Source organism: Spodoptera frugiperda, chromosome 8, assembly GCF_023101765.2.
Source record: "Spodoptera frugiperda isolate SF20-4 chromosome 8, AGI-APGP_CSIRO_Sfru_2.0, whole genome shotgun sequence".
Classification (NCBI taxonomy): Eukaryota; Metazoa; Arthropoda; class Insecta; order Lepidoptera; family Noctuidae; genus Spodoptera; species Spodoptera frugiperda.
Genome location: NC_064219.1, coordinates 6085134 through 6150451, shown reverse-complemented (window position 1 = coordinate 6150451; position 65318 = coordinate 6085134). Strand labels below are relative to the sequence as shown.

At 38.0% G+C, this 65318-nt stretch overlaps 5 protein-coding genes across 7 annotated transcripts; 1 reads left to right on the top strand and 4 right to left on the bottom strand.

Moving 5' to 3' along the window:
* Positions 1 to 6354: 6354 nt before the first annotated feature.
* LOC126910945 (uncharacterized) lies at positions 6355 to 9964 on the bottom strand. The gene is made up of 3 exons (XM_050695460.1): positions 9234 to 9964; positions 8699 to 8853; positions 6355 to 8558 (listed from the first exon to the last, which is right to left on the bottom strand). Exons 1-3 carry the CDS (start codon positions 9863 to 9865, stop codon positions 8344 to 8346), a joined length of 1002 nt encoding a protein of 333 aa, XP_050551417.1. The 5' UTR covers positions 9866 to 9964; the 3' UTR covers positions 6355 to 8343.
* A 5123-nt stretch (positions 9965 to 15087) lies between these two features.
* On the top strand, positions 15088 to 16712 carry LOC118275271 (transcription initiation factor IIA subunit 2). The gene is made up of 4 exons (XM_035593173.2): positions 15088 to 15306; positions 15381 to 15508; positions 15794 to 15900; positions 16497 to 16712. Exons 1-4 carry the CDS (start codon positions 15235 to 15237, stop codon positions 16514 to 16516), a joined length of 327 nt encoding a protein of 108 aa, XP_035449066.1. The 5' UTR covers positions 15088 to 15234; the 3' UTR covers positions 16517 to 16712.
* On the bottom strand, positions 16706 to 33368 carry LOC118275269 (proteasome activator complex subunit 4B). 2 transcript variants are annotated; one of them, XM_035593170.2, is made up of 25 exons: positions 32881 to 33368; positions 30717 to 30857; positions 29852 to 29968; positions 29328 to 29456; positions 28991 to 29035; positions 28703 to 28913; positions 28233 to 28386; positions 26562 to 26739; positions 25052 to 26476; positions 24801 to 24975; positions 24382 to 24672; positions 23919 to 24181; positions 23558 to 23803; positions 23070 to 23314; positions 22729 to 22856; positions 22302 to 22490; positions 21638 to 21833; positions 21077 to 21276; positions 20597 to 20715; positions 20282 to 20415; positions 19754 to 19920; positions 19246 to 19408; positions 18737 to 18961; positions 18245 to 18390; positions 16706 to 18163 (listed from the first exon to the last, which is right to left on the bottom strand). In XM_035593170.2, exons 1-25 carry the CDS (start codon positions 33108 to 33110, stop codon positions 17789 to 17791), a joined length of 5892 nt encoding a protein of 1963 aa, XP_035449063.2. In that variant the 5' UTR covers positions 33111 to 33368; the 3' UTR covers positions 16706 to 17788. The 2 variants fall into 2 exon arrangements, with proteins under 2 accessions (XP_035449063.2, XP_035449064.2); XM_035593171.2 differs by lacking the exon at positions 29328 to 29456 and having other exon boundaries at positions 32881 to 33367.
* Positions 33369 to 37038: 3670 nt separating this feature from the next.
* On the bottom strand, positions 37039 to 64557 carry LOC118275615 (helicase SKI2W). 2 transcript variants are annotated; one of them, XM_050695336.1, is made up of 23 exons: positions 64390 to 64557; positions 64143 to 64316; positions 63566 to 63821; positions 63037 to 63207; positions 62372 to 62667; positions 61948 to 62060; positions 61270 to 61501; positions 60649 to 60832; positions 60163 to 60300; positions 59842 to 59956; positions 59267 to 59393; positions 58784 to 58888; positions 58408 to 58564; positions 57766 to 57910; positions 57026 to 57348; positions 51183 to 51311; positions 50604 to 50736; positions 49971 to 50145; positions 43435 to 43651; positions 42866 to 43092; positions 42382 to 42534; positions 41621 to 41755; positions 37039 to 37775 (listed from the first exon to the last, which is right to left on the bottom strand). In XM_050695336.1, exons 1-23 carry the CDS (start codon positions 64426 to 64428, stop codon positions 37353 to 37355), a joined length of 4167 nt encoding a protein of 1388 aa, XP_050551293.1. In that variant the 5' UTR covers positions 64429 to 64557; the 3' UTR covers positions 37039 to 37352. The 2 variants fall into 2 exon arrangements, with proteins under 2 accessions (XP_050551293.1, XP_050551294.1); XM_050695337.1 differs by lacking the exon at positions 37039 to 37775 and having other exon boundaries at positions 38568 to 41755.
* LOC118281400 (uncharacterized) lies at positions 45166 to 48942 on the bottom strand. The gene is made up of 3 exons (XM_050695343.1): positions 48077 to 48942; positions 47467 to 47658; positions 45166 to 47175 (listed from the first exon to the last, which is right to left on the bottom strand). The coding sequence occupies exons 1-3, from the start codon at positions 48188 to 48190 to the stop codon at positions 45181 to 45183; spliced, it is 2301 nt and encodes a 766-aa protein (XP_050551300.1). The 5' UTR covers positions 48191 to 48942; the 3' UTR covers positions 45166 to 45180.
* Positions 64558 to 65318: the final 761 nt, after the last annotated feature.

Here is a 65318-nt window from a genome sequence, read left to right as displayed (position 1 = left end):
GGGCCTCCTGTAGCCCGCAAACTGCGGGCCTCCTGTAGCCCGCAAACTGCGAGCTTACTCCTACAGGCCGCGAACTGCAGGCATCCTGCAGCCCGCAAACTGCGGGCCTTCTGCAACCGGCAAGCTTCGGGCCTACTGCAGCAACCCGCGAGTTGTGCACCTCCTCCTGCAGCCCGCAAGCTGTGTGCCTGTTCCTGCAGCCCGCGAACTGCGGGCCTCTTCTGCAGCCCGCGAGCTGTGTGCCTCCTCCTGCAGCCCGCGAACTGCGGGCCTCTTCTGCAGCCCGCGAGCTGTGTGCCTCCTCCTGCAGCCCGCGAACTGCGGGCCTCTTCTGCAGCCCGCGAGCTGTGTGCCTTCTCCTGCAGCCCGCGAACTGCGGGCCTCTTCTGCAGCCCGCGAGCTGTGTGCCTTCTCCTGCAGCCCGCGAGCTGTGTGCCTGCTCCTGCAGCCCGCGAACTGCGGGCCTGTTCCTGCAACCCGCGAACTGCGAGCTTACTCCTACAGGCCGCGAACTGCAGGCATCCTGGAGCCCGCAGCGCGGGCCTCCTGCAACCGACAAGCTTCGGGCCTGCTGCAGCAACCCCCGAGTTGTGCACCTCCTCCTGCAGCCCGCGAGCTGTGTGCCTGCTCCTGCAGCCCACGAACTGCAGGCCTCCTCCTGCAGCCCGCGAATTGCGAGCTTACTTCTGCAGCCCTCGGACTGCGGGCCTCCTGCAGCCCGCGAACTGCGGGCCTGTTCCTGCAACCCGCGATATGCGAGCTTACTCCTACGGGCCGCAACTGCAGGCATCCTGCAGCCCGCGAACTGCGGGCCTTCTGCAACCGGCAAGCTTCGGGCCTGCTGCAGCAACCCGCGAGTTATGCACCTCCTCCTGCAACCCGCGAGCTGTGTGCCTGCTCCTGCAGCCCGCGAACTGGAGACCACCCCTTGAAACACGCAAACATCGGGTCTTTCCCGGAGCCGGCGAACTGCGTGCCTGCTCCTGCAGCCCGCAAACTGCGGACCTCCTGCAGCCCGCAAACTGCGGGCCTCTTCCTGTAGCACGCGACCTGCGCGCCTCTTCCTGCAGCCAGTGAACTTCGAACCTGCTGCTGCAACTCGCGATTTGCGGACCTCCTCCTGCAGCCCGCGAGCTGTGTGCCTCCTCCTTCTGCCTTTTTCCGGAGCCTGCTTCCACCAGAGGTGCTCGTGTCATCTCATCTGGAGCGCGCCATGGGTGCTTTCGCAATCCGTGGACGATGGGCTTCCTCCTACTGCCCGTGAAATGCGAGCCTTCTGCAGCACGCGAACTACGAGCCTCCTCCTGCAACACGCGTACTGCACGAAATCCTGCAAACCTATGATGTAATAATGCAGCCCGCGGACTGTGAATCTACTTCTACGGGCTGCGAGTGTACTCCTGCAGCCCACGTACTGCGAACCTCCTCCTGTAGCCTACGTACTGCGAACCTCCTCCTGCAGCCCGCGAAACTGCGAGCCTCATTCTGCAGCCCGCGGACTGCGGGCCTACTTCCTGCATCAAAAGGTGCTCCTTTCATCTCGTCTGGATCGTGCTTTCTACAATCCACGAGCGGCGGCTTCCTCCTGCAGCCCGGGACCTGCAGACTACCTCCGGTAACCCGTGGACTACAGGCCTGATCCTGCAGGCCACAAACAACGGCCTTCTCTTGCAGCACACGAACTGCGGGCCTGCAGCCCGCGAACTACAAACCATCTCCGGGAAATCAGGCAGAATCAGGAAAAACGTCTTGTTCCTTGTGAGAAGGTAAATTCCCTTATGGTACAATCACAGGCAGAAAGTTTCTCATTAATAGTGAGTACTATACCTAGTTTTACATTAAAACTTAACTAGATGCGCCTATACTGCAGATTGGTGGGATAATCTACGCGGCCTGGAAGTTTCACAATTCCGTGTCTGCTGCATTAGACAAATACTACTACTAAACACGAAACTCAAATCAGCCTACACTCTTTACGAATCGGCTAAGTGATCAACTTAATGTTCGACGTGAGCAAAGGTAGTTTTCAATTTTAAACTTGCAGAGAGCACGTTCTTATAAATGCTGCTTGCTCCTGCTAATCTAAGTTTCGAATATTCCACAGCTGATTCGCTGAATAATGGCCAGTTTCTATGCCTGGAAGGTGCAATACCAAATTTTCTCCGAAAATCCACAGGTCTCTCAGGCTCTCGAGCTATTCTACAACTCTTATGAAATTACACTAAACAGCTGAGGTCTGTAATACTTGTATTTTGGCTGATTAGTAGTGCATATTGCAGAATACTAAAACAGCAACTATGCTTGTGAGCTATCCAGTATCTATAATACGCTATAATCTAGACATAAACATGTGAAAATGATGGAGTTATGGCACTTTGAGCAAGGTAACCTTGGATCACGTTATTGCTTGTGATAAATTAAGCGAGCATAGGTACGTAATCTTTATTATTAACAGATTACAACTGGGTTCCGAGAGCAGAATAGCTTGCATCGAGTAGGAATGATCTGCTCTGAAAACGCAGGATCAAGTAAGACACATATTTCCTATTATAATCAAAGATGTCATATATTTGGTGTTTGTTGGTGGCAACATATGCAAATCAGAGCGGAAGGTAACGATTGATCGTGTTGTTCAAGTAATGATTTAACTGGCTATAAAACTTACATCACTAGTGAGACAGTCATAGTCCATATTTTGAAAGTTCTTGGTGTTTTGTATTGATTACAAAAACATTGCTGGTGCACATAACAAAGAATTGTTGACAGATGATGCAGTACATAATCTGTGGAGTCAGGTAACAAAGAATCACGTATTGCTTTTACAAAGAAAGCTGGGATAGGCACGTAATGTTTATTGTTGACAGAATCTCCAGAATGAAACGAGGCAAGAAAACTTGTCAAATCACACAAACGCAATACATGGTGGAAGTTCGTAACAAAGAATTGTTGACAGATAAGAGCAGTAGATGCAACTTGCATCACAAGTCATATGTCGTCGAATGCGAGGTAACATCGTTGCTTTAGGTACTTGATTTAGCTGTGATAGGCCCGTAATATTTATTGTTGACAGATGACTTAGAAATCCAGTTACTTAAAGGATGACTCCAGTTCAAGTAAGACAGTCCATATTTTAATACTGTATGTGTATTGAATTATAACAGACATGCAAACCATGTTAGCGAGCATAGCACATTGTTGACAGATAACGCGGCAATAGATGCATGAAATGGCACTGTGAGTAAGGTAACAATTGCTTTACTAAGTGTAGCTAGTAGGTTCGTACCTAATCTTTATTGTTAACAGATGACGACTTTGGGAGCCAGAGAACTTGTAGGGTATGGAGATGTTTTGATAGAAGCAATTCAAGTAAGACACAAACCATATTTTAATTATGTTCATGGTGTGTTGAATTGTAACGCAGTTGTCAGTATCTATTCGTGCCATAACAGAATTGTTGACAGATAACGCAGCAATAGATGCAAGTCGTGACATCGACTGTGAGGTAACAATGGATCTTGTTGTTTCACTAGATATACCTAGGATAGGTTCGTAATCTTTATTGTTGACAGATGACAACGGGGTCACTTGAGCTGAATTGCATCGAGTAGGATAAACTGAGCCAAAAGATTGCCAGTTCAAGTAAGACACAGACCATATTTAAATCTTGCTTTTGGTGTGTTAAATTGTTACAAAGTTGTCAATATCCCGTTATGTGCATAATGACGAGTTGTCAACAGATAACCTGGCAATAAATGCGAGACATGTCGTCGTAAATGAGGTAACAATGGATCTATTTTCTTATTATAACTAGGATAGGTGCGTAATCTTTATTGTTGACAGAAGAGTATGTCGCGGACGGTTGCTCGAAGGATAAAGCAAAAAGCTAGTATCAAACAGCAAAGGACTTGAATGGATTACTCGACAGCTAACGTAAGCTAAATATTTGCATGAGGAGTATATTATATATGTGAGACGGAGTACTGAGTCAGTGTCATGTTGTTGTCCATAACAAAGCATTGTTGACAGATAACGCTATAGATGCACGTCGAGTTAAAGTGTGAGGTAACAATGAACTATATTGTTTTATTAGATATACCTAGGATAGGTACGTAATCTTTACTGTTGACAGATGACAAATGGGTTACGAGAACCAAGTTGCATCGAGTAGGAATGGTCCGAGTCAAATAACTTCCACTTCAAGTAAGATGTAAGCCATATTTTGCATAATCTTAAATGGTGTGTTGAAATATAGCAGATTTGCCAATGTCATACTGGTGTGCCTAACAGAGAATTGTTGACAGATACCACGGCAAAATATGCAAGTATGTATCTTCATCGCGTGAGAGGTAACAATGTATTAAGTACTCACATTGCTTTACTAGATATAACTAGGGTAGGTTTGTAACCTGTATTGTTGACAGATGACTTCTTTGAGAGCTAAGCGTTATCGGGATGGTTTTAGCTGATACCAGCAGTTCAAGTAAGACACAAACAAACCGTATCTAAATTTTGTTTCTGTGTAGAATTGTTACATACTTGTCAATACCATAGAAGTGTGCATAACGAGTTGTTGACAGATCACGCAGTAATGGGTGCAAGTCGCGTAACACTAGTTTGAGGTAACAATGGTTTATGTTGCTTTACACGATATAGCTAGCATAGGTTCGTAATATTTATTGTTAACAGAAGACAACGTCGCGGTCGGTAGCCAGAGAGCCAAGATCTGGCTGGGGCATCCTTATGGCATGGACTAACCGTACGCTAATCAAAAGTAAGACACAATGTAAATAATATTGTTGATGTCAAATTGTACAATTGTTAGATAATGTTGATGTTTAACAAGGACATGTTAACAAATGGGAACATTGAAAATGATATACTTCATTATCCGAGATAGAAGGTAACCACACAATTATGTTACTATAGATGTAACTTGAATAGGTAGGTTCGTAATTAATATTGTTGGCAGATTAGCTTCGGAAGTCCGAGAGCTTGTAGAATCGTGTGCAACTCGTAGCGAAAGAGGTTCGCCGGTTGGACGCCATTTCAAGTAAGACAGTTTTAACTACAAATTAATAATGCGTTGAAACGTGAATTGTGTTGAAACAATGATGTTGTCAATATCGATGTCAATACTACTGATGCTTATATATGCAATACAAAAGAAAATGTCAGCGAACGAATAAATTAATACCTACGAAGACATGAAGTCATCGGGTGTAAGGTAACACTGCTTTTTGAATTAGCTAGGATAGCTTGTTAACCTTAACCGATTCCGTGCGGAAGTCTTTTGAGCAATCTTTAGTGCCTGGCGTCAAACAAAAATTCTGTGATGCCTCTGAGGCACCAAGCGCCAGAAAGTTTGATGATTCCCCTGGGGAATCATCCGCCATGAATTGTCACTTTTAGCTTGTTTTCGTGTTTCTACTTGCTAAAATAATCATTTGACATTGTGTATCTAACGTAGGCAGTCAGTAAATTCGTTCAGTGCGTTTAAAAGTGACGATCTGTGTGTTTTTATGGAAATGGAAGGTAAGTGACTAATTTATATCAGGGGTCGTAAACCTTTTTGCATTATTTCATGGATTTATTTATTCAAGTGTTGTAAAGAATTTATACACGTACCACTTGAGTATGAAAAACACAGCACCGTAAAAAAGCACAGTTAGTATGAAAAACTAGCGGGACAAAATTATTTTGTACCAATACCAGAGCAAAGCAGCTTGTCTTGATTCTTTGGCGTTAGAAGGATAATTTAAGACATGTCCTAAATTGACTTTTGTCCGTCTAGTTTATCAAAATATTATACTGTGCGCCGGCGCAAACAATTATGAACGGCGTAGTTTTAAACAATAATCAACCGTATACGCAAGGAAATACGGTACTTCGTAGGCGAAGGGCCGGCGAACAGCGCACTCTTTGTACGTTTTTAGGCAACAATGAACCTTATGACAAAAGCATTTGATTTTTGAGAAACATTCCAGAAAGTGGGCTGTTAGAATTATAATCAATAATAAAATGTGTCGGCAACTTGGTTTACAACCCCTGATGTCAGCTAATTTGCGAAATTACTTAAAACGAACACTGTGGGCATGATAAGGGTGACAAATAAAGACACTTTTATTTAGGGGGCTCTTTTGACGAATGTCGTTTAAGCCGAGTTTTGTATGATTTAGTTTTGTATCCTCTCGGGCACCATACGCCATACGCAATAGATTTAGATGGTGCCTGTGCGGCATCAACCGCACGGAAACGGTTAATTGTTGACAGATAAAGTCTTCAAGAGCCAGATACATATTTGGATGGCTTGCATCATATAGGACGATCATCACGTAAGACATAGCCATTTTTGAAATTCTGGATGGTTAGTTGATAAGTCAAATCTTCTTGGTGTGCATAACATGAATTGTTGACAGATATCCCGACGATAGATGCAAGTCGTGTTTCACAGACTGAGGTAACAATGGATCATGTTGCTTTACTAGATATAGCTAGCATAGGTTCGTAATCTTTGTTGTTGACAGATGACGACTGGTTACCCGAGAGCATAGCTCGCGCTATAAAGGTAGTCTCTGGTTGGACCAATTATTATAACATGCACCTATTCAAGTAAGATTCAATCCATACATACATTTTCTTGATAAGTGTGTTGAAGTTAGTCAAGCTTTTCTGCTTGTTTGTGCATAACAAATACTTGTTAACAGATGTATACCACGTGAGACATCCCAGCCATACTACCAGGCTAGAAGGTAATGTTGTATGAAGTTATTTTATCATAACTAGGATAGGCTCTTAATCGTTTTGTTGACAGGAGATATAAGAATACAGGTACGCAAAAAAATCTAAAATAGCTATTTACGTAAACGAAATACAAAGAATTCAGAGGAAGAAAGAAAACACGAATCACAAATAATCACCATTGAGTTTGATTTGATAAAATTATATGAGAATAACTTATGGAAGGTAAAATTTTCAAGACTAGGAGCATAGCTTCGTAATAATATTTGTCAACAGATGCTTTTGAATTGCGTCAGAACATTCCACGTTGTTGGAGTCGAATTTACAGGTATTGGAATATAAAACTGAATATACTTCAAAATTCTAATTTTTGCTGTAAAGTTTTTAATTTTGCATGCATATCACTAGATTAGGTGCATAACCAGTTTTGTCAACAGATGCAAATTATAGCAAGTCGCTCTTTAAACGCTGGAGTATGATGTTTGCGAAAGTTGTATATGTAATGTTTTGTGAAATACACCGTATAAAGTAGTGCCAGCTCGCTGCAAACTAACTCAATAACAAATTCACTTTGCGATCACAATATAAGGTGCCTATTAAGTACACCTGCAATTTCAATATGGGCATAGACAAGCAGTCTTGTGGAAGAACGTGTTTAAGCTTTATTTTCAGCTTTAAAATTAGTTGAGCTTGAATAGATTTGAAACAAGTATTGTTAACAAAATACCCAGTTCTGGGTTCAAAAGATATCAAGATGGAGACGCGATACGATACGACACGATACATAATACGCTGCCTATGAGAAAGTAATCGATATATCGATATATTGGTATGTGATAAGTTTTCTTAAAATGCATTTTGCATGTTGACTTCTACATATTTATGATATATCACAAGATCATTACACCAAATAGCAGTCGTAGATAGACTGCAGATAGACATTGGGTTCGATTCCCAAGTCGCGAACTAATCATTTGCGATTTTTAATACATCCTCAGGAAGTCGAATGAAGTTTGTGGGCATCAATTGATATTTGAACTGGAACTCGTAACGATGCAGTAATTAATGGATCAACGTCGGGTATTGCAAACTACAAAGTATACCGTGTTAACAACAATAGATTCCGGAAACAGCTATGTGGATATATGCACAAGAATGGAAATTTATTTGAAGTCGACAGATATTAAGCTACTTCTGGGAAGATCTTTAACTGCACCTTCTAATCATTGATGATATAATTACTATGACAAAAATAAATTAATACAATGAAAGGAAACGCAATAACAGCTCGGACATCAAACGCACATATATTAGTAAAATCTAGCTAAATTATAATAAAGTCTGCTTTCATACCTTCGCACTCATAACATTTTTAATGAAATGGATAACACTCGGAAGATAGTGAACGATGATAATACTAACGCTGTGCTAACTAAGCTAGGCTAGGAGCAAATTAAAGATTGCCAACACAAGGCTCATGACAACAAGCAGAAGAAAGAAAAACAAATATGAACTTAAAGCGACTATCTAAAAAAGCCTAAAATTAACTTAACATGCTTTGCATAAAGCAAAACCAAATCAGTATCATTACAATAAAGAAAACCATTATAAATACGCATGACGACCAAAATACCACCATGAAGACGACACGGACGAGGAGCAGAAGACCACCAAGAAGACGACACGGACGAGGAGCTGAAGACCACCAAGAAGACGACACGGACGAGGAGCTGAAGACCACCAAGAAGACGACACGGACGAGGAGCTGAAGACCACCAAGAAGACGACACGGACGAGGAGCTGAAGACCAACATGAAGACCTCACGGACGAGGAGCTGAAGACCACCAAGAAGACAACACAGACGAGGAGCTGAAGATCAACATGAAGACGACACGGACGAGGAGCTGAAGACCACCAAGAAGACGACACGGACGAGAAGCTGAACACCACCAAGAAGACGACACGGACGAGGAGCTGAAGACCAATACGGAGACAACATGGACGAGGAACTGCAGACTAATACGCAGACAAAACGGACGAGGAGCTGAAGATCACCAAGAAGACGACACAGACGAGGAGCTGAAGACCAACATGAAGACGACACGGACGAGGAGCTGAAGACCAACACGAAGACGACACGGACGAGGAGCTGAAGACCAACATGAAGACGACACGGACGAGGAGCTGAAAACCAACACGAAGACGACACGGACGAGGAGCAGGTATACTATCCAGTGAAGAAGACCATCATAAAGGCGACACAAACGAGGAGCTGAAGATCACTATTAACACTATATGGTATAGGAGTAAAAGGCAAATAGGAATATGACACGGACGAGGAGATGAAGACCAACACGAAGACGACACGGACGAGGAGCTGAAGACCATCATGAAGACGACACGGACGAGGAGCTGAAGATCACCAAGAAGACGACACGGACGAGGAGCTGAAGATCACCAAGAAGACGACACGGACGAGGAGCTGAAGACCAACATGAAGACGACACGGACGAGGAGCTGAAGACCAACATGAAGACGACACGGACGAGGAGCTGAAGACCACCAAGAAGACGACACGGACGAGGAGCTGAAGACCACCAAGAAGACGACACGGACGAGGAGCTGAAGACCAACATGAAGACGACACGGACGAGGAGCTGAAGACCAACATGAAGACGACACGGACGAGGAGCTGAAGATCACCAAGAAGACGACACGGACGAGGAGCTGAAGACCACCAAGAAGACGACACGGACGAGGAGCTGAAGACCACCAAGAAGACGACACGGACGAGGAGCTGAAGACCAACAAGAAGACGACACGGACGAGGAGCTGAAGATCACTATTAACACTATATGGTATAGGAGTAAAAGGCAAATAGGAATATGACACGGACGAGGAGATGAAGACCAACACGAAGACGACACGGACGAGGAGCTGAAGACCACCAAGAAGACGACACGGACGAGGAGCTGAAGACCAACATGAAGACGACACGGACGAGGAGCTGAAGATCACCAAGAAGACGACACGGACGAGGAGCTGAAGACCAACACGAAGACGACACGGACGAGGAGCTGAAGACCAACATGAAGACGACACGGACGAGGAGCTGAAGACCAACATGAAGACGACACGGACGAGGAGCTGAAGACCACCAAGAAGACGACACGGACGAGGAGCTGAAGACCAACACGAAGACGACACGGACGAGGAGTTGAAGACCAACAAGAAGACAACACGGACGAGGAGCTGAAGACCAACACGAAGACGACACGGACGAGGAGCTGAAGACCATCATGAAGACGACACGGACGAGGAGCTGAAGATCACCAAGAAGACGACACGGACGAGGAGCTGAAGATCACCAAGAAGACGACACGGACGAGGAGCTGAAGATCACCAAGAAGACGACACGGACGAGGAGCTGAAGACCAACAAGAAGACGACACGGACGAGGAGCTGAAGATCACTATTAACACTATATGGTATAGGAGTAAAAGGCAAATAGGAATATGACACGGACGAGGAGATGAAGACCAACACGAAGACGACACGGACGAGGAGCTGAAGATCACCAAGAAGACGACACGGACGAGGAGTTGAAGATCAACATGAAGACGACACGGACGAGGAGCTGAAGACCATCATGAAGACGACACGGACGAGGAGCTGAAGACCAACACGAAGACGACACGGACGAGGAGCTAGAGACCAACAAGAAGACGACACGGACGAGGAGCTGAAGACCAACATGAAGACGACACGGACGAGGAGCTGAAGACCACCAAGAAGAGGACACGGATGAGGAGCTGAAGACCAACATGAAGACATCACGGACGAGGAGCTGAAGACCAACATGAAGACAACATGGACGAGGAGCTGAAGACCATCATGAAGACGACACGGACGAGGAGCTGAAGATCACCAAGAAGACGACACGGACGAGGAGCTGAAGACCAACACGAAGACGACACGGACGAGGAGCTGAAGATCACCAAGAAGACGACACGGACGAGGAGCTGATGATCACCAAGAAGACGACACGGACGAGGAGCTGAAGACCACCACGAAGACGACACGGACGAGGAGCTGAAGATCAACAAAAAGACGACACGGACGAGGAGCTGAAGACGACACTGACGAGGAGCTAGAGACCAACAAGAAGACGACACGGACATATTATGTATTGTAAAATTGTAATAAAAAAAATTATAACACATTCTATTGACTTTCTTTTGTGTAGCAACAAAACAAAAATTACCTTAATATCACCCTACACATAATGCTAACTATCATGTTAGTCATGTAACTAACTGAAATTTGTGGGTTCAATCCCCAGTTTGGTCACCCTGGCACTGGTGTAGAATAATTATTGTTTTGAGGAGACCTGGGATGTCCGTAAGGATTGAGGAGCCACATCAGATTTTTAAAATCTGATTTTACCATTATTTAGCAGCAATGAAGCTGATTTTGCAGCACGAATTCTAGATTTAGCAGCAAGATATATAACTAGATATGTTAATGCAAAAGTGGCTCCTCAATCTAAACGTTTAAATTGAGGAGCCACCTATAACTCGTTAAGTAATAGATGAATATTTTTGAAAATTTTGTATCATTTAGCAGCAATTTTGCATATTACCGTCTACAAATTTCGCTTCTGTGGCGCTAAAATGTAAGAAAATACAATACTTTTAGTATGGCTCCTCTATCTAAATTTAACAGGTGAATTTCTACTGGATATGAGCGATCAATTATTATATTCGACATAATGATCATTTAGTAGGTGTTGTGTTTGTTTTTGCAGTATAGGAATAAAATAGTAAAACAGAGTAAATTTTGTAGATGAACGCATTTTCTTTGGCTCCTCAATCCTGACGTTCTAATTATATATGTTTGACTGTACCCACCTGAGATGACAACGGAATCTAAAGCCAGAGATACTAGCATTTAGCAGAAATGTCTGCTAAATATATCTGTACAGTTCAGCAATGTATTTAATTTAGATTCTGAAAAAAACAATACTTAACTATTTTCTTGTAAATTCAGCGTGTAGGGTGACCACAGTTTGAGGGTATCTACAAATTATTATTTCTCTTACCAACCGACAATAATATTTATTTAACAAAGTGTTCATTAGCAGTGAAGTATTTTCGTTTGTATATTCACGTAAAAAATAAATACTTAACTTGGATTTCCTATAAATATAAATTAATAGGTGCTGTAGAATTTATTCCACCAATTATCGAAACTGGCACAGGCCACTATAAATGTCACTATCTTACACCGAAAGATGAGATATTCTGTTACGATGATTACGATTCTAAAATTCGTATAAGCACTGATCAACCAATATTCATTCATTCTATAACTTATAGCCACATTGATTGCTAAATAATTAAATCGTAGGTACAATAGATATAACCAGTTATATAACCAGTAAAATATAAATTTAACAAATTACTTATCTTGGTTTCATTTACGAGTATATGGTCACCCTACACGCTGAATTTACAAGAAAATAGTTAAGTATTGTTTTTTTCAGAATCTAAATTAAATACATTGCTGAACTGTGCAGATATATTTAGCAGACATTTCTGCTAAATGCTAGTATCTCTGGCTTTAGATTCCGTTGTCATCTCAGGTGGGTACAGTCAAACATATATAATTAGAACGTCAGGATTGAGGAGCCAAAGAAAATGCGTTCATCTACAAAATTTACTCTGTTTTACTATTTTATTCCTATACTGCAAAAACAAACACAACACCTACTAAATGATCATTATGTCGAATATAATAATTGATCGCTCATATCCAGTAGAAATTCACCTGTTAAATTTAGATAGAGGAGCCATACTAAAAGTATTGTATTTTCTTACATTTTAGCGCCACAGAAGCGAAATTTGTAGACGGTAATATGCAAAATTGCTGCTAAATGATACAAAATTTTCAAAAATATTCATCTATTACTTAACGAGTTATAGGTGGCTCCTCAATTTAAACGTTTAGATTGAGGAGCCACTTTTGCATTAATATATCTAGTTATATATCTTGCTGCTAAATCTAGAATTCGCACAAAATGCTGCAAAATCAGCTTCCTTGCTGCTAAATAATGGTAAAATCAGATTTTAAAAATCTGATGTGGCTCCTCAATCCTTACGGACATGACCTGGGTCCAGTAGTAAATGAATAACTAAAACTAAGAAAGATGTTATGGGATTGTAGTCAAGCATTAGTTTTTGTCGAATCTATATATTAATACGTGATGCAAAAACTTTGGACCGCTATTTACGAAAATTGCGCGGACGTAGGAGCATAAAATTTGGTACACTTATAGTTTATGTGTAGGAGAAGTGCAGAACGCTGATATTTTTCAAAAATAATGCTTATAAAGTACATTAAATCAATAAATAAAACATTACACACACATGCATAGTATCTGATCGTATTTGACAAAACGTCAAAATCGATAGACAATGTGATAGAAAGACATTGCGATGATATTGACGTCTCATATGAATAGAGTTTTATAAAAGAGTTTGGTTGAGTTTGAGTTAAATGAAAATTATCCTTGAACGTATGTTAAGTGGTATTGTAAATTAAATCGTATATGGTTGAATTTCAACCACTAGGCGACCACTAGTAAAAAATAAAATAACATGACTGTCCATGTGTGTCCATGACCATCTATTTTGGAAAATCACATACGTCCAATGAAACTTAAAATATTCTACTGATAAAAAAAGTATAAAATTTCGATGGAACATTTAAGTCTTATTTTTTCAAGTCTTTGTTCATACGTCCCTAGAAAATTCAAAGTTCGGGCTAACACGTCCCGTCGCAGTAAAGGCAGTTCAGTTGCCACTGACTAATGCATGACATATAATGCACAGACGTCACAGTCCGATCAACAATGCATTACTTGTAATGCACGGACAGTCAACATGTTAATATTCTTCTATTACGTATTGTGTCATGGTAATGTCTAGGGTAGGTTAGGTTTAAAGTGTAGGAGAGCCAGGGTTTGGCACGAATGGGCCAGCTTGACCGGAGTAATGCCACGGTCTCATTGACGAGTTTCATCATGTGACTGAAGTTACTAGACATCCAATTTTTGACTGCAAGGACTAAGAAAGTCTTGATGTATTCTCTCAAATAGAGAGGAATATGAATTTGCATACACCATGAGGAATGTTGACCATGATGTAGGTTGGGACTGCCTAGGACTTATCCTAGGCAGAGTCAATGTGGAACTCCATGACACGATTTTGGTAATGAGAAGTATTCTTGATTGGAAAGCATAGGTACATAATATTATGAAGATGAACAGAACTATGTACTAAGTTAGGTCAACAGAATTACAGGTTACAATGTATACATTGTATCTGCTGTTTAGAGTATAAGAGTAAGGCAATCCCTCGGTAGGAATTTAGGTAATTGTGTTCTATTTCCAAATCAATCTAAGCTAGTACTTCTAACTACTGTCACATATGAGGACAGTTGGAAACCGAGTTAATAGGAAAGTTACTAGGGCAACTGCCAGTGCCAGGCCAGTCTTGATTTCGATTCCTGGGTTGGCTAAAGTTCGTAACTTGTTACAGAAATCCGTTTCTATGTAGAGTAATTAAGATTAGGTACATTAATTAGTTAGATAATTCGTACTTACGTAAACGTTGAGACTCAAGACAACATAATATTATTTTCAAAGTATTAAATCGTAACTTCTTAAGGGACTTCGTTTGAAAATTAAGAAAAAGTATTAATGTTTAATTACACTACAATAATATTCATCGGGATATGGGTGTAAAAATTAGGTATCCAAAAACTTTGGACACTTGAAATTAAAACAAACAATATACCTTAATTTTGATGCAAAACTCTCGAATGCTAGGTGCTGGAGTGGATATTCTATCTACAGAACAGAGGTACAGAGCACAGCGTAGGACAGAATTTTCTAATTATTCTAATTGTTGTACTCCATCATGCATGTTTCAACAACGTTTGTTTTGTAATTTTAGCGGGCAAAATGAGCAGTAGTACTGACCACAGACATAGGAACTTTAGAAACTAAATAAACTTGTCTTTGTCAGGTGTTTACTTTGTCTCTGGTCAGTCTGAATGGTTTTGCTGAGATTTACATCTTGTTCGTTACATCATGTTTAATTGCTCTGTGAAATAAACATAAATTTCATGATTAACTGAAATAGAACAATCAAAAATTGGAAAAAAATCGACAATAATACCTATAGTGCTTCCATAGACAGTACTGTTCCATAGACAGTACTGTTCCATAGACTATGTAGAAGACATTCGCTTCTCTAGTTTAAAAAGAAATTGAAGTCTAATTAAGTAATTATTAGTCTATGATTAAAACCTGTCTGTAAACGTGAGAGAGATTAACTCAAATTATTTTTCATACGTTTATCGTTAATTCATCGATTTGTTAGTTCTTTAACTAAAAATTATTTATTTAAAATTTAATATAATCATTAGTGATGTCATATCAATTGTATAGAAATACCACGATCGGAAATACTCTACAAGAAAGCCTTGACGAATTGATACAGGTATTGTTTACATTGTTTGGTAAAAAAATATTAAATGATTGTGCTTTGTTGCTACATAATTGTTAAATTTACAGTATGGACAAATAACGCCAGCGTTAGCAGTGAGAGTTTTGTTGCAATTCGACAAGTCTATCAACCAGGCGCTATCTAACAGGGTGAAGTCAAGACTTACCTTCAAAGCAGGAAAATTAAATACATACAGGTAATTTCTAAATTTATTTACTTTAACTATAAAATATCACTTACACTCGCAATAGAGTAATGGTAACGCTCAAATAATTATGTTTTAAAGGGTAAACAAAAGAGCAAACAACTTAATTTCAGTACAAGCTCAACATTTTATGGTGTTTTTCAGTATTGAAACAAAAAACATTTCATCACACAAGATAATTACAGGATTCTATGATCTTTACTTTGATAGAAATTTTAATATTTTGTATATATTTGCATTTTCATGGTTAAAATATTTGTATTTGTGTTTTTTCAGGTTTTGTGATAATGTATGGACATTTATGTTGAATGATGTAGAATTTCGGGAAGTACAAGAGGTTGCTAAAGTAGATAAAGTCAAAATTGTAGCATGTGATGGCAAAAGTGAGTATTACAAATACATTATGACATAATGTACAATATTGTTAATTTTGTACACAAGCAGACAGATCACCTGATAGTAAGCACTCGCTACTGCCCAGGGACACCCGAAACACCAGAAGCGTTACAAGTGCATTGTCAGCCTTTTGGGGGTTAAGAATTTAAGGGTTGTTGGGGAATCAGGGATTGGAAAGAGTCGTAATTGGGCCTTCGGTAACCTCACTCACACAACTAAACACAATGCAAACATTGTTTCACATTTGGTCTCTATGAGGCTGTAGTCGAGCCAGTACATTTGTTCTGAAGCATGGCTCTCCGACACTTTGTTCTTAAGAAATTACAATATGAACACAATTTCCATCCCTAATATATTTTTCTTGCTGCTAACCACAAAATTGAGCACAGGTTTGTCAAGCCATGTGGTGATTGCTGAACAGAATAGACTTATCAACACCATCAATGAGTGCTTTGATATTAATGACTGTGCACAGTTCTATAAATTCAAATTGACCAATATGTGCTGTATCATGGTATATGATTACTGGTACTGACTGTGACAAAAATGCAGTACTTATTGTACAATGTTTTTCTATTTTCAGATGTTGAAGACCGAAAGTAACCTTCGGGGACACCAACACACTAGGTTTAATTGTTACTCTATTCTCTGATGCTCTGAATTTCTCAATATTCTCTTTTCATATTTCATGTAATATCTTCTGACCAAAATTCGTTAAAAATAAAATTGTATAAGTGGGAAAAATGCTGTTTCTTTCTGTCTATTGTAAATGTCGTTGAAATAAAACACATATTATTTATTAATGTAGTATTTAATACAATATCCTAAAAAAGAAATATTATGTAATATTTATACACGTATTTACAAATACCTAACCCATGTAAACAGATCTATTATGGAACGAAATGTCTTAACAACAATGGCACATTGCACATTGTTATACAAAATGACGTAAAATATATACCCATCATAATAAATTAAAATTGTTTCTAGATTTAATTCTTCTTTCCAAACCAACAAACCAAATTATACATTATAATAATATAACTATAAAACAAAAATATCAAAATAGCTCTTCAAATTATATCTATCAAATTATACAAAATTACTCACTGACCATCTTACTATCTAAATCCGTCACCGGCGTCTACTGTGGGCACAGAACATGATATGAGATGGAGCCACCACCGTTACAGATTCTACGTGAATACCTAGTATTAGTAAAAAGGTAGGTTACATATGTGTATATATGCAGGAGATGCAATCACTACTTCACTACATATTAGGCCTATGAAATCACTGCACTGATAGAACACAGTCTCAGTAATTATATCACACGGCGTCTATATTAGCTACTTCCACTTGAGTTTTACGAAACAATAACACTTTGGAGTAATTATGCAACAAAAATTTGTGTCATACATAAAGCTATTGTTGAATATCACAATTAAATACTAGGGATGCATTGATGAGCACTTAAGCCGATACGACAAAGATATTTGTGAAGGTTCGTCAATACTGATTAGGACAATTATATTTTCCAAAAAAGGACGTACAGTCAAGTCAAATAAATAAATTCACGCCACAATATAGTGATTTATATAGCGCAAGTCAAAGGAAGGAAATTACTTGATGCTTTTAGCATAGACAAATTTGGTTTACAAGAAGAATTAACTAAGCGCAGTAAAAGCCGCTTTCTCTCGAGTAACTACAGCGAAAAGTTAAAAGTATGTCAAAGGGTATATCAGCAAAATTAATATCGCCGATTCCGATATATCGCAAACGTACTTTATATCGCCGATATGTCGTTATCGGATGCATCCCTATTAAATACCTTATCATAAAAAGAGATAAAACTATGTAGCAATAGTTGACTCAAGCGCAGTAAGAGGGGGGCGACGTGAGGTCGGCGAGGAGGTCGAGTTCCTCCTCGGTGAGCTGTTCGCGGTGTTTGGGCCAGTCGTCCTGGTGCGTGCGGCGGAAGTCTGCGAGCGCGTCGCGGATGGTGGCGGGGATGGGGTCGGGCGCGCTGGTGTGGCGCGCCAGCTCGGCCAGCACGTCGCCGAGCCGCGCGCCCAGGCTGTACGGCCGCGACGCCAGGTACCCGCACAGCCCCAGCACGCCGCAGTGCCGCTCCACCAGTTGCTTGGACCGACAGCTCCGCATGAGTCCCTGCATTGTCACACTTTCGTCCGGTAGCGCGCGGCAGTGCATTAGCCCTGTCAGCAGCTTCGCTGCAGACTGTCGTACCTGAAACAATTATTACACAACATAAACATACCACAGTTTCAGTATAAGGAGATACTATTTAATTAAATATTTGTGTCTCACCTCCAGTCTGGGATCTCTCATCAGTTTGAGTGCGAAGCGCTCGGTAGCGATAGCGCGGTCGGCGCGGTCACATAACATCGGTAGTCCGTAGAACAGTAGTGGCTGAGCAAAGTCCAGGCACGCCAGGCGAGCCGACCATGAGCGACCTATTATTGCATTAATAGTTATAATAAATTTTCGATGTAATCGTTTATAACGATGCGTGTAAAGAAATATATGACGTGTTTTTGACATTTTTATCGAGTATACTAGGTCTTGCTGGTCTAGTCTTAATTCCATAAAGAAGCAATGAGCTCCATTTAATTCCATAAAGAAGAATAGATCAGACTTTGTCAGTGGTTTCGCCCGCGTTCTCAGGATAAAAATTACTTCAAGTCTTATTGCAGACAGTCTTACCCCGATTTCCCGTGGAAGAGTAACAAACAGATCTTGACAAAGTTTAGCATTTAGAATATGAATCAGTAGGATAGTAATAGGGCGAGGGTATCGTACTGCTGGCGAGAGTCTCGAGATGTCGCAGCGCGGCGTCGAAGGCGTGGCTGGAGTGGTGCGCGAGCGCGAGCGAGGCGAGCAGCGCGGCGGCGGCGCGCGGCAGCTCGTCGTGCGGCTGCGGCGGCCCGCGCCCCGCCAGCGCGCACGCCGTGCCCACCACCGCGTACTGCGACTCGATGCGCCCCGCCACGCCGCGGACCACCACGCCCATGCACCCGCGGAGCACTGCACACATCACATTACACATATTAACTTCCTTTGGGTAAAAAAAATATTCTACTTCATTATTATTCAGTTAAGTATACTAATTTTGAGGATGCTCGGCTACTTTCGAGTTACAACAGGACCTTTAATTGAATATTCTGACACTTCAGTACTTTGAGAAACAAGTTTAGTAATCGAATTTAAATTCACTTTCAATGTTTTTCCAAAATATTTAAATAAGGTTTACATTTTTAAGTGACATTATGAAAATATTCCAGTGCAGACAATAAAGCACAATAGTTTACCAGTAGTGAGCAGGTTCAATGCCCGTGCATGGTCCTGCGGCGCGGGCGCGGCGACGTCCCCAGTGAGACGCAGCGCCGTGTCCAGCCGGGACACTAGCTGGCGCTCCACACGCGGCACTTGGGACTCGCCCTCTGTGTCCGAAGATTCTCCTGTCTCTGTCGCCTAGTAACAAGGAATAATTAAAGATTGTAACATTTTCAACACTCACAAGGTCAACACCTTAATGTTCAAATAATGAGAAGTTACTTAGAGTGAAGGAAAAGGCTTTCAGAATTAATTGAAGATTAATAATACTTCTTTCTCGCTTTTTATACTATGTTGCCTCTCAATAAGATTTTCTTCTATGTCATAGACGCGTCCGTAAAATCGAAAACCTAGAATCCCAAACAGCAAATTACCGATCACGCAAATAATTGTTTTGTCAACATATAGAGCAGTAGTTGAGCCAACCCTTTAGTTAGGATCCTGTCCAAATATTCCGTATAAGGCTAGGTTGGTAGTAGGTACCTGTGCGGTGTCGTCTGTGGGCGGGTGGTGTTCCTGCGCGAGGCGGGCGACATGCAGCGCGACGTCCCCCACGGGGGGCGCGGGGACCGGGTGCAGCGCCCCCGCGCACCCCGCCTCCGCCGCCCGCGGGCTGCACTGCATCGCCGCTGAGGCCGCCGTCTTTATCACTGGAAAAAACACGGGTTAATATCATCATCATCAACAGTTTGGAGATGATTATTGCTGCTTCTAAGAGGAGGAGTATAATCCCCATGCTTGCTCAGGCAATTATACAATTTGAAGATTTAAATAATGTAAATAATCGGCATCATGGGCACCGACAACACCAAAGGAGGCACAAGTGCGTTTCCGATCTTTTAATTATTGGGATTTGGTGATTGAGCATTGCGGATTGGAGATAGGACAAGATTGGATATCCAGTAACTTCACTCACACTGCAGTTTTCTTTGAGGCCAACTGGAACTAGTACTTAGAAGACCTGATACACGTTGTGGTGATTACATTAGGAGGGACGTGTCATTGACTCACCTATGTCACCGTTCTCATCATAGAGCGCGGCGAGCCGTGGTTGTACAGACGCCAAGAAGTCAGCCAGACGGGGCGCGTCGCCATTGTGCCCGCCGGGGAACACCAACTCCGTGTCGAAGATCGTCATCAACAAACTGAAATATCGATATAATAAAATATTAAATATCACATTCTGTTATGTACACACCAGCTTATCTCGAATGAATTTTAAACTTTATTTTGTTAACTTAAAGTTGCAATTTGTAATTGTAATGTAATCTATTTTGACAGGCAGATTTTATATGATGGTATAAAAAATATATATTTAAAGTTTACCTGCCGACTGTTTCCCGTACGTTTTGATAGGGATGCTGTGTAAAGTTGGCGTCTTCCAGCCGCTTCAACAGTTCGGCAGCCAGTGGTGCCGCCCTCCAACGTAGGGAGCCGAGTGCACCCTGCATAGGAACATGGTGATATGTTTAATAAGTACGTAGCAATTACAGTAGATGGAAATTCGACCTTACTGTTATTGATAGAAGGATTTGTTTCAAATTAGCTTAGGTACAGAAAATATTTTATTTTTCATCATGTTTTTGAGACAAACACTTAAATTCACAAATTCACGGTTTCACAAAAACCAGAGTAAATAGGAAAGCCATTAACCCGTGGTGCGCCGGGGGTGCGAGACACAATGTATTTTATATTGTCATCATCAACTATAATTATTAACAGCAACATTGACTAGACAAACAATAAAGACACAAAGCTACACCAGCGCCATCTATAGCGCACAAATATACTTTTATTAAACGTTACCTGTAGGGCATAAAGTCGCGCACAGATACTGAACGAAGTATCGACGTCTGGTTCGTTGTCGCGCGTGCGCGAGCGAGGCGCGCAGATCTGGACCAGTCCTTCTATGACTTGACGGCCGCGGGTCGGGTCTAACTTCTCCACCCCAGTGGCGACGCAGGTGCCCCAGTCCTCCAGAGTCTCGGGGGTTACTGATGTCAAACCTAGCAGCAGAAACATTGCGTGTAATGTGAGATCATAGGTGGAATATACTGAGTATAAATAAGTGTTCTATTAAAACAAGTTATATTGCATCTTATCACATACTGGCTCAAATTCGATTGCCCGCAGATCAATCACAAAATTAGTCTGGTGCCTTAATACACTTAGTTTGAAATTGTTAATAATGATTGTGCTTGAAAATATATTTCATGTGGATCAATTTAGCAGTACGTTGCAGTCCACATCCGAGGTTGTTGTTTACCTCATTTCAATTACTACAATGATAAATGAAAACTGATGGTAAGAAGCACCACACGGCATATTTTCTAATTCGTGTTAATGATTACGAAGCAAACAACCTACCTATCTGCAGTATATTGACGGCGGCAGCATACATCTCCATGGCCCTCTCCCGGGGCCAGTAGCGCGGCGCGCGCAGTGCGGCGGCGGTGACCTCTGCCGCGTACCGCTGCGGCGCCTCTTGCGAGTCCGCCGCGCAACGCTCCGCGTGACGCAGGAACCTAGCGCTTATATCGTTACCGAATTGCGCGAATAAAGTCTGTGGGCAAGAGCAAAGGTAAATATTAGATTAATTTGGAAAAAGATTGCTATCCCTTTCATCAGTCTTCCTTTTGTCAGCACCTTTTGTCATTATCCCTACAAATCATCTAAAATTATTACTCGCGTCCATTACCATTATAAAACGTCCTTTCCAAGAACATTTGAATCCAAAAAGAAAGTTCCGTAGCAGGCAATATCTTTAAACCTAAAAACAAGAGAACTTAGACATTGGTCCTAACAGCTACTCAACTGTAAATAAATCCCATAACAAAATGATCTAATCACCACGAACAGTACCGTAACATCGGGTTTCTTTGACCCTACAAGGTAACTTTGACCCAAACTTTTAGACCAATGAAAAACTAATATACGTTTTGTTCTGGATTTCTATTGGTTGTAGAATGTGGGTCAAAGTTACCTCCTAGGGTCAAAGAAACCCGATGTTACCAGTACCAATTCGACTGACCTTGAACAGAGAGAAGCGCACTCCATTGAACTTGTCCTTGCCCTTTTTCTCCTCGACAGTGAGGAAGGCAACCAGCTTGTTGACATTGTCCTCGTTGTTGAAGAACTCGTACAGGTGGCGCTCGCCTTCCTCCATGTCTTCGGGAGCCAGGTCCGAGGAGTATACCTGTTCGCTTGCCGGTGCTGCAATCTAGAATGTAAAACAAAAAACGTTACTTCAGTCTTGTAATGATCAGTGATTTATGAAAAAGAGAACAATATGTACTTAGTAAACAAATAACCGTTACTAAACATGAATTTTCTTATGGTATTCCAGGCATTATTACACAATTAAACACAGCGTTATTCAGTTTACGCTAAGTTGCGCAACTTATTGCGCTATGTGCGCAAAAACTAAAGTAAATTTTATAATAGAAAAAATATCACACCTCTAACTTCTCAGGCCAGGCGTAGAACCCGTACATTGAGTTCCTCAACCAGGGTTGATCCCATTCTTCGTCAGTTTTATATACCCTCTCATCTGACCATATTGCCCATTCTAGATCCTTTCGGTATCCTGAAAAATATAATTTTGATTATTCGTGTTCTAGGTGAAAAAAAAATAATGAAAAAAAAAACTTTAAATTTTGGATTGACTTAATACTACATAGTTTTATTATAGTACAAAACTTTATTTGCAAACATTCATGTGAGAACGGCGTATGTTGTAAGTCTACAAAAACTCAACAGTTATACTTTACACTAAATACCAAAAAAAAGCCAAACTGACCAGGCGTCCGTTTCTCAGGGCGTGGTACGCCGGCGATGTCATACGGATCCATTTCTATCTTAATAATTTTGTGCTTGCGTTGTTTCAGCACATAGTGCACTAGTCGTTGCGCAGTGCGTCTGACGGCGATGTCATCGTGCAGCAGTGCCTGTACCATACCACGGACTGCAAAGCCAGGGTACGGGGTTTGAATGGAAGGGCAGAATGTCAGCATCTGCATCGCTAGCTCCAAGCGACGCCATTGACTGTTGGATAGCGAAAGTTGTTTAACGTTATTTCAAAGTATACAATTCTGAACGTTATCGCTTGTAAATATGGTTTAGTTTTTATCGATATTAAGTGTGAGTTATCGTATTCACAAATTTATACGTAATATTTTTTAAATCAATCGAAATTGAATCGTATTATTTAACAAATAAAGATTAGATTTCAGAAGTCATGTGTTCCTAAAAGGGTAACTAGTCTATAAGGTTAATTTTCCTACTTACATATTAGGAGTTTCGACGACCCTCATAAGTTCTACAATGAGTTCATTATATATTTTCTCAGTTTTGTCTGAGTTGGCAGTCTCTCTCGCAACGGATTCGTTGAAGATCTTCGTGAAGTCTGGGTCCGATCGTTCCTCCTCAGTAATAAGTACCGCGGCCGCGTCTACCGCTGTAGTACTCAAGGTAAGGCGAGTGTTCACCGTCGGGAAGTGACGGTGTAGACTGTCGCTAAACGCTTGTTCTAGCCTGAAATTTAAAATTACTTACTATACTGGAAATCGAAAGCTTTGTCCATTGGATTTTGAGCAATATTTCAAGGCAGTTAAGATTTACTTTTGGAAAAGAGCATAGTAATGCTTACCGGACCATGCTGGGTTTCTCGCTAAGCGGCGCATTAAGTATAGCAGGCCACAATGTGCGCACTACGTCCCAATCCTGCTTGGCCACCAACGGCCCACTGCGTGGCCCCAGCATCATGAACAGTGCGCCTTTATGCCGCGCATGCCACTCGTCACCCTCACCACCTTTGGCCAATATTTCCGCCAACTTTGGCACCAACGCCCGATACGAATACGGGTAATGGCTCAGCATCCAGTATAAACGAATTTGAGCTAATATGCGGACCTGGTTAAAATAGAAATGAACTTTATAGCTATAGAGTTAGAGACTGGTTTTGTTTAGATTCTTAAAACCACAAACAATACATATAGTAAAATATTGATTATAATCAATATTTTAAATCAAATATTCAATTTCCATTATAATAAAAATTGAAATTGAATATTTGATTTGACAGTTATAGTTATATTTTAGTTGATACTCACAGAGCTGTAGGTATTGATGGAGAGCTCAGCTAACGCATGCAGAGCGCTGAGAGCAGACGGAGTGATTCCGGCTTCACAGACGAGGTCATATCTCGAGTCATCATGCAGCCTCGCCGCGTCTGCAGTCAACATGCGCAGTCGTGCGCTGCCGACGCCGCGAGGGCTCCCCTTCCTGTCCGGGGCTCCGCCGCGCCCGTCCAGTGCCCGCTCCAAAGCCCCATATGACCTCAGTCGAGCCTCCAGTCCAGGCCCACCGCGCATCCCTTTCATAACTACTACTCGTTCCCATACCTAATGATTTATTTTAACAAAACTTATTGATATTTTGCTTCAAAGTTTTTTGTCTCAAATTGAACTGTTGCACGCAGATGTTTTTAAATAAATCCATAATACTATCAATAAAGAAACTGAACAATCACCTGTATCAGCATCTCAAGGCCCTTGGTGTCATCAGTCTTTTCGGCCAACAGTTTGGCTTGCACCTTAAGTAGCAGCCGCGTCAGAGCCACGCGGACATTCTCCCCGTGCAGCAACACTTGGTAGCGCACGCCGCTAGTAAATGGAATGTTTGTAGCGGGCACGTGGGATTCCAAACTGGAATAAAGACAGTGTGTTGTAGTATTAAAATGTCCTACGAAGTCTAAAAAGTTTAAGATAGAGTTCTACTTACAAGGAAACAGGTTCTTCATTAGGTGGCGGTAGGAAAGTGCTACACGCCAGTAGTGCATTGATAATGTAAAAGCTCCTCAGTCGCCTCTCCCGGCACATGTCCCGCTCCCCGCTGAGCCACTGCTCCAGGCGGGCCGCCTCGGCCGTGAGGTACCGGTCCACCAACATCTGCGCGCACTGCGCCTCCTCCTCGCACGGCACGTGCCACTTGAAGTTGGTATCCTTCAACATACACCCGTACCCCCACTCCCGTATAGGCAGCCACGTCTCAGGAGCCAAGCCATAATCCTTCGGCGAACTCTTCCACTCTTTCAAATCAATATAGCACATCGAACTGAGCATATGGCTCAGCACCTCACACGCCCTAGACAGAGCGTAGTTAGAATGTAACTTCAGAGCCCTGTCCAGTATGGGCAGGATGTCGGGCACATATTTGAGCAACACGACTCCGTCACACTCCACCACATGCATCAACAACACCAGTCTGTAGACCAGGTCACGGGAGGGGTTCTCCTCGTGCAGCGCCTCGTCCGTCGCCAACAACTCCGCCAGTTGTTCACACAGGTCCGGCAGGAACGCGGCCAGGGTGGCCTCCGAGTTGATCCGAGCAAACACATGTAACATCACACCCACCATACTTCCAGATACATTCGTTTCAAATGTCGTTTCTGTGGCAAAAGCCTTGAATTTTCTTAATGCTTCCTTAAATATCTTCGGCGAGCACTGCATGAGCACAGCGGTCGCGGCCGAAGAGATGGCAGTTTCCATTACAGCGTCAGTCTTACTGCGAACGGCGTCGGATTCCTTAGTATCCAGTCTTACATGTTCGAGTACACTAGACTCGATGATCACAAATAATCTGTCTAAGAAGACGAGCACGAAGTCTTCGAGTTGAGCAGTGGACTCACAGGTGAGGAGTTCTTCCTCGGTGAGGTCCGACCAGTGCTCGTGAGCTGTACTACAGTCTATGAAAGGCACCATCCATGTGAAGATGAGTATGAAGTGTAATGTGACTAATGTCTTTTTAATGTCGTTGGGGTCGAGGCCGGGTAGGACAGCCAGCAGGAACGGCACAACGTGCGTGGGCCCCTCCGGGTACCCGGCGTCCGCGCCGCGCAGCATGGGCCGCGCCACGGCCGCCACCGCAGACATGGCGGCCGTCACTCGGTGCGGCTCCGTCAGCGACGTCAGGGAGGTCTTCAGTCGCTCCAGGAGAGGTGGAACTACTATTGCGGGGCGTAGCGTCGCCAAGTTGTGCAGTGCAATAGATATATCGAGCGAGCCGCTGCGGCTGTACACTGCCTGCAGAGTTGGCTCGAGCACGATCTGTACAAACTCCGTGATGTCGTCGTCCTTCAGTCGGTAGTGAGCTGGAGTTTGGTTCTCCCAACTTTCCTTGAATTTAGGTTCACGTTCACGACGTACCCTGCAAAATGAAACTATTTTGGAGAACACTTGACACATGACAAGTTGGTCTTAATTGACACTAATAAAACTGCACGCTTTGTTACCTGTTTAGGAACTCTCTGGCCAGTTTCCGGAGCAGGTCCCTCAGCTTATAGGACCAGCGGCCCGAGTTGGCGCTGTGCAGATAGCTCTCGACTCCTGCCAGGAAGCTGCGCAAGTGCTTGAGTACCTCGCCGTCGGGGGCAATGCTCCATACAATCCAAGAAGCCACATGCTTCATGTCTATATCACAATACATTATATTACTTAATGCTTTCTTCTAATTTAGTTTCGGAACCTTTATTATTAAGCACACAATTTTTCACAAGTTAGTAAGCATTCGAGGATAAAGAGGGTTCAATTACTCTGCATATTTTTAGATTTTTTAGTACATAAAAACGCAAGAAGGACAATAGGTCCCTTTTATATGGTGTGTAGTTTCTGTGATTTTTTTTTATCACAAGGGAAAGGTTTATTTCTGTCTATATTAAAAGGCCCACAACCAGAATTGAGTGAATCTATACTGGATAGGAAAATTCTGATATCACAATAAATTCAGTTTTTAATTTAACTATACACTACACAATGTAAGTGCATATACATATGTGTATTAACTACAAAACTACTGTTATAAGTTTTTAAATTGACATGGTCACTAACACTATTATTAGAACTTATGACGGGACATTTACCATATTTATTAAATTCGATGAGTTTCCGATATTTCGGCACTGTTGCACGGGAAACTCATCGAAATTAATAAAAATGGTAAATATCCCGTCATAAGTTCTAATAATAAAACTACTGTTATTCTAAAATAACCCCTCACAAAATATAATATGTCAACTTATGACAAAAATAGCAATTGGCATACATTGTGACATTGTGTACTGCACAGTAAGATAAAGTATTATCGTCATACTACAGTTTTTGTACTAGTCATTAACATTTTGAAAGTCATTCCATATAGCAATTCAAAGAAAAGATACAAGCACGAACAATGAATGAATGGTGAAAGAGAAGACGATATGTAAATACATAATATAATAATATGTGATATATTGTAACAAAGAAATATTTAAAAAGAGAAGATATTAGTTAACGTGAATGTTTACTTTGTTATCCTATTCGCAAAAATAAACAATTATTTTATTCGAAACAAACTGCAACGGGCTGTAGGGGGACAAACGAGCAGTTTGATTAAAGTAACGTTTAAAGTAATCGAAACAAGAGCGCGTTCGGATCTCTCATTGTTCGATTTATTCGCGCCAGCCAATCAGAGCTTTACTTGCTTTAAACATAAAGCAAACTCGTACAAGGGTACAGTACGTGATCAGTGATACACGCAATATTAGCAATATCTGTTGATATTGCTATTGGGGTTCTATGGTGTTCCATAGAACCCCAATGGTAACTGTCAAAAACATTTAATGTAGGATTACAAAGGCGAATTTAATATCATTTAAATTCATTTAATTCATCATCCAACCAATACGGATGCATTGTAGCGCCAGTGTTGCAACTCAAGAGTACGAAACGGCACAGTATCAATATCGATCAATCGGAATTGGATCAAGAGTCAGTAAACAAAAGAAGAGTCACAAATGTGATGTCGCTTATTTTGGAAGGGGAGAACATAAGCCTCGACATAACATATATTTGAAGATTTAGACATAGAATAAAAACCAGTCAAAACCTTCATGGTAAAAAGTACAGTTTTTACGTCGATAACTTACCTAAGGAATGGCAGCGTGTGATCTGCATGTCTTTGTAGCTAACGGGGAGGTTCAGGGCGTGTAGGAACCTCGTGAACATCTTCGGCACGTACGGCTGCCAGTCTATGGCACCAGGGTTGCGCTTCGCTAGCCCCGCAAATAGCATCATTAAGTCCTGTGTGATAATGTTGCTTTTAGAACTGAGGCTTGTTTTGGTCCAAAGGAGTATTTAAAACTAGCTTCTGCCAGCGGCTTCGCCCGCGTTATCGTGGGATAATCCTATCAACTAAGGCTCATACCCTGTTAGTATACCAAATTTTATCAAAATCCGTTTAGTAGTTTAGCTTCATTGACGGACAAACATCCAAACAAACAAACTTTCACATTTATAATATTATAGTGTGATATAACTTGAAAATTATATTGAATCGGTAACTTTATACAAATGATGTGTAATTACTAAGTGGAAGAAAATAAGGACTTTGTCTTACCGAGATACCACATTGTGAGTTGTAGCATGTATCCCAGAGCGACATGATCTCGTCGAACCACAGCTCGTGGCCGAACTGCGCGTACTGCGGGTTTATAGCCACCGGCAGGAACACCGCCAACTGGCATACCACGTGCGTGTCCGTGGACCAAGGGTTTATTTGGGGCATCAACTCCGCTAGGATTTCTTTTGTTGCAGTCAAAGGGAAATATCTAAAAACCCGGTAAAATATTACTACATACTGCAATGCACATTCAAAGGTTGCAACTAATGAAGTAAGTATACTTACGGTCTTGCGCATTTAACCATCGAAATATATGATCCTTCGAGGGAACTGAAATAAAATTATTAAACTTCAATATATTATGTACATATTTGAGAGATGTAAACATGCACAGCCTGCCACCTGGATACACAGACACTACCGTTTATACAATAGGATGTTTGGCAAAACAACTTATTAATTTTCAACAACATAAAGTTGATGAATTAACAAGTCATTTCAGGGGTCCATTATACCAAGGATAAGTGACATGGGTCTGATGAATCATGAGCCCAACCCGTCTGCCACCTGATGTGCGAACAATAAGCGTGCCCCGAAAACATATTGTTTGTCTATTCATTACGTGGGCAGTTCGTTCTCGTCGGCTCCGGCGAGGCCGAACAACTCTAAGGCATCGCCCAGCCCGTCGCCAGACAGGAATTTGCGAATCATATCGAGCATATCGCCTCCTTGTTTCATAGAGCGCTTTGGCCTGAACATACACCATGATCTTAAGTTACAAGTTACGCGGTATTCTACACCAGTAAATAAGCATTAAAGTCAATATAAAAATCGAGTCACGTGGAACTAATTATGTATGTAGACGCTTTACGTCATAAACATTCAATGTACGATATCCATTTTCCAGCGACGGTTATCGTCGTCGTGTTTAGTTTAAATGTAATCCAATATGCACGTAAACCGTAGTAGGTGGATACGTCACGCGTTACGTGTGAAGACGTCACATGTAGGAAGTACCGAGACAAAAGTTGGCGCCAGATGAGTCGCGGACGCATTCAATATCAACTTCTTTCAATTATGTATTGGGATTTATAAAGTTTTTACGTTTAATGCCAATTAAAATACTTTGTCGGTAATTATACTTACGTCAGGTAATGGTACATTCTAATATGAGTGGCGCTCTTGTCAAATATTTTTTTGCCCATATCGTAGAGCGGACGCCAATGCAGCGTCAGTTCGTCAGGTGAAATCAATTGTCTTTTCCTGTAGAAATTAATTACTGCGTTAGCAATTAACACAAGTTGCCGGTGCCAATTATTTCAACTATTTACTGCCAAGATCCCTACAAATTTAAGTTCCTTGAACACAATTGTATGTCTGGCAGGAGACATATTTTCATGCTAATGCAAAGTTTTTACAACACTGAATATGAATAATATTTTGATTGCTTTAGATAGATTTTTGATTGATAAGATTTTCCGATGATAAACATATTTTTTTTTTTACCCACATTTGCATTACAGTTACCCACATTTGCCTTGGGCAAGGTGAAAGGGAGTGTCAGACCTTACTGACTAAAAACCACCCCGTTCCTACTCCTGCTTTTCGACCCGGACCCCGGAAAAAACACAGACTACACATACAGTCTGATATTGATGTTATTTCCCCACATGATTCTCCTCTTCGTAGGGAATAATATAGTGCATGTTTATATTTAATACTTTTGATTAATCAATTAAATAGGGAGTGACCCTATTGTTATACATACATACTTTTTAAGTAATAAAGTATGGTTACATAGCTACTCCTACTAATCATAAAATTCCTCTCTTTTGAGTCCTGACTGCTGGTAGCTTGGACTTCTCCTGTTACTGATGGGCTATTGCTTTTTATACTTTTAAATGTTTTTTATTTACTTTAAACTGTAATTAACAAGTATTAGAAATAAATTAAGATAGGTAATATTCGTTATTTTCATTAGAGAGGTAGTTTACAATTAATTTATACTTACTTAGTGAGCATCAGGAACATGGTAGCGAACTTGTGAATCTTGCATGGTTCAAGGTCAGGTATAAGCACAAGCTCATATGCCAGCTTTATTAGCTTTATGTGATCTTCTTTGCTGAACTTCAGGCCATGAATCCGAATGTACCTGGAAATAAAGGTAGCTTCTTATACTAAGTTCTTGGTACTCGTAGGAAAGGTTGTTTAATGACTGAGGAAACGGGTTTGTAGGAAAGGGGGTATGTCTTAAGAAAATATCAAAGAAGTATGTTTGTTCAGTGGGTCGTTTGTTTTGTTTAGGAAATATAAGTTGGGTGATTATGGTTCAGGAGTGTGTTGCAGATCTAAAACTATTTTACAGGTAAAGGCTAAAGTTTCAAAAAAGTGAATCCTATATAATCTACAGATTTCTTTTTTTACATATTGGGACATGAACACACTTTTTAGGTAATTACAATTTTTTTCTTACTAATATTTTAAATGCAAATCTTTGTGAGTTTGTGTGTATGGCTATTTATATACATTTATATAAAATAATAATCGTCATTAACCCAATTATAGGAATAATCTGGCTTTTATTATTATCAACACAGATTTGAGTCATCATGTATAAATCACATTAGTTACATGTCAATCAAACTAAAAATAGATATGCCATATCTATCAGGAAATTTATTTTTAAAACAACATATTATACAATGTATAGTTCTGATGTTAACTATACATAAATAAATAATAAGGAATGATGAAGTAATATAATGAAGTGGCAGTGTTGCGTGAGGCCAGGTGCAGTTTACAGGAAGCCCTGGGCGCCGGCCAGCATATTTGAAACTTCAGCAATACTTGCCAAAGGTTAACAATAAACTGAAACTTATTACAAATTGAATTTCTAATACAGTTGTCATTGTTACAACATTTTTCATATCTGATAATCATACTTAGTACTTATTTAATTTTTTATTGTATAGTTTTTCTTTTATAAATAGTGGATGATTTTATAAATAATGTTGATTTTGACTAGACTTCTTACTTATTTATAAATTCTACATATTATGAAAAATTCAGATACGTCTGAATCAAATAAAAAAAAAAAATTGAAATAAACAATTTTTTTTTATTGACAATGACTTTATTGCCATTACCATGCACTTTTGATTCCCTGACATGATGCAATATTACTAATTTATTTAATTATTTAGGTGTTTAGAGTTATGATAATTTGTAATCATGTTTTTTAACATCACATCATTTTCTCACAAAGGGTTAAGCAGACATTTTGCCATTAAATGTTTTTCTAGAAGAGATGTTGATAGATAGAAAATGTGTGTTTCTTAGAGGGGTAGGTAAAGATATGGTACAAGCAGCTATTCTTAATGGGTTAAAATATTAGGACACTACTCTGTTGGCAGTAAAGCGAGCATCATCCTCTGACAATTTGGCTGAAAATAAAATATGCAAACATTTTGTTGTTCGCATCCATACTAAGAAAAGCAATAATATAAATATTTTTAAAATTTCAAATAAAATGGTGATAAACTATAAATCTATACTTTTTAGGTTTGTTACTCAGAAATTGTGTTACCAGAAAACTGGACACAATTCAACTTTGTGACAATACACAATTACACTGTTATGGGGGTAGTCAGAAACTATAGAGTACAACCTACTTATTATAATTCTAGCATTCTCTTTCATGCTGGATTTCTCTAGTAATATGCCCCAAAGATTTCCCATAATATTTTCTTTTACTAATTAAAATTGGAAAATCTAATAAGAAATTATTCAAATATATAAAAGAAAGAAATATTTTGACAATAAATGTAAATAAGGGGGTATTGTGATGATAATTGCATTTCAACATTGTCATCCAGTTATTGGTTTGAATTTCTTGGCCAATCAGACTATGAGTTATCTAAACTGACAATAAGATTCTTATAAGATCTCACAGAATAAATATGAGATTTTTTCTAAAATAAATCCTCTAATAATTATTTGTACTAAATTTCATAAAGGGACAAAAGTTCCAGAGCTCCAACAACACAGTTTTGTGTTTATCCTTCCTGATAAACTCATCGGCATTTATTGGACAGTTTCCAATAAATAAATATCACCTAAAATGTATCAGTGTTAACCCAACACCTTTGTCTTATGAGAAAAACGGTAATATTTACTTCATGAGCCTGGAGGACCACACGCCGCAGGCTGGCTTCATCTCGCGCAACATGACGGCCTTCGCCAGGTTTGTCTTCACTTGTTGTAGGAATCTGGAGGCCTCATCATCCAACTCGGCGGCATATGGTAAGATGTGATTCGTCAAGATTTCCTTCTGTGGCTTGAACCCCAGAGCCTTTATACGCTCTGGGGTTGTCACCAGGGCCTCGAACTCATCGTCTTGTATCATATTGATGGTTCTAAGTTATTTGTTTTTGGAAAATTATAACCAGTCACTGCAATATGTCCTTTATACCCGGCGGCCACATGAGCACAGTTGTAAGTATACTCGATACACGTCCGCGAATCACAAATAATAAACTGTCATTTAACAAATCAAATTTACATTGAATTTACACAAGTCATCGAGATAATCACTGAAAGAAAATCCGAATCGCCAAGTCAGTCCCAAAGGTACGTTCCGATTCACTAAAATTTGACATGCGTCATTTGAACAAGTTTCCTCGTCATGGTCGTAAAGTACGTTTCATTCCACGCATTTACATGAGGTGATTGGGTGTGTTTCAAACTGCAGAAAACTTCAATGCAATACGATTGGTTGTGGTTTTTTTTTTTTTTTTTATATGTTTATTTACATTTGTTCTCCACGGACTCTTGGTCCGTGCCCTTGTCATACAATTTGTGTTTCTTTTTACAATAAATTTTATCAATATGGTATCTACCTTACGCACTACAATTAAACACAACTATTAGATTATAACTACAAAAATACTTATGATTAACATATTTGTTTTTTTTTTATCCACTAAATTAAATTTACCGGCGGCTCTGCCAAGTCAGTCCACCGGCGCGCTGGGAGAGCCGACCTGCCCCAGCAGAAGGCACTCGTTCACGGGTATGACGTGTGTGTCAGCAATTGATCCGGTCAACCATTTTGTTGGGAACGGAACAACCCAACACACAGCGCCACCGACTGTAGGACATTTATGTGTGCATGACGCCTCAACCCCTGTCGGGTGGGCTGACTTCAACAGAGCTTACAGAAGTCAAAGAGTTTACAATTATATAATTATGTATATAGCAGTTATGTATTTATTTACGATTTCCGCATACACATTACCTCCCACTATATAAATTTTTATTTTAGTCCAAGGAACATTTCTCACCCAAAAACGCCCCCAGAACTGCCGCGTCTCTGTGTTTGATGGCCATTTTCAGGTTGTAGTCCATTATCCTATGGTCGCTCTCTTCAGCAGCCCTTCTGATCAATTTGCTTATCGCGTCATCACAGTTGTCCGTGTAGTAGATGCAACTATGTGTGTGACGCGATATTGCAACTACTGCATGTGGTACGCTGTCATGAATTTTCTGCCTCTTTGTTGCTGTGTTCACAACTACCACCTTCGCGGACGAAAGCCCCTGAGCCTCGTGTATAGTGAGAATGCGTGATCCCTCGCCCGACCCGTATCCCTGGTTCTTAAGGGATTCCTTTTCTGCCTGGGTGTGTACCAGGTATAAGGTGTCGGGGAGTGATTTTGGGATCATCGCTCCCGAGAATCTTTTTGTCTCCAGGGATCTCACGCCCGACCTGGACGAGTATATGCCACTGTAAACTGTGTTGAGGGCATAGGCCACGTCCATTGGATTCCTGTGGGTACACAGCAACTCCTGACTTATGGGTGTGATATGTGTAGGGCGGCCGTAGTGGAGAGGGAAGAGGGAAGAGGTTGTCACGATCAATGAACGGGAGCTGATTAATGTCACCAATTAGCAGGACCTCCTTGGCTAAAGTTATTCGGGCAGCCATCACCACCGCTCCAAAGTGGTTCATAAGAGCCTCGTCTACCATTAGTCGAGTGCAGCTCTCTCGCCCCTTCAAGCCGTTTACTAAGATGGACGCCATTGTTCGAACCCTAGATTTGACTAGTAGTCCCCCAAATCGGCAAGATAGTTTGCCTCTGAGGTCATTTGCTGCTTCAGTTGTTGTGGTGACAATTAAATCTTTGTCCGCATCAAATTGATCCACTATCCAAGTCTATCCAAGATTGGTTGTGGTTGCAACATCGGAAGTTATGGATATGTAATAAAATTATTGATTATTCGGAAGCAGTAACTTAACGGATGGAGAGGGTACCTGCCTACTGATTGATAGGTAGGTACCCACATATTATTTTCTTTCTTTGTCTGTCTGCAAATACCCTAAACGCAACTTTGCACCTTGTGCTTTTGACACAGATATTATTTTGCTATTTCATTCCAAAGTTCGGGATGACGGTAGCCCCCTAAGCGACAACGGATTTAACAAAGATCAGGCAACAGCACTGGTTAACCTTTTAAACTATGATCTCAAAGTTTAACTTACAGACTAAACTTAATAGTAGCTTTCACGGACTGTTATTTTTATTGTTGAAATACCAGTCTTTATACCCGATTTTTTAGTCGGGCAAAGTATTTTTGTCTGTTTAGATTATAGTATTCTTAATCCGGCATGTGGTTGGTATGCCAATAAACTTGGCCCTTATTAAGTACGTATAATGTACACTCGATGTAAGTGGGCAGATGGCTACTTAAAAAAAAAAACAAATACATAATGGCGGAAGAAGTTTACTTTTTATTAAACATAATTAAACAATGATAATACAAGCACTGTAAGTGGAGATACAAGATATAAGGGATAAATAAGAATATTATTAATTAAGATTGGGTGTGTACAGAAATTAGTAAAAAAATATATGATGTTAAATTAAGATATTTAAAGAGTCACTCATTCATATTTATTTTCAACTGATTAATTAATTACTAATTATAGAAGACAAAAAAAATACAGTGAAACAACCTACAACCTACGTTTGTAAGTCAGTTAAAACAGTAGACAGAATACAAAAAATCTAATTATTATTTTATTAAATAGGGATATAGAACATCCCACCCAAAACATAAATGTGAAAGGCTGCCAAGTTCGATAATATTGGAATGCTTCGCCTATAAAAGAAGTGAGATCTAAATAAGTACCAAGTTCCATTCACAGACCTCAGTTAAAAATGATATAACAAGTTGGCAAGTTTTCACACACTTTGTTATAAACCTACTAAACGCAATGAGTCAAGTATATAATTTTCTATTAAATATTGTATATATATATATATATATATATATATAATATTAAAACTTGCCAAGTTATATCATTTTTAACTGAGGTCTGTGAATGGAACTTGGTACTTATTTAGATCTCACTTCTTTTATAGGCGAAGCATTCCAATATTATCGAACTTGGCAGCCTTTCACATTTATGTTTTGGGTGGGATTTCATTTATTTTTGTAAGGTTTATTTTCTTTTTTCTTATTTTACTTTACTTTGACTAAATACAAACGTCGTAACGAATTTTAGGTCGGTACGACCATTGGAAGATATAGATATTTTTTTTGTTTTAGTTCCTTAGGGATATGAATTTACACCTTCATTATTTTTAAAACCGACTCACACTTGGCCATTTTCAGATTTTTTCCTTTACCTTGACCTAAAGACCTACCTCCATGCCAAATTTCAAGTCAATACGACCGTTGGAAGTGGTCTAGGTTTTTGATGAGTGAGTGAGTGAGTGAGTCAGTCAGTCAGTCAGTGAGTGTATAGAAAAAATAGCGATTTTCTGACGTCAATATCTCAAGACCTACAATAGGTACATTAATGAAATTTTGTATTTTAGATAAGTAAGTAGATCTCGACAGATACTAGAAATTTCATATGCGTAGATAAAATAGATTTTGAGTTATAGGTGGGTCGAACTTGGCCCGAAATGGTTCGTGTAATATAACCCACGGCCGGTGTGTCGGTTTTTGTGCTCGAACTTGGCGGACACACTGCCGTGTGTCTAGATTAATAGAGTCAGAGAGAATAATGATAACTATAGAGAGATAGATTAAAAATATCTTTTACATATTATAATATTAAAAATATCTTTTACATACATAATATCTTTTACATGTAAAATAGGTAGTATAATATGAAAAGAAAGGGGAGTATTCTAATCTTTATTGGAAGCAATGAAGTTTCTAAACTTACGAAGTAAGTATGTACTTAGGTACGCATAAAATAATTTAGGTCAGGAAGACTAGCGAGGTTTTCGGCAGATTTTTCGATAGCCTGCGTTGGATAACTTCATCTTCATTCATCGATTACTATAGTCAGTTGTTAATGTCATTCTCTGATGTATCTGGTTACGATTTAGAGTCCGTCCTCAAACAAATGGGGATGGACTAGGAAAGAACCCAAAGGTTGACTTTGTACTCTCCGTCAGATTGTCTGTGATTTGTATTGAGATGAGATTGTCCAATTATAGTTTGGTATATTTCATCAGACAGCGTGCAGCTGGATTAATATTGCATGACTACGCTATGCGCTTCAAAACAGATAGGCAAGCGCCTACAGTTCAAGTAATATTCGGCCAAATTGGATCATTGCTCAGAAGAATCGTTAGGCGTAATCTGTCCAGTCATCGTGTTGTCCTAAAATGTAGTCAGTTTTGACGTCATCGCTTGTTATTGGCGTTTCTTTCTGTTGTTTGTTTTTATTTACCTGTTTCTCATTGTGTCCTGATTTCTTACTGGGCTTGGAACTATTATTTCGCTTTTCATTTGTTTCTTTTTGCCCTTTCTCAATAGTTTCTGGAGATTTGTTCGTTTTCTTTGCAATAGGAGTTGGTTTTTGTTCTTGTTTAGTGTTTTTTATAGTCGCCTTTGTATCCGTTGTTGGTAGAACTTCGATTTTGTTCGTCTGTGTATTTGAGGGCGTCCAGCTGGCTGCTAGTACAATGTTTCGGTACATAGAGTTCATGTGAGTTAGGCGGTTGATTTTATTCTTAGCGCCGGCTCGTTCGTTCAGCTTCAAAAGCTTGATCTGTGTCAAAATTAAAAGGTACAATGTTATTAAAATTGCTGGTTACTAGTTATCAAGTGCATTTATATTCAAATATTTCTGTTGCTGGTCTTGGTAACGGTAACATTATTTCTTTAAGTAGGTACAATTTAACTGACTAACAAGTACTGATCAAAAAAGGGTTGTGGCCAAATAACTAGGAATAAAAGAGAAGATATTATCGAGACAGACGCCCCTTGTCTGTCTCGATACGAACGGTCCACTGGATACTGAATTGCATTCAAATCAATATAATAGGCAAACAAGTTAAAGAGATGTTCATTGTATTAGTGGCCAGACACCAGACTAGTTGACCTCAAATATCAATCAAACTCCCCATGTAAAATGAGCACCTTCATTTCTAAACATGCAAAAACCTACCTTACCAACAACAAAACTAGGTCCAAAATATACCTGCAAACGTAGCTCTTGTCCATCGTGCAAGCTTGATGCAAGTCTGCTGCATTGTAATGGTATAGAAGCTAAAGGGGTAGATACGAGCTACCTACATTTGAATTTCTACTTTATTTAAAATAACACAAAGCTCTATTTTACGCATCTACAAACTAGATTCCGTATATATGATAGCCGTTTTTCCCATGCATTTTTGAACGGTAAAAATACTTTGTAAAGTTTTTTTTTGCTTGTATTTGCAAAGGCATTGGACGGCAACTAGTATTGGACGGCATCATTTAACGATAAATAAACTACAACACTGATCTACAAAAAATAATAAAACTAAACAGAATCGATAACAAAAATAAAACGAATAAATAAAAATGCAACATTTTATTTTTATGGAGAGCAAATCAATCATGGGCATGCATGCGTAACAACGTAATAAAAAAAATATACATAACATTTAAGTAGGAATCATAAATAAATATTTTCATAAGGTAAAAATAAAAAATAAAAATAAGTAAATGTGTGTTTTATGACCATAAAGCGGATCTAACTACTACAATAAACAAAAAATGCCGCTTAACCTCTCGTATTTAAAATAGTAGTAAGTAGTGTAAAGTACCCAATTATCAGCACTTTAAGAGTTAGTCCTAATTTAAGCCAATTTATTATTGTGAAAAAAAGGCTTTTGTCCGTTAAGGCAAATTTTATAGTTATAATATTTAATAAGGAAGACGATAATAAAAGAAAAACACGATTGACCTCTATCCAAGATTATTTAGACAAGTAAGAATAAAAAATGGGTCTGTCACCATTTACTGGCACCATCTCCACCAATTACTAGCATAGAGCAACCCAATTATCAGCACCTCACTATCACTGTTAGGAATTACATAAAAAAAAATTAGTCACATTATTAAAATCTGTTTTTATTTATTTTTTATATAATTAGTAAGTAGATAACAAGACAATTACTTATCATCTAATAATACTTTTATCTGTATAAGTCGAGCAAAAAAAAAGCGTCACGGCCGTACCATCCTTTTCTCGTAGCCATTCAGGCCAATTTCGACCGCCTATAACTTCATTGTGGATAAAACAAGAAGCCTGAATTTTTAAATACTAAGCAGGCATTGTACAAACATGGTATATTTGAATTTTCATTAAATTTTAACCATTACTTTAAGAATTATAACACGTTAAAGTTTCGAAATTTTGTCACTGACTGACAGATCATCAAAAGTATAAGGCACTTTTAACAGACATAGAAGCTTAAAATTTTTGCATAAAATTAGTATTTAGTACCTACATCAAGGGAAAAATCAAATATTTTGTAAATTCAGTCAGTCTGTCAGTAAATTCAGTTTTTTAGATACATCGACTGCATCAATAACTTTGTAATCCTATAAAAATGTATGGGGTTACAAAGTTTTGATACAGTTACAATTTCATCAGACCAATAACTTTGTAAACCCATATAAATGTATGAGATTACAAAGCTATTGATGCAGTTACATTTTATTGTTTAATGGAATAATTGAATCTACAAAAAGAAGTGAGATACCATCAAAAACATTCTGTAAAAAAATCCAAGTCGCGCACCTCATCAGTTTATGTAGGTACCGTAAAAAAATGTGAGATCCATGTAATACCAAGTCGGTTATTTTATTTAGTCCCTACTTAAGAGACCTTCTGTCTTAAGTTATAATGTAAATTGTTATCATATCAATATTACATTAATTTTACGTTTTAAATAAAATAAATTGACTTGGCCATCGCATGAAAACACAAGTATACCTACTTTTGTTGACATTTCTCGTATTAAATTGTTTAGTCTATTTCATGGCAACGAATTACGATGGTCTATTGCATGATTACGTACGATGGCCAAGTCAATATCTTTTTTTTACACCTTTCCGTTCAGATGGTTTTTTAGTAATCATAATGTCCTGTAATTTGACTGGTGTTAGTAAATATTGTTGACTATCAAGACATACCAATTGCGCACTACTAAGACAATCTCCAGTATTATTATAACATTGTTTATTTGTTATAGAAGTTGTCGTAGCTTGCATACCATCTACAAAATCTTTTGCTAATATTACTGGTAATAAAACAAAAAATAAGAAGAGAAAAAATAAATAGAAAGAAATAAGAAGAGATGATGAAATTCTAGGGAAACCAATTTATCAGCATGCTTCTGATCCAATTATCAGCACCATGCTAACATTTGGATTTTGATGGTATAAACTACTTTTACATAACAAAATTAATTCTTTGCATAAAATAAACATAATTTACATTAAAAAATATGAAATTAGTATTTATGTACTTTTTTCCATTTATCAGCACCAGTGCTGATAATTTAGAATTTACAAAATATTCGTTCCATTTATCAGCACTACGTATTTTACCAATTAATTACCAGAACCTCAAATTCTACTCTTCAGATTATCATCAAAAATTATCTCAAATATCAGAGAAATCATTAGTTTCAATATTAAATTTGTAAAATATACGATATATCATAAAATTTAAACACATGAACTTACGCGCGATCACAAGAAACAGGCAAAAACAGAAGAAACTGCAAGACACAAATGTTTGTTTACATAATTTCCACCAATTTGAGGTCTCAAAGTATGAATTTCCCAATAGCAGGATTCCAAAAACATACATTTATTTATTTATAAGTGTGGTAACCCAAATTAGTGAGTGAAAACCTTAGAATTGGTCGATTTATTCAGAGTGCTGATAATTTGGTGCAGTGCTAGCAATTGGGTAGTTGCCCCTAGTATATAAGACAACAATAGAAAACACATTGTGTCTTGTGTGGATCCGAGTTCCGGCACACGAACAGTTAATTGTAAGATAAGGTACTCAAATACTACAACGCTTCTGTTTTTTTTCTCACAGGGTCAAAAAAGAATTGGACAGTGGAAAATTGAACGTTAAAGTAATGGGGAATACGGTTTTTTTTGCTCACCAGATGGCGCAAATGTAGGAAGAGGTTTTTTTTGTCCAATCACTGCAGCTGACTAATACTGAACGACCTATGGTGTCGCACTAGCTAATTTAGTATTGGAGGAAAAACGACAGTTCTACTAGTGCCATCTGGTGAGTAAAAATACGATAAGCCCCATTGTGCATTGTGTTGGTGCGCAAGTATTTGCGCATGGTATAACAAATATGTATATAATATAATTCGAACAGTCTTAAAATTGGCCTATTGTCTACATAAGCTGGATATTTATATAGAAAAATCATTTCATTAAAAAAAAAACCAAAATCAGTGGCCCAAAAAACACAACCAAAACAAAAATGCTTCTTAACTTCGGAAATAAAAAAAAATAAGTTCAGGCTAAGCATTTTGATCTATAAAAATAAAGTATATTGCAAATGGGACTCTATAATTATGTAGTGACCGTTTCTTTTTGCGTGGTGTATAAGCTGGCTGCGAATACAATGTCTCTTTTGATGGCTGTGGATGCCTCCATCATTTTGGCTTGGAGTTTCGGGTCGCCGACTGCCACGGCTGCGTCTTTCACGTCTACTAGTAACTGTTGGGAGAAGGGAATAGAATTGTACTTTAAATTAGTATATTTTAGTAGTAAATTATAAACTGTAAAATAGTAAATTATAAAAAGTTCAAATAAAGTAAAACTGAAATCAATAACATATATCTTATCATCATCATTACACCCACATTGACTAGAATATGGATTCGAAACCAAACAAACGGCACGTGCCTATGTGACGTTTTTCGATTTTTATGTATTTTCTAAGATTATTTAGACACCTGACATTTTTTTACAAATAATCAAACCTTCTCCATGTGAGAAAAGGCTTTGGTCAGCAGTGGCCACTAATAGGCTGTTCATGTGATGTGTGCGTAAAATACTCTATGTCACACGAAACTGGGTGTCAAGCAGAGTGTAATAAGGTCGTGAATTTGACCAACACACTCTTTAATATAAGATTAATCTTGTTTTAATATAATTGGGGGAAGGACAATGGGCAAGAATATATTTAAAATTATTAGCTCGTTCTTTTCCTATCTCGGGACAACAGGGTCCCGGACCTTTGGGAGGCGTACGAGGGGCCGAAGCCAACTCGCAGAGGCCCTTTGAACAATTTTAATCTAAGTGTAATGATATTAATACGTTGAAAGGCTGTTATATCTTACCTCATGCAGCTGCTGGATACACCTGACTATGATACCTTCCTGCACATCAGTGAGGTCCATGATCTCCGCGAACGGTTTCTCTAACGCCCACTCATACACTACTCTCACGAGACCAAAGTTCAGTCTTTCTGCTTGCCCTTCAAATTGGCCGACCTGTAAGGACATTATTATAAGTAAATAAAAAATGTATTACATATACAATTTTAGTACGGAGTATCGGATTATTGTCCATTTGTAAAATTAAGTTTTTACCCCTATTACATGGGCCTTATATACACATATATGAGAAAAATATCGTATTAAGTAGGTACCGCTTCCTTTGCCTAACGCATTGAAGATTTGTGTTATTAAATCCTCGTTATTATTGATCCCGAATACATCTACTTGTCTTCTACGGTACCAGTGATATTTGTATAGTTATAAAGCCTAGAAAGTGATAGTTCTACAGAATATTTCAACTATAACAACTATCACACAAACTTACCAAATACTTAGATTCAATAGCAGTGAGTTCAGCATCGATTTGTTCGATAGCCTTGACGCCCTCAGCCAGTTTGTCAGTGAGCTGGTTTTCCACCTGCGTCCTGGCTTGGAACACGAAACAACTGAGTAACGCTGCTATCTCCGCCGGCGTCTTGTCTGTGAACACGTTCCTGAACACTAGCTCGGAGATTATTAGCTCGTTTGTACCCATACCGCATGCCACACGACCTGTGAAGTGGAAAAACAACATCATAATACTTATTTGCGAATATGAATCAAACAAATATTTACTATATCTAGCTAATATAGATGGCATGAACATAAAATAAATGAGTATTTATATCAGAAAAAATCTTACAACGAATATTGCACATACAAAGTTAATTTAAAGTTATGCCTATTAATATTGTTATCATAAGCTGAATACATTCGATCCCGGGGCTGGATAAACCTATGTCTCAAGCTCAACGCAAGAGAGCATTACATTCTTGTAAAGCAAACTGTTGAGTCTTGAACTCGCAGACCATCCAATCTATCTTCTAAATAAATAAAAATTGCCCCTATACATACCTTTAAGTATAACACTGTCATGTTCATCGATATAGCTGAGCTCGCGCAGCACCATCAGTCGGCGTTGGTAATCAGGGTACAGAGCGAGGTTCTCGAACGACAGCAAACGCTTATACTTGTCCCGTTTCCGCTCAGTCAGCTTACGCTCGTACACTATCGCGAACTCTGACTTAAAGTTGGCTATGTCCGTACTTTTCTTATGTTCCTTCAATTCATTCTGGAAATAGGAGTTTGGGATTTTATTTTGAAGGTCTTTAGTCCATAAAAATTACTAGAAGAGCGTTAAAATAGACTTATACTAATAAAATACACTATTCGCCAACCAGGACAGGCAGGCATTTTTACAACACAACAGCATACCATATTTTACTTCACCTACTTATCTATAAAATTTAATACGCAATACTAGATTTTAAAATTACAATAACAATTCAACGAACAAATTTTTAAATTACGACTATTTTCTACGGTGTTACACTTATTTTTTACTAGCTTCGCCCGCGTCCCCGTGGGATAAAAATATCCTATCACCCAAGTCAACTAATACCCTGTCTGGATACCGTAAATTTCGTCAAAATTCGTTCAGTAGTATCAGCGTGATTGACGGACAAACATCCAAACAAACAAACAAACTTTGTCATTTATACGAGTAATAATAGTGTGAAGTTTTATCTAAGGAAATTTTATTTAAAAAGAAATTAAATGCGGTAGGCTATAACAGTAACACAAAAGCTGAACATAATTTAACAAATTTGCGATAATAATAATGAAAAAATAGGGGAACCAAGTATGAAGGTTTTAATGAATGAATGAATATCTAATAAATACTGGCAATTCCTTTATAGTTATTATTTTATTTGTATGTTAGTGAATTTCTCTTGAATGGCTGAACCGATATTTATCATTTGTTTTGAGCGGTTTGCCACATGACTTAGATAGACATGAACAGATTAATGTTAACAGAGTTGTTACTCGACAATCGACTCGTACACAGGAAAGGACCATGCCCATATTAGTATGGAGCTAAAAGTCAGCACTGTCATGCGATGCCCAAATTGCAGCCCTATGTCATATGATAGCCTTTTAATAGTATTTTTATAATATCTAGATTTTATGTCATTTAAAGCACCGATTCACAAGTAATTCTATATTAAACATGATAACTTACTACTGATATTTTATATGCATTGTATCGTTTACGGACAGCAATGCTATTAGTTTTTTATTAGGAACTTCATGATCATCACTTATATTTAAGTATAAAAGGACACTGATCTGGCCTACGTCTACCTACTAGTCTTGTTTCCATAGTATAGTGTCAATATAAATGTGAAAACGATTAGGTTCGATGCAAAACTTGTACTCGAGTAAACAGAACTCAATATGGAAAGAGACTAATGACTCACAACAAATGGGTATTTTTGATGAGATGCTTTTATAAAAGCATATTGTGATAAAATAGAACGGGTTGTATTAAACTATATTTTTATATTTGACATCAATTAACTGCTTGACTTAAAGGCAAATAAAAATACCAACATTTGTATTAGGTAGGTACTGTCTGATCTGTAAGCATTTACAATAATTATTTTATTAACAGATCTAATACTTAGGTTGTTTCAATTAAATGGGGTAAAATAATGTTCTCTGACTGATAAAATACTGATCTATTGCTGCATTCAAGGTTTGTGGCGATTGAGTACAAGTTTCGAATAAAATAAAAAAGCAGTATAAGTGTTAAATGTTTTATTCTTCAATTACAAGTAATATATTGTCTAAGAATGATGCTGGCGGCGATATATTGTCTTGGTGTCTAGCCCAACCCAAATACCATATTATGGCCATAACGTGGCAACAGCATCCCACTGTTCTGTTACCCACGAGACAGTTGCAACAGTAACCTAATATTGCATCTAAGCAATTACTACTCGAGGGCTGAGTGTCAATTAAAATATACGTAAAATATTTACGCCGACCAATATGGCGCGACTGGATTCGACCCCTTAATAAATAAGGTCTATATCCTCCAACGGCCGCAACCATTTCTTCAGAGTGTTCCAGCTCAGGACATATTTCAATTTCATACAAGCCATTTTGTCGAACATGTTCGCCATAATATGATCGTGCTTGTTTTACCTGATATGGGCCCAATGCGAAAATAATCAATTCTGAGTAACTAAATACGGGAAATATATTTAATTGAGGAAACCTGCCGTCTATGCGTCTAAACATAACCGATCGCCTGTTTAAATTATAATTTGTTACAAATTCTGCTAAGTAATTAGGAGTATGTTGATACCTCAAGGCTCTTTCTATAATAAGAGAAGCATCTGGCCGATCTTGAAGCGTGGGGTGAAATCTGTTAATTAATGAAGCTGCAATTTTAAAATCACTCATTAAATGTGCATGAGCTCTATTAAAATAATCCTGGCGAAATAATTTAAAGTCCCTTTTAAATCGTCCGTTGACTACTTCCACTACCCATCGACATAATGTCACTAATCGACTTTTGTTTGCCTGAATAGTTGTTAGTTGTCGTTCTCCCTCATTTAACGACTCAGGCTTCTGCACATTATAATTACAGGCCTCCAACAGTGGGATCGCATCTCTGAATCCTCGGTCGAGTATAAATACATCTCTCTCTCTGTAAAATGATCGCATGGGTCCAGATTCATCAGTAAATAAATCTTTCATTATTTCTGCATCGGTTTGAGTGTCAGCATAAGGGCCGATCACATCAATAATGTGCCCGTCTGTACACACACAAAGAAATGGTTTAACGAGGTTCACATATTTGTGTAAACTATAAGTTTCCTTTTGATAGAAATAATTGGAACTCTTTTCAATATATATGTAAGTGCCATCACATATTGTGATTGCAGGTCTGGTTTGATCAGAGCCATTTGGATTGCCAAACAAAGCATTTGGAATACTCAGATTTCTTCTTATGACATCTTCTCTATTAAGATGCTGCAATCCAATATGTAATGGTACAAAATGTTCCATAAAACATAAGCGTACAATGTTCATGTGCCTCTCCATAGTTGATCGAGGTATATTAAATAATGAAGACAATCTCTTGTTACTGTCCCCTGTCCTCATTTTAATTAAAAAGATAGCCAAAGCAGATTTTGGTGATGGTACCTGATTAGCTAAAGGTAACTCATTAAATAAAATAATGAATTCAGACACTTCCAGTCCAGTCCAATAATGGCATATGTGGTTGGGCATTTCTTCAACACATTCAAAATTAAATGTGACAGTTTTTTGTTTTGCCATATTAACTAAATCTTCTATTTGATTTATACTAAAACTTGATATTGAAGATGATTGTTCTGGTAATTCACGCCAAGTATTAGAATACAAATGGTGATGGCAAACACGTGAATACCGGGGCACATAATAGTTGTAATCTACAATTAACATATTTTTAATAAATGTTGGTATTAAATGCATAGGTACATAACCGCAGTCGGAATAAATGCAGTGTCTTGATGTACTAGCAGCTCTCTTGTAATGAGGTAAATTGACCATTCCAACTGATCTCTGGCCCAGCTGAGAGGCAGAAGCAGGTGCAGGTGCCGGGACAGGGGCAGGTGCCGGAGCAGGGGCAGGTGCTGGAGCAGGAGCAGGTACAGGTGGCAATTGTGGTATAGCCATTTCTCGTTGAGAATCTTGTTCAAATTGTCGGCTAGCTCGCCGCCAACAATTATGACAAACAGCATAGCTATCTCTTCCATTCTGAAAATATTTATGATTGTTAAAAATAAAGCAGTGTTAAAAAATATAAAATACACAATCTCTTGATTTACTAAGTTGAATAAACAATATAATGCAAATTAAGAGAGCTCTGACATTTATCATACTTGAATATATTAAAAAAATGCATAAAATGATTGTCATTGTAAAAACTATTACCACTGATATAGTTATAAGGATTATTTTCCAAATTGTTATAATTATGTGTCATTACCATTAATCATATTCAATGTAAGTAGTACTTAATAGGTGTTTAAGGATTTAGATAAATACCTGCACTGATCTAATCCATGGAAAAAAATCATATAATGGTCCATTTTCTTCGAGAGAATGAAGTCTAGCTTCATTCAAAGAACAGCCACAGCCAGCACAGATATTAGTATGACCTAATATTCTTGGTGTGTTTACATCAGCATTTTGTAAGAATACATAACATGCATGACATATTACATCTTCCATAGGGAGCTGAAAACAAAACAGTCGGTGTTAGTAGGTCTCACATACCATAAGAAATGATTAACTAAGAAAACAAAAAAAATATTTTACACGTCCACGATAAGAGTTGAAGTTCGACTGTATTAAGTAATATATTTTTCTCGCAGTCACGTTTCAAGTTATCGTGCATGCATACTCTATACAAGGTATAGTTTTGAAGTTGCACGATATTTCAGAAGGTAATTATGTTAGTTATTCTGAAAATCAGTTAAAATTAGAAAAATAAAATAACAAGTATTATAAAGTATTATTGATTTTTGACGAAGTATCGTATTTTTACATAATTATTTATGAGTTTTATTACAATCTTCTGATATATTGTAGTTTCAAAACTACACCGTGTATAACCGTCCTGCAGATTCTGAATGTATATAATAATGATACTTACATATTCAATTCTCAGCCAAATAGACAAGATAATTAGCAACTCTTGAGGCAAAGTTGTAACAACATGCCTCTGTATGCGTTGAACGCGTAACCCACAGTTCAAGCAACGCAACATTTTGTGTCACAAACGAAAAGTCCAAATCACAAAACACAACGAAGTCCGTATAAGAAAAGCCGAAGTCACTGAATAAAACGACACTATCAATATCCATAAAACGTAGCCGAAGTAGATTTTAAATTGAACGGAAAAGCACAATCGGAGTAAACGTAAACACAGCAGCAGACGCAGAGTGAATGAATGAATCAGTGTTGCCAGTCTTAAAAGATGTTAAAAAAAATAACGTTTCATATTTTTTACTAGTAAGATAATTTACATGCGGTTACTTATTATGAAGTTAATCTTACCGATAGTATCATTAATATACAAATAAAACAGCAACACTATAATACTAGTTTATCATTATTCAAAATAATTTGTAAAAACACAACGAGTGAATAAACCGGCCAAAAGACATGATTCCAGACCGTGATAAATGCAAAAAGCATGAATGAAACATTATTCTGTCAAAAGCCCCGATCGGTGGTCAACAAAAAGTCGTATTTTTTTTATTTTTTATCCAGTGCTTCTTAGGACTTAAAATTAACAATTTAATTAAAATTTTTATTTATTACCTCAATCTTGTAATTTACTTTATCTGGGCGTTTCTGGGGCAAAAATGGGCATGGTCCTTTTGAAGGAAGGTAAAAGGAGCTTTAATAATTCCTTTATAATATACATCATCGCCAATGCTTGAGAAATAAAAATATGCATACATATTCGCAATGCAGGCGACTATAGCTCGTAATAAAATACGCATAGAAATCATAATGGCAAAGCTTCATGACATTATTGAATCAAAAGTGTAAATTACCTTAGCTCTTCCTCCAGTTTATATGTAATTTAAAGCAAACATATTATTTTACAACTTTCCTATATGATATGGATAATATGAAAAAGAAATGGAAATATTTAGAGAACAAGCATTATCACTAAAACTGTTAATCGATAATATTCTATTTTTCAATATTTTATTGTTTGATACATATTATCTTGCCAGACTAGAGGAATGATTGACAGACAGACTGACATTTTGTTTTTTTTATATATATTTGCTTTGACGTTCAAAGTGCAAGCCGGTCTATTTGAAATAACTTTGACTTTGCATTCTGATTTTTTATTTCTACATAATTCCATTACTAACTAAATAGCATGAATGGCATGGTTCATGGTCAGGCTCTTTATCATGATGTCAGCAGCTGAATCTACTGAATGCAGTAGATTTTTGACACTTTTTCAGGGTTTATAAGAAAATTCTATCTTCTATATAGCTATAAACCTTATAGCCAAATCTACCGACAGATAAGTTATAGAAGCTTTATGTCAGTCTATGATCCAATATTGATATAAAGGTCACACAACATCTAGCACGAGCACGATTTATATGGATATTTAATCGGCTTTTACCGCCGTACTCAGAGTCAGTTATTGATTACTTAACCCAGCTCTTAGCAATTGTTTTCAATACAAAATCGTTACTAAGGAATAGTTTAAGTAATCATTAAATGTCTCTGAGTGCGGCAGTTCGTATGCGAATAGCTATTCATTATGACACGAGTTGAAGTTATTATGAGAGAAAATTGCAACCAAGAACTAGCCTGAGGCAGATGTTAAAAAGCTGTAAAGATTTATAAGTATTTTATTTTCATTCTATTGTAGATATTTTTATTAGGTTATTTTTCTGAATAAAGGTTGTATAGTATTTTTAGCTGTACCTACATACACATGACGATCTATAGCTAAAATTGGAGATTGCAGAGCATTAAGTACAGCACAAACTCATAAAATTACAACTTACCATGCATTTGTTCATCTTGTCTATAGAAGAGAGTATTTCTCCCGTGGTAATTGCAAGAGACTGCGTCAAGTTGACGAGTTCCAGCGTCGTGGCTCCGGAGCATACGGCGTGTGAGATTCGGGATAGCTCTTGTACTGCGGTCGCGCAGCTTGAGCCGACGGGCGCATCTTTGAACCTGTAGGAGATTTGCTTATTAGAAATGAACGTATTGCTTAAATGCCATTGTAAAGGTTAATACTAGAGGTTATACTAAGGAATTGCGCACGTTACAACATTAACGAATGGGATTAAATCTCCATTTTTATTCATGGAATCTAGTATAATAATAGGAGGAGGAGGAGGCCTAATTAATTACCTTCCTTCCCAATTCCCGATTCCCCAACAACCCTTAAATGTAACGCTTTTGGTGTTTCGGGTGTCCATGGGCGGCGGCGATTGCTTCTACCATCAGGTGATACGTAGGCTCGTTTACCGGCTTATATCATAATCAATCGCCAAGTCCACCTTTGATGCATGGCGTTCATTACATAATTATAAAAAGTAGGTGTAGTAAACAATAACGTGTGTATTTAAAACTTTAACTTATCTCTTTATAAAAAAAGTGTAACGAACGTATTATAAATCTCTGCTTACCTTGGAATTTGTCTCTTTTCCCAATCATCTATAATGACCTTGGGGTCGATTTTCAGGCTCATTTTTGTAACAGAAACTATATTTTTGGGTGCAATACATAATATGGTGTGGTCTAGGGTACTTTCTTCAGTACCTGAAAATAAAAATATACAGCTGTAAAACGTAATAATAAAATCATATTTAACAATACACTTCATTGTATTAGGGGAATACCCGATTAGTTTCAAACTCAACCAGAACCCTTGACAATACTGTATTACAATGAAGTGATTCAACTTGCATGAAAAGTATCTAAGTAAATGGTAATAATGTTTCACGATAGTCAGTTATACTGAAATGATTGTATAAATAAGAAAGTTCTATATTCAGGGAACAAAAAGTTCAAAAACAAGATAAATAGCTGACCCGGCAAACTTTGTTTAGCCTCATAAATTATATCTAGATGATATATAGTAGCCAATTCTCAGACCAACTGAATACGCATATAAAACGTGGTACAAATCGGTAAAGCCGTTTCGGAGGAGTGCGGTAACTAACATTTTGACATGGAAACTTTATATATTATATAGTAACTCTTACCTATACTGCTATACATAGCGGAGAAACTGAGTATTCTGTACCAGTTCTCGTCTATCTCGAAGTTGTATTTGGCGTTATCCTGTACCTTCGTGTCGAGTAGAAGCACCTTGTATGGAGTCTGTCTTGGACCTAAAAACACAATTACACAAATGTTGCAGTTAAGAAAAAGAGGGGAGGTGTGATCTATTTAAACTCTCGCCATCAAACGTAACAGTTTGGCGAGTTTAGATTTAAGGCCACACATCTGTTAACTTAAAATAAATACTAGTAAATACTTAAAAAAATGTGAGATTAGTATTCACTAATCTTTATAATTGTTACTTTTACTTTTTGATTTTAATTTAATTTCCTGTTTAGTTTATTCTGAGTTAAGGAAATTTGTACTATTTTATATGCTCTTAGCCTTTATTTTAGTTTTTCTTGTTTAATTTTTTTTTACTTTATACAGTATGTGTATCGCTCTTATACAATAATTTATACTATAAAGTAGAACTATTACATAGAAGTACAATCCAACAAAAATGTAAACAAAAACCTTAAATTAAAAAAGTGAAATTTTCAAACAAAACAAATAGTAAAATAAATTCAAAGAAGTGTAACACTCCGTGTATCAACGTACCTTGACCCCAGAAGAGCGGCAACGTGGCGTCTGCGTTCGGGCGACACACACACACACACGATGACATGCCGGCTCATTCACTCTGCTTATTGAGTTGTTGTGATGAATGATCATGGATTATCTTTGGAGGCTACCCTTGCGAATGCGATTTCTCGCCACTTTCTTTGCACACACCACAATTAAGTAATGGCCCAGTTAAATTTTTAAATGTTCAATGTGTCCACCACGGTTTTGGACACATAAGCTATATCGCCGTACGATATTGTGTCGAACCCTGCGCAATAAATTTCGGTCAGGATCCAAGGCCATTGTTTTTAATTTATCGAAAGCGTCGACAATCCGTGTTCGGAGCTCAGCTTCGCTTTCTGATAACCTCGCGTATACTTCATTTTTAATGAATCCCCATAAAAAAAAGTCCAGGGGTGTTAGGTCGGGCGATCGTGCCGGCCACCTTTGGGGACCAAAGCGCCCAATCCATTGGTCACCAAACATTATGTTCAGCCGCTCTCTTGCAAGGAGTACGGAGTGTGGAGGAGCTCCGTCCAACTGAAACCATACCCTTGAGTTTGCTGCCACAGACAATCCATCTAAATACTCAGAAATTGGACCGTCACAGAGTTCTAAGAACTTCTGAGCATTCAGATTTCCGTCAATGAAAAACGGACCCACTATGTTTTCTCCGTGAATGCCGGCCCAAACATTTACGGAAAACCGGTACTGATGCGCTGATTCCCTTATTAAGTGGGGATTGGTATGGCTCCAGTGTCGCATGGTCTGTCGGTTCCACATGCCGTTTCGAGTGAATGTGCTTTCGTCTGTCCAAAACACATTTCTCACGAAATGTTGGTCTTGAGCAATCCGGTCTAACACCCAGCGACAATACATTTCTCTCACGGGCTTGTCACGTGGCAGCAGCGCCTGCACCTTACAGTACTTGTACGGACGTACTTTGTCCTTTTTGAGGATTCGGTGTATCGTCCGATGGTGCACGTGAAACGTACGCCCTGCTTGCCTAAGACTGCAGGTTGGATTATTACGAAAATGGGTTAAAACCCTTTGTTCCAAGTTCGATGAAGTTTGCTGTCCAGCAACTCCATCATGGGTATTAGGCATCAGCGGCTGATTGTCTCTGAGTCTTTGTACAGCACTAATAATTGTACGAACATCAGTCGGGCAGTGACGAGACGCTCCGTATCTCTCTCGATAAGTCCGCAGAGTCAACGCTGCATTCTGATGACATTCACCGTACATCAAAATCATGTCCGTGTACTCTGCAGCACTGTAATAATGTCGCGGCATTTCGGCACAACACACACACACACACACACTAAAAAGTAAAATAAACGAAAATTACCTAAATTACACAATTAACTAAAATACTAATGTCAGTGTCTATTTCACAGTAAAAAACTAAATAATAATAAAACTAAGAACTAAACGAAAAACTAATAACAACAGTTGAACACAACGCGCGCGTAATCCACCGAAGGTTGCGAAAAGCACACACACTATCCCGGAAGGCTAGCAGTGAACTGATGAATCGGCGCGTGCCAAAAGCGCACGGCGCCGGCGCGGCGGCTTTACTCAAAACAAACGAAAGGGTACATACCCCTTTCACGATGCCGCCGCGCGCGCCACTTGTCTTCCGCGAAAAGCCGTCAAAAGAAACCGACCGCACAGCGCTGCTACCTATCCTTTTCTGTTACATCTTCAACTTTATTGTATTGACATAAAGTCGAAAATCCATTTGACATATTGGAGTAGGTTGATCTGCTGGCCAATGTATCTACTACCTATCAGTTTTGTTTCTCTGATGTTAATACTTCTATTTATTTACGTAAAATTATTACTAATTTATTAAAGATCTTTGAAAAATAAATATTCGCAATTTTTTATGGGATAGGTCGGAAAACGAACGTTCGTTTCATCAATTGGCGCCGGCGCGGCGGCGTCGCCAAGGAACAACCGCCGCAACTAGGGTTGCCTACCATACTTTCTAATAACGTAACGTATCTTACTTTGTTTTTGGTAATTATACTTTATGCGTTTACATTTAAATAAAGTTTGCAAAAATACTTTATTTTCAACCTTTACTGTGATGCATAAACAAAATACACATTATGTTTACTTAAAGTTTTTTTTCTTCTTTAGCATTAATAGTTTATAATCATTAAACGAAATATTAGAATGACTGAGAATGATATTAGACTGTGACATTTATACAAATATCACTCAATTCACTTGCTATAAATGAAATAAAACAAAACCCACGTCATTTCATTTCTGTACAATTTTGTCGATAGCGAGTGAATAGTCAGCTTTCACTAAAAAAGTTGTGCAGACATAATTCTAAAGTAGGCAGCAGGTAGACAAAAGTTTAATTAAAAACGATTTGTTTATTTTTTTCAATTTAAATGTTGATTATCAAACAAGTTTTATTTATTTATTAACATCAAAATGAAAGTTTACAGCGGGAGCCAAAACACTTACATTCTAGGATACAAAAAAAAAATAAACGTAAACCTATCACAATTCATTTACTGTGATAAAGATAACAAAAAATTGTTAACACACAAAAAAGTTTTTAAGCACTAAAAACATCAAATTTGAAAAATCCCTTTTTTTCTCATACATTTTTTTCCTAAGTTAAGAAGTTGGCAACCCTAGCCTCAACGCCGAATGAGTTACAAGTAGGTAGACATGGGTGTTATTTGCCGTTGTGGCTACTCTTGATAACTATTATCTACCCGATATTTGGTTGCAATAATATTTTGAATTACCGATGATGAATAAGGGTATTAAAACTGACTACTTCGCTTCATTATTTACTGACAACGAGTGCGAGTCAACTAGACGATATTCGCACTATCGCTATCTTCTCTTTCTTACATGTGTCATATTCAGCTTAGTTAGAAACGTAAATAAATACGTACTTTGACTCATTAATTCGATACGAATGTCAAACATCATACAGAAATTCATAATTTAGTTAATTTTGATTAATAATTTGGAGAATTGATAAAAGTGCCATCTATGGAAAAAATGCCAAACTAGTAAGTACATCATCGATATTCGTGTGCTGCCGTGAGGTTGGTGTAAGAACTACTTCGTAGTTTGTTTGAAAACAAAACAGTTTATACTATAAAAGCTTAGTTAGAAACGTAAATAAATACGTACTTTGACTCATTAATTCGATACGAATGTCAAACATCATACAGAAATTCATAATTTAGTTAATTTTGATTAATAATTTGGAGAATTGATAAAAGTGCCATCTATGGAAAAAATGCCAAACTAGTAAGTACATCATCGATATTCGTGTGCTGCCGTGAGGTTGGTGTAAGAACTACTTCGTAGTTTGTTTGAAAACAAAACAGTTTATACTATAAAAGCTTAGTTAGAAACGTAAATAAATACGTACTTTGACTCATTAATTCGATACGAATGTCAAACATCATACAGAAATTCATAATTTAGTTAATTTTGATTAATAATTTGGAGAATTGATAAAAGTGCCATCTATGGAAAAAATGCCAAACTAGTAAGTACATCATCGATATTCGTAGTTTGTTTGAAAACAAAACAGTTTATACTATAAAAGCTTAGTTAGAAACGTAAATAAATACGTACTTTGACTCATTAATTCGATACGAATGTCAAACATCATACAGAAATTCATAATTTAGTTAATTTTGATTAATAATTTGGAGAATTGATAAAAGTGCCATCTATGGAAAAAATGCCAAACTAGTAAGTACATCATCGATATTCGTGGGCTGCCGTGAGGTTGGTGTAGGAACTACTTCGTAGTTTGTTTGAAAACAAAACAGTTTATACTATAAAAGCTTAGTTAGAAACGTAAATAAATACGTACTTTGACTCATTAATTCGTTACGAATGTCAAACATACAGAAATTCATAATTTAGTTAATTTTGATTAATAATTTGGAGAATTGGTAAAAGTGCCATCTATGGAAAAATGCCGAACTAGTAAGTACATCATCGATATTCGTGTGCTGCCGTGTGGTTGGTGTAGGAACTACTTCGTAGTTTGTTTGAAAACAAAACAGTTTAAACTTGAGCTTTACGCGGAATTTTGTTATGATTTGTTTTCTGAGTGCAAGTAAATACTTAAATTGTGATTGTAACTGTAAATTAATTATTATTATGAAAATTTGTGGCAGTAAACTCTGTGCTTGTGGTATTTAATGAATTAAATACGTGAGAAATCCACGTTGTCGTTTAAAGAAAACATTTTAAAGACGGATGTGTGTGTGTGTGTTTGCCCGGATTAGGCGTAACCCAAAAAGGTAATTTTATTCGTTCTTGTCATAATAAAAGTATTGTAACTAGTTGTAGTTGCAGGTTGTGTGCACACAGGTTATGAAATGCGTTTTCTTATTTTCAAATTAAATGGAGTAAAGAACTTAATTTGGTACCTACAATGTTAATTAAAGATTTATTGCGATTATTTCGTATAAAATACGGATTGGTGGACGATGATGCACGTATAATCTTATTTTGGGTCTAGTTAGGTTATAAGAATTGGTATAATAGCTACCAATTCTTTTCCCATTTTGCGAACCAAAACAGAAGAGCGGCAACGTCGCGTCGTAGTGCAGTCATTGACCCGTGTCGTGTTTACAAAGAGTGGTTACATTTGCTCAAAAAGAAAAATGCAATTTTTGGCTTAACTACTGGGCCATTTTGGCTCATTTTTTTGCACATTGTCAGTATAGACGATAATAAATATGGTAGAAAAGAGGAATGTATAAGAGTCTTATCCATACGGTATAGTTTATCTAAGTGAATTACTATTGTTGCTTTACTTTAATTAATTAATAAGTGGTTTATTTTTCTTTTGATCTCATTAGATTCGATTTAAACATTTTTATAATTTTATTTAATAGCTCTAGTTAACTTAGCAGGATGTGATTCCCTGTAATTGAAGGATCACAAGACTGTAAATTATTGTAAATTGTATTTTAGCATGTAAGTGTATCCTTTGTTGGGAGTCCAATAAAATAAAATAAAAAAAATTAAAATAAAAAATAATCTTTGTGCATAAGATCTTTCGCTTTCTATTTTAGGATAGCAAAAAGTATTTAGTTTTTTTTATTAGCATGTACTTCAAAAGTATTGCCAGTTTTGTAAAAGTTAGTTACTTAAGAAAAAATACGGTGTACTTCTCTATCGTTAAATGCGATCAATGAAGTGTACTTGCCATTATTATTCAACAATACACCAAGTTGGTTCATGTAAGGTCCAGCAGACACCACGAGAACTCTACCAGGCGTCATTTCCTTTGAAATCTTCGCTGTACCAAGGAGTATCGGCATGATTTCATTCAACACATCGATGTACATTGCTGCCGTGTCATAGAAGGCTGCTAGCGGTGCTAAGTGTGAAGCCAGCGGTGTACTACATTTCTCTGAGTATTCCTTCTCGGCTAGTTGCAGCTGCTTCCTATAGTTGTCCGCTTGACAAATCTGGTTGAATTCTCTGAACGACCGCTGCATCATACCTTCCACTGATACCGTTGCAGCTCTACATTTAAAATATAAAAGTAATATTAACACAGTAAGATATGTTCCTTAATTTAATACGTATAAGAGTTTTTAAATCTATGTAAATATTTAATTTTGCTGTAAAGTGAACAGCTTTTAGACTCAGTATAGTCGGTTTGGGCGGCTCCCAACATCTTAACTCACCGCCGTTAACGCAGCTGATATTAACAAAGCTTTAAAATACAGCTTTATAAAGCATTTAACGAGTTATGAACTGAAAGGAAATAACTGACAAATATGTGTGCTTGGTTTATATTAAAATAGTTTGCTCTCTACAGACTCGAGTCCGAGCCATTGTCATACAATTATTTATAGTTTCACATTACATAGTAGTTATTTGTTCGCGTGTGCTTAGTTTAAGGGTTATTAGGATGTAAATATGAAGAAACTGTCTTACCGTAACAAACTGAGTATCATAGCGTATGTGAGCCTGAACTGTGAGGATAGTTTCTGTGGGATGCCCAGCATCATGCCCTTGAGGGTGACCAAGTCAGGCACTCCTTCCTTGCACAGGATGATCACAGTGCCCGTGTCGTCGAGACCTGGCGAAAATAATATATATTTAAGTCGCAGTCAACCAGTTAAGCTGTTAAACAGTCTTGCCTGTTTAGTATGATTAACAATCCTGGATGCAGTTTTCTGGTGGTGATTTTTGGGGCGCATTTCTATTCTATCATTCTGAAAGTAACTTGGGTTTAATGTCAATTTTACAACGTCGAGCCTTTTTATCCCCGAAAGGGTAATGCAGCTATAAAATGTACCCCCACTTTTAACCATTTGTGTTATAAGTTTATACAGGGGCCTATTGCCATATACTGGGCACAATTCCAGACTCCGTGGTACTACTGAGAAATTTTTAAAAAATCCAAAGTTCCCAGTAATCCTTTGTCCGACCCGGGAATCGAACCTTGTCACGGCAGTTGCACTTGCGATCACTCGACCAATGAAGCAGTCCATATGACAATTCCTATACACATTAAATAACTTTGGAGTAGATATGTTCACACGAACTATAAAAGAAGTATAAGTTATGTTATACCTCGCCTCCCGGCTCTGCCCGCCATTTGTATGTACTCGGCGGGTGCGAGAACACGTCTCTGCAGTCCATCGTACTTAGTGGTCTCATCGAACACTACAGTTCTCGCCGGCATGTTCACGCCCATCGCGAATGTCTCCGTCGCAAATAGGATTTTCACCTGTAAATACACTGGCATTCAGTTCAAAGTTGAATGAACTTTTTTGTAAAGTCTAATGTAACCTAACGTCACGCCTTTTATCCTAGAAGGGGTAGGCAGAGGTGCCAATTATGGCAAACATTTTTCTTAAGTCTAAATGATGAATTATTTCTTATAAAACGAATGTTGTGTTGTTATAGTTAGTGCAATGGGGTAGAAAATAACAATAATTATACTTACAAAACCAGACTGGAATAACATCTCAACGATTTCCTTCAGCAGTGGCAATATACCACTGTGGTGGACTCCGATACCATTCTCCAACACCCTTTGTAGCCTTATAACCTAAAAACATGGTTTATACATATATAAATAATACGTTATTCTGGTTATTAATTTAATTTTACTAGAACTGCAAATCGATTCTGTAGAACGTAGATCGCGCCACCAGTAAGTGAGACATGAAAGGTAATTTTCAACCTATATATGTACATACGTATGATGGTTTCCTCACGAGAGATGTTTTACTTTAGCATGCATTAGCCATCAATGAAAATATAAAAGAGGTGAACCTCGCTCGGTGAACCAACGATACTGATTACACCTATCAAGCGATTGCTCTGTTTGGTTGGTTTATTCAAGCAGTGAACAGTGTGCAATGCTAATATGAACGATCACAACGACATATCGAAATATACAATAAATGTTGCTTTAACAAATTACCTGTGGTAATCTTCTGTCAGGTTCCTTAAGCCTCTGCAGGCACTTTTGGAAGAAAGATCTGATATGTCCCTTTTCTTTAGCAGTTGTTAAATCTACTGACATTAAGTTTTCAGCGTTCTGATCGCATCTGCAAATCAATTCTGTGTAAATTACATTTTTAGGCTTATAGCTGAAATTAGTTCCTAAATGATATAAGATGGGTTGAGGAAGGCTAAAGAAAAAAAAACAAATAATGGATTATGTGATGGAGATCACCTGATCTCCTCTCACATTATTGAAAAGTATCTGCCATTTATAATGCAGAACAAAGAGTTTTACTAAACTTTTGGAACATTATTTTATTTGGTAATTCACTTCGTTACATTTCTGTGTATAGAACCATTCTTATAACCATTGTTATCGGCTTACTAACGTAACTGTTTGACGAGGAATTCGGCGTTTATCGTGGGATGCTGCTAAATATATACATGAATAAGCCGATAACATAATAATTAATTTAGTATGTTTCACGAAAGTTATAATAGAACCATTCTTTTAGAGTTTAGAGTAGTTAGAATGATATATAATTTACTCACCTGTTACGAGACAATGTGAATGCGACCACCGGCAGCTTGTCTTGCTGCTTCAAGTGATCGATGAAAGCGACCCACATCGTTTGTTCAGCCTTGGGATTCTGGTACATTTTGCCTCCTGGAAATAAAAGACTTTATTCAATGACTTTTTAAAACAAAACATCGTGCTTATCTATGCTATAAGCATTGGTAAACATGAGATAAAATAATTTCTTTAAAGTGTTAGTCTTATTTTAATATTTTGCGAAGATTTTGAAACTTCTTAGGAGTGTGATCTTAGATCAATTCAGTTATTAAAAGCAAATATAATTTCTAATTCCTTACCTTTCGGGCCGAAATTCTTTTTGTACTCATTCTCCCTCGCCTTCTTAGCGGCCACCGCCTCATTGTAACCCCGCAGCTGGAAGTTTCCTTCCTGGTCTACTACTAGGAACCTCTCGTTCTTAGACTTCCCACCAGTTCCTGGAATTAACAAACAAATTACTTAAAGTGGGGTAGCTCATACTTCGAATTAGCATAATAGTAACATACTGTGATATTTAAATGTCATTCACCATTATTATAACATAGTCCTTACAAAAATATACAGTATCTCTATTTTTATAATAATGACTATAGCGAGACATACTAAATGAACTAAAAGTGGGTTACACGTACAGTACTTCCGTGACTCGAAACTAGTAGATTTTCTCTATTAATTTACGGAGTAAAACCGAGTGATTTTTAGTTAAAACAGTATCTCGTTTCATATAGGAAGTGGAGAAGTAGGACATAGGAGAATAATCCCCTAATATTAGTCTACATACATACCTGTATAGAGATAATGGCACAGTGGAACAGGTCGTTTGGGCGTGGAGACGACGTAGACCTTCCGTTTCTTGGTGCGGCCCACCCAGTCGGCGAACTGCAGCGTGTTGGGCACCGTGGCGCTCAGCATCACGATACTCACGTGCGCAGGCAGCAGGATCAATACTTCCTCCCACACGTAACCACGCTGGAAACAGAATAATATGATAGTCATTTTTATTTACAGATTAACTATAATAGATATTTGTTAGATGTATACAAAGGAAAGAGAGTTTTCTTTTGCCTTTTTCCAACGTCGATCGGTTTAGTACTCGATCTCCTTCGAGCATTATTCGATCACATTTGAACGTTACTCAAAAACGATAGATTGTCTTCTACAACAATCTAACATCCTCAGTGACTTTCGAGCGTTACTCAATTTCTTCTAAAACTAAGTAGTAGAATTTTTTTTGTAAACCTTCCCTCAACCCCTTAAAACAAAGCGATGCTGCGTGGAAAAGCTTGTGTTATAACTACTGGTCGGATTTGAATACTATACTGTAAGTTTTTATAACGTTACACTATGACCAATAGGAGTCGAGGAGTGGGTGTAACCGCGGGGAGTAGCTATTATTTAGTACTTACCTCAGCATTATTAATGTAATGAACCTCATCAAAGATCACAAACTCGAGGTCCCTGGTAACATCAGACCCGCAATACAGCATAGACCTCAAAATCTCAGTTGTCATCACAAGGCAGGGCGCTGTCGCGTTGATTTGCAAGTCGCCCGTCAGAAGTCCCACTTCACCAAACATTTTGTTGAAATCGTTGTATTTTTGATTCGATAACGCTTTAATTGGGGATGTGTAGATTGCTCTGTAACGTGAATATTATCATTTTTATTACTCTTCTTTGTTTATTTTGATGATCTGATTGCCAGACACCAGGGTATACCTAATTTCTATATGTGCAGTTGTGTCACTGCCTCGAGTGGTCCCAAGTGCGACTACCGGACAATGGGTCTCGGGTTCGATTGCGAGTCGCTCAAAACATTACTGGGTTATTTCGGTTTTTCGAAAATTTCTCGATAGTTGCACGGAGCCTGAAATTGTGACCAGTATATGGCAATAGGCTGACCCCCTATTACGTGGGCCCTATAACTGCACGTTACGGCATTACGTGCCGTAATAAAGCACCTGCCTATCCTATCGAAACACCCAATTCCTACAATAAAACTGACCTTTAATCAAAAATCGAACACGGACTAAACAAATACTGTAAGCATACAGTAGTTACTAGTAATGTAACAAAGTGAAACATACCTGGTGCAATTTCTCCTGGACATGGCTATAGCATATTCAGCCACTACAGTTTTACCGGCCGACGTGTGCGCCGCCACAAACACGTGGTGACCCTCCTCTAGTTTTAGTATAGCCTGCAATTGTTTTACAAGTAATTTAATCACTTTTCCATTATATTCAATAATTTTAACTTTCATTTTCAAATATTTATTTTTAATTAAAAATTATTATATTGTTTACTACTTTAGATAATTTTATTTATCAGTATAGCTATTAGGCAAAGCAAGTCTTTAACACTACTATAAGTATCTAATAATACTAGTGTATATGTTTTTGACAATCAAAAATTCAAAACACCAATGCAGATTCACCATTAAATATTTGAAAGGAAACACATTGTTATTAAAAAAGAAAGTTGGTCTTTTTCTACTGTATTTCTTTTTACCTGTTTCTGGAAATTATCCAATTCAAACGGATAGGTTTGCGCCATATCTTTAATCTTTTCTCTGAACTCTGGTACAGGTTGTGACACATCAATCATCTCCGCCCAATCAGTGGACGTGACTCCTGTCTTCGCCGCTGAGCTGGTGATATTCAACACTGGTAGCTCCGGCAGTTCTATTGGAGGTCTGATGATGGTAGCTTCGAGGAAGTTGTCATTATCTGGGTCACTATCCAGTTCTAGTTTCTTAACAGGTTTCTGGGGTTTACTTTCTAACGCTTCCTCTTCTTTCCAGAGATCTGTTGAGTAATTTCATTAAATTATATTTGCATTTCTTTAGAAAAAAAGTTCCAAGTCAAGATGTGGATGCAAAGGCGACTAGATACTGCGCAACATATTCCAATTTCGATTTGATAACTTACAAATTAATATTTTGGTTCTAAATTCCCATCCAGAAAAACTGGTTATGATTCTAAATGTTATCTTTTAACTTGCTGACTACCAGAAACTGGCATAAATTGAAATTAAACTATGAAATTTCGGTAAGTATAAATATTGTATATTGTAAAGTAGGTATAATTTTAGGGCTAGTAGATGAGTTAAACAAACAATGAAACTAAAGCTACCACTAACTTTGTTCCATTGATAACAATGTATGCCACACTCACCCACTAAATGAGCATTGTTATCAACTACTTCTTCCAAGTTGATCTTCACATGTATATCAACACTTTCTTTGTCCTCCGATGACTTATCTTCCTTGGGAGCATTGAGCAGCGTGAAGCCATCATCCGCAAACAGTACAGTTTCCTTACATCCAGGTGCTGTGTTTAGGATATCTGCAAATTTTGAAATAAATGAAATTTTAGTAAGTTGATAGCTTTATGTTTGTGATAAAGAAATAAAAGACAGGATTGTTTCATTAGTTAAGTGGTGCTAATCACAACAGAGGGCTTAGTATGAGTTTGTTTTATGTTTAATGAGAACACATTTGGCGTTCTGATTGGTTTGTTCATTCACACTAGCCAATCAGAGAGCTGAACACACTGTCTTTTCATTTTTATTCAATGTAAAGTAAACTACTAAGGCTAAAATTAGTTATTGGGAATTTTTACTTTTAATATAAGGCTATAAATAACTTGAAATCTGTTACATGTAGAATCCTGCATACAATAATACATAATATTTGATACATACCTTCACCCAAAAACTTGCCAGGCTCTTCATTATCCAGGTCTATATTGACATCTCCACTGGCAGCTTCAGCGAGCATTTTCTCCAACTCCTCTTCAAATCCTGCTGGTAGGAATGGACTCTGTGTGGTAGTACCCCTGGTAGCCATGCTGGGGGGCAAAGGAGCCCTTGACATGGACAGGTTGTCCTCATCATCTTCCACTGGGATACTCACTTCTTCTAAACCTGTTATTTCACCTGTAAGTGGATCTCTGACCACCTGAAATTGTTTACAAACATTTTGGAATATCCATGTTTTTTAATTGTAAGCTAGTTGTATTGTTACTTTTTTGTATTAAGTAGGTATGTTTATAATATAAAGACTTTTACATTGTCATAGAATGATTTCAGTTAATCTAATTAGAATATTTTATCTTCTTAAGACCTATTTCCAGATCATCTATATAATTAAATGTTTTATCTAATACACTTCAGAATTTAAGTGATAAGATAATCACACATAGTCATTCAAATACCTAACGTAAATGCACTTTTACTGCTCTATTATCAATTAAAATTGTAAATCTATGATTATAATTACCTCAAGAGTGGTGTCGGGTCCAAAATCGTCGTCATCATAAATAAATAGCGAATCGACATTGCTTTCGCGATGCCAGTTTGATTGTGAACGCTCCCATTGATGTATTGAAAGCCTTTCCGGCTTCAAAAGATAGTCTTTAACCCTTTCATTAAGGTCTTCAAATATCGGTGGTAACTAGAACATATTGCACAAAATAAAATACACATAACACGATGTTTATACAAGTTTTCAAACTAACGATACTAACTTTAAAGTCTGAAAAGTCATTTTCTGTGTCTACAGACATTTAAATATCAATTTAAACTCGTATATTGCTTAAAATGCGAGGTTATTTTGAATACACTTTGGATAAATTCGCAAGAAAATACCGAAGTAAGATGATGATCTGACATTAATGACAATTCAAAATGTCATACTTCAAAAGTCGCACTTTTGTAAACAAAGCTGTGATTCCCCGATAAAAAATTAGTTATATTTTTTTTATATGACAAAAAGAATTTGCAGTAATAATAACTTAATAATAAAATTATGTTTGATACGTTTCCTAAAGCATAGTAATGAAACACAGCTATTAAAAAATAAAAAAATATTTTTAAAGAACCTAAGTTTTAGAACGAAATATAATGTGTCAATATCTGACATTGACAAAACTTTGCGCTGCGTTCATTATTTGATTTTTTAATATTCGGGTGCGTTCACACGTACACACTCGCAAGCACCTTGCAAACTGTCTGCGGGTAGAACCTGAGTTTGCTTTTGTTTGGTCACCTTCCACCTAATTGGAAATGAGCAGCAAGTAAAACTTTGTGTTTACAAATGTTTACTTCAGAACCATTTCTTTTTCATTGGACAAGAAGCTTATGTATTGGACCTTTTAGGCAAAAATTTACCGTATTAGGAGACTCTAATTTACTGTTATTGATATTAGTGGGCTAGTAAGATAAATGTATGCAGACTTTTTGATATAGGCGCTCTAATCTTACCTACTAGGTATCTATTGACTCAATCAATGCTTGAGTCTACCAATTTATCTAAACAAAATATATGTTTACAATGTTATTTGCGTAGAACGTAGGTGTCTATGTTGGTGGCAGACTGTTGTGTTATGTTTAGTACTTATGTTAAGAGTTTCTTTTACTATTAAGCACAGAATACAACTTTATGCCCGAATATACA

What these genes read in the sequence shown, in the direction of transcription:
- LOC126910945 (XM_050695460.1), bottom strand. Translation starts at nt 9,865, where the DNA reads ATGTTGGTCTTCAGCTCCTCGTCCGTGTCGTCTTCATGTTGGTCTTCA. An exon ending in CTCGTCCGTGTCGTCTTCAT is followed by an intron (nt 8,854 to 9,233) that starts GTTGGTCTTCAG and finishes GTTGGTCTTCAG; the next exon opens with CTCCTCGTCCGTGTCGTCTT. An exon ending in TTCAGCTCCTCGTCCGTGTC is followed by an intron (nt 8,559 to 8,698) that starts GTCTTCTTGGTG and finishes CTCGTCCGTGAG; the next exon opens with GTCTTCATGTTGGTCTTCAG.
- LOC118275271 (XM_035593173.2), top strand. Translation starts at nt 15,235, where the DNA reads ATGTCATATCAATTGTATAGAAATACCACGATCGGAAATACTCTACAA. An exon ending in GCCTTGACGAATTGATACAG is followed by an intron (nt 15,307 to 15,380) that starts GTATTGTTTACA and finishes TTAAATTTACAG; the next exon opens with TATGGACAAATAACGCCAGC. An exon ending in TGTAGCATGTGATGGCAAAA is followed by an intron (nt 15,901 to 16,496) that starts GTGAGTATTACA and finishes TTCTATTTTCAG; the next exon opens with ATGTTGAAGACCGAAAGTAA.
- LOC118275269 (XM_035593170.2), bottom strand. Translation starts at nt 33,110, where the DNA reads ATGATACAAGACGATGAGTTCGAGGCCCTGGTGACAACCCCAGAGCGT. An exon ending in ATGTTCCTGATGCTCACTAA is followed by an intron (nt 29,969 to 30,716) that starts GTAAGTATAAAT and finishes TAATTTCTACAG; the next exon opens with GAAAAGACAATTGATTTCAC. An exon ending in ATTGAACCTGCTCACTACTG is followed by an intron (nt 18,962 to 19,245) that starts GTAAACTATTGT and finishes TGATGTGTGCAG; the next exon opens with TGCTCCGCGGGTGCATGGGC.
- LOC118281400 (XM_050695343.1), bottom strand. Translation starts at nt 48,190, where the DNA reads ATGTTGCGTTGCTTGAACTGTGGGTTACGCGTTCAACGCATACAGAGG. An exon ending in TTTGGCTGAGAATTGAATAT is followed by an intron (nt 47,659 to 48,076) that starts GTAAGTATCATT and finishes TTTTGTTTTCAG; the next exon opens with CTCCCTATGGAAGATGTAAT. An exon ending in CATGGATTAGATCAGTGCAG is followed by an intron (nt 47,176 to 47,466) that starts GTATTTATCTAA and finishes AAATATTTTCAG; the next exon opens with AATGGAAGAGATAGCTATGC.
- LOC118275615 (XM_050695336.1), bottom strand. Translation starts at nt 64,428, where the DNA reads ATGTCTGTAGACACAGAAAATGACTTTTCAGACTTTAAA. An exon ending in GTGCCATTATCTCTATACAG is followed by an intron (nt 60,301 to 60,648) that starts GTATGTATGTAG and finishes TGTTAATTCCAG; the next exon opens with GAACTGGTGGGAAGTCTAAG. An exon ending in GTATCCAGCAGCTGCATGAG is followed by an intron (nt 41,756 to 42,381) that starts GTAAGATATAAC and finishes TTCTCCCAACAG; the next exon opens with TTACTAGTAGACGTGAAAGA.